We start from the raw sequence: 72,089 nt of genomic DNA on the forward strand, positions 1-72,089 counted from the left end.
TGCAAGTGCTGCCAAAAATTACAAGCAAGAGGCACTCCGATACAACCTATATACCACATAAAGGAGGGCCTCATTCACATTTTGGTACAATTGTTCAGGTAGTAGGACTCCTACACTCATAAAGCCTATGCATTAAGTGAAAGGGCTGTCAAAAATTACAAGGAATCCGCACTCCAATACACCCTTTGTTACACTTAAAGGAGGGCATCATACACACCCTTGAAAAATTATGATTGATGGCCTGCTGTTGACCCTCTAAAACATTTGGAGCAAGGGCCTGCTGATCTGACCATCTAAAACATTAGGAGCGAGGGCCTGCTGCTGAGCTGACCCTCTAAAACATTATGGGTGAGGGTCTGCTGCTGAGCTGACCATCGAAAAAATTATGGTTGAGGGCCTGCTGCTGAACTGAGCCTCTAAAACATTATGGTTGAGGGCCTGCTGCTGAGCTAAACATTGAAAATATTTACAGTGTTCAAAGCAGGCCTGGTCGCCTGAATACTTCAGCTAGGAATAATCGAATAGGACTCCAGTTCTAATTTGTTGGTTTTCGGAACTGGGGCCATGATTAAGAGGGACAGCCAGGTGCATCCTTATTGCGCCGCTAGAGGTGAAATTCTTGCACCGGCGCAAGACGAACCAAAGCGAAAACATTTGCCAAGAATGTTTTCATTAATCAAAAATTATAGTCGGAGGTTCGAAGACTATCAGAGACTGTCGTAATTCCGACCATAAACGATGCCGACCTGCGATCCGGCGGTGTTATTACCATGACCCACCGAGTAGTTTCCGGGAAACCAAAGTCTTTGGGTTCCGGGGGGGTATGGTGGCAAAGATGAAACTTAAAAGAATTGACAGAAGGTCACCAGAAGGAGTGGAGCCTGCAGCTTAATTTGACTCAACACAGGAAACCTGATATGGCCCGGACACGGAAAGGATTTCTCGATTCTGTGGGTGCTGGTGCATGGACGTTCTTAGTTGGTGGAGCGATTTGTCTGGTTAATTCCGATAACAAACGAGACTCCTCCGTAATAACTATTTAAGCGACCCCTGGCGGTGAGGATTGTGTTGACCAGACTCTTGGATAGTGAGACTGGACTTGTAGGTAAGGGCATGCTGGTGAGCTCACCCTCTAAAAAATTATATGCCAGGGCCTACAGAAGATCTGACCCTTTAAAACATTATATGCGTGGGCTTGCAGGTGAGCTGACCTTGTGAAAGATTGTAGGTGAGGGCCTACAGGTGAGCTGACCCTGTAAAACATTATATGTGAGGGCCTACAGGTGAGCTGACCCTGTAAAACATTGTAGGTGAAGGGCTGCTGGTGAGCTTACCTTGTAAAAAACTTTATATGAGGGCCTGCTGGTGAGATGACCCTATAAAACATTATATGCGAGGTCCTGCTGGTGAGCTGACCCTGTAAAAGAATGTAGGTGAGGGCCTGCTGGTGATCTTACTATCTAAAAGGTTGTAGGTGAGGGCCTGCAGGTGAGCTGACCCTGTAAAAGATTGTAGGTGAAGGCCTGCTGGTGAGCTGACACTGTAAACGATTTTAGATGAAGGCCTGCTAGTGAGCTGACGCTGTAAACGATTTTAGGTGCAGGCCTGCTGGAGAGCTGACCCTGTAAAAGATTGTAGGTGAAGGCCTGCTGGTGAGCTTATACTGTAAATAGAGTTGAGCGAACACCTGGATGTTCGGGTTCGACGAGTTCGGCCGAACTTTCGAAAAAGTTCGGGTTCGGGATCCGAACTCGACCCGAACTTCATCCCGAACCCGAACCCCATAGAAGTCAATGGGGACCCGAACTTTTGGGCACTAAAAAGGCTGTAAAACACACCCGGAAAGGGCTAGAGGGCTGCAAAAGGCAGCAAAATGTAGTTAAATCCCCTGCAAACAAATGTAGATAGGGAAATGATGAGTTAACATAAAATAAATAAAAATTAAACAATATTAATTGGAGTGAGGTCCCATAGCACAGAATCAGGCTTCAAGTCACCCACCAATGGAGAAGGTCACTTACTATTATTTTGACCACAGCACCCAGACAAAGGAGAGAGGTCCCACAGCAGAGAACCAGGCATCATATCACCCACCACAGGAGTAGGCCACCATTTAGTTACTTTGACCCCTACACCCAGACGGAGGAGAGAGGTTACACAGCAGAGAATCAGGCATTTAGATCACCCACCACAGGAGTAGGCCACCATTGAATCAGACCCCGGCAACCATGTCAGATGGCACAAGCATAAGCTTTATATCAATCAGCACAGGAGAAGGCGACTTTGACAGACTTTGACCCCTACACCCGGACGGAGGAGAGAGGTTTCAAAGCAGAGAATCAGGCATTTAGATCACCCACCACAGGAGTAGGCCCCAATTTAATGGGACCCCGGCAACCATGTCAGATAGCACAACCATCAGCTTCATATCAATCAGCACAGGGGAAGGCGACTTTGAAAGACTTTGACCCCTACACCCAGACGGAGGAGAGAGGTTTCACAGCAGAGAATCAGGCATTTAGATCACCCACCACAGGAGTAGGCCCCCATTGAATCAGACCCTGGCAACCATGTCAGATGGCACAACCATCAGCTTTATATCAATCAGCACAGGAGAAGGCGACTTTGAAAGACTTTGACCCCTACACCCAGATGGAGGAGAGAGGTTTCACAGCAGAGAATCAGGCATCATATCAACCACCACAGGAGAAGCCACCATTTAGTTACTTTGACCCCTGCACCCAGGAAGAGGAGAGAGGCACCACAGCACATATTCTGGCATCATATCAGCCACCACAGGAGAAGCCACCATTGAGTTACTTTGACCCCCGCACCCAGGAAGAGGAGAGAGGCACCACAGCACATATTCTGGCATCATATCAGCCACCACAGGAGAAGCCACCATTGAGTTACTTTGACCCCCGCACCCAGGAAGAGGAGAGAGGCACCACAGCACATATTCTGGCATCATATCAGCCACCACAGGAGAAGCCACCATTGAGTTACTTTGACCCCTGCACCCAGGAAGAGGAGAGAGGCCCCACAGCACATATTCTGGCATCATATCAGCCACCACAGGAGAAGCCACCATTTAGTTACTTTGACCCCTTCACCCAAACAGAGGAGAGAGGTTCCACATCAGAGAATCAGGCATCATATCAACCACCACAGGAGTAGGCCACAATTTAATGGGACCCCGGCAACCATGTCAGATGGCACAACCATCAGCTTCATATCAATCAGCACAGGAGAAGGCGACTTTGAAAGACTTTGACCCCTACACCCAGACGGAGGAGAGAGGTTTCACAGCAGAGAATCAGGCATTTAGATCACCCACCACAGGAGTAGGCCCCCATTGAATCAGACCCTGGCAACCATGTCAGATGGCACAACCATCAGCTTTATATCAATCAGCACAGGAGAAGCCACCATTGAGTTACTTTGACCCCTGCACCCAGGAAGAGGAGAGAGGCCCCACAGCACATATTCTGGCATCATATCAGCCACCACAGGAGAAGCCACCATTTAGTTACTTTGACCCCTTCACCCAAACAGAGGAGAGAGGTTCCACATCAGAGAATCAGGCATCATATCAACCACCACAGGAGTAGGCCACAATTTAATGGGACCCCGGCAACCATGTCAGATGGCACAACCATCAGCTTCATATCAATCAGCACAGGAGAAGGCGACTTTGAAAGACTTTGACCCCTACACCCAGACGGAGGAGAGAGGTTTCACAGCAGAGAATCAGGCATTTAGATCACCCACCACAGGAGTAGGCCCCCATTGAATCAGACCCTGGCAACCATGTCAGATGGCACAACCATCAGCTTTATATCAATCAGCACAGGAGAAGCCACCATTGAGTTACTTTGACCCCTGCACCCAGGAAGAGGAGAGAGGCCCCACAGCACATATTCTGGCATCATATCAGCCACCACAGGAGAAGCCACCATTGAGTTACTTTGACCCCCGCACCCAGGAAGAGGAGAGAGGCACCACAGCACATATTCTGGCATCATATCAGCCACCACAGGAGAAGCCACCATTGAGTTACTTTGACCCCTGCACCCAGGAAGAGGAGAGAGGCCCCACAGCACATATTCTGGCATCATACTAACCACCACAGGAGAAGCCACCATTGAGTTACTTTGACCCCTGCACCCAGGAAGAGGAGAGAGGCCCCACAGCACATATTCTGGCATCATATCAGCCACCACAGGAGAAGCCACCATTGAGTTACTTTGACCCCCGCAGCCAGGAAGAGGAGAGAGGCACCACAGCACATATTCTGGCATCATATCAGCCACCACAGGAGAAGCCACCATTGAGTTACTTTGACCCCCGCACCCAGGAAGAGGAGAGAGGCACCACAGCACATATTCAGGCATCATATCACACACCACAGGAGAAGGCCTCTTTCAGTGATTTAGGCCTTTGGACCCAGACAGAGGAGAGAGGCACCACAGCACATATTCTGGCATCATATTAGCCACCACAGGAGAAGCCACCATTGAGTTACTTTGACCCCTGCACCCAGGAAGAGGAGAGAGGCCCCACAGCACATATTCTGGCATCATATCAGCCACCACAGGAGAAGCCACCATTGAGTTACTTTGACCCCTGCACCCAGGAAGAGGAGAGAGGCCCCACAGCACATATTCTGGCATCATACTAACCACCACAGGAGAAGCCACCATTGAGTTACTTTGACCCCTGCACCCAGGAAGAGGAGAGAGGCCCCACAGCACATATTCTGGCATCATATCAGCCACCACAGGAGAAGCCACCATTTAGTTACTTTGACCCCTGCACCCAGGAAGAGGAGAGAGGCACCACAGCACATATTCTGGCATCATATCAGCCACCACAGGAGAAGCCACCATTTAGTTACTTTGACCCCTTCACCCAAACAGAGGAGAGAGGTTCCACATCAGAGAATCAGGCATCATATCAACCACCACAGGAGTAGGCCACAATTTAGTTTATTTGACCCCTGCACCCAGGAAGAGGAGAGAGGCCCCACAGCACATATTCTGGCATCATATCACACACCACAGGAGAAGGCCTCTTTCAGTGATTTAGGCCTTTGGACCCAGACAGAGGAGAGAGGTCAGAGATTAGCTTCATATCCCCCAGCACAGCAGAAGACCGCTTTATTTGACTTAGGCCTCAGCACCCAGACAGAAGACAGAGGTAGCATGGCAGAGGTTATGGCTTCATGTCACCCGTTAGTTTAACCGGCCACTTTCATCTGGTTAGGCCCCGGCGCCCAGACAGAGAAGAGTTTCATTCAACTGTGGGTTTCATAAAATTTGTATCAAATAAAGAAGTGGCCCGTAGCACAACAATACATGTTTTAGGCAGTTAATAAGGACTACTCTGCACAAGGGAGGGACAGGTCCTGTGGGATCCATGCCTGGTTCATCTTTATGAAGGTCAGCTTGTCCACGTTGGCTGTGGACAGGCGGCTGCGTTTGTCAGTAATGACGCCCCCTGCAGTGCTGAATACGCGTTCAGATAAAACGCTGGCCGCCGGGCAGGAAAGCACCTCCAAGGCATAACATGCTAACTCTGGCCACGTGGACAATTTCGAAACCCAGTAGTTGAATGGGGCCGAACCATCCGTCAGGATGTGGAGGGGTGTGCAGACATACTGTTCAACCATGTTAGTGAAATGCTGCCTCCTGCTAACACGTTCCGTATCAGGTGTCGGTGCAGATAGCTGTGGCGTGGAGACAAAACTTTTCCACATTTCTGCCATGCTAACCCTGCCCTCAGATGAGCTGGCCGTGACACAGCTGCGTTGGCGACCTCTTGCCACTCCTCTGCCTTCACCTTCCACCTGTTCCCCTGTGACATGTGGGAATGCTCTCAAGAGCGCCTCTATCAGCGTGCGCTTGTACTCGCGCATCTTACGGTCGCGCTCCAGTTCAGGAATTAAAGTGGGCACATTGTCTTTATACCGGGGATCCAGCAGGGTGGCCACCCAGTAGTCTGCACACGTTAAAACGTGGGCAACTCTGCTGTCGTTGCGCAGGCATTGGAGCATATATTCGCTCATGTGGGCCAGGCTACCCATGGGTAAGGACAAGCTGTCCTCTGTGGGAGGCGTATCGTCATCGTCCACCGTATCCCCCCAGCCACGCACCAGTGATGGGCCTGGGCTGCCACCTCGCTGTGAACTTGCGTCATCCTCGTCCCCCTCCACCTCCTCCTCCTCATCCTCCTCGTCCTCCAGTACAGTGCCTTGGCTGGCGACTTGTGAACCTGTCCTCTGCTGCTTAAACAAACCTCCCTCTGAGCCACTTCGAACAGACTGGCCCGAAAGTGTTAGAAACGAGCCCTCATCCTCCTCCTCCTCCTCCACCTGGGCCACCTCCTCTAACATTATTGCCCTAAGTGTTTTCTCAAGGAGACATAGAAGTGGTATTGTAACGCTGATAACAGTGTCATCGCCACTGGCCATGTTGGTGGAGTACTGGAAACAGCGCAGCAGGGCACACAGGTCTCGCATGGAGGCCCAATCATTGGTGGTGAAGTGGTGCTGTTCGGCAGTACGACTGACGCGAGCGTGCTGCAGCTGAAACTCCACTATGGCCTGCTGCTGCTCGCACAGTCTCTCCAGCATGTGCAAGGTGGAGTTCCACCGGGTGGGCACGTCGCATATGAGGCGGTGAGCGGGAAGGCCGAAGTTCCGCTGTAGCGCAGACAGGCGAGCAGCGGCAGGATGTGAACGGCGGAAGCGCGCACAGACGGCCCGCACTTTATGCAGCAGCTCTGACATGTTGGGGTAGTGGTGAATGAACCTCTGCACCACCAAGTTCAGCACATGCGCCAGGCAAGGGATGTGCGTCAAACCGGCTAGTCCCAGAGCTGCCACGAGATTTCGCCCATTATCGCATACCACCAGGCCTGGCTTGAGGCCCACCGGCAGAAACCACTCGTCGGTCTGTTGTTCAATACCCCGCCACAACTCCTTTGCGCTGTGGGGCCTGTCCCCCAAACATATGAGTTTCAGAATGGCCTGCTGACGTTTACCCCGGGCTGTGCTGAAGTTGGTGGTGAAGGTGTGTGGCTGACCGGATGAGCTGGTGGAAGCAGTGGAGGAGGAAGCCGAGTAGGAGGAGGAGGCTACAGGAGGCAGAGAATGATGCCCTGCGATCCTAGGGGGCGGAAGGACGTGCGCCAAGGAACTGTCCGCCGGGGGCCCAGCCGCCACTACATTCATCCAGTGTGCAGTTAGTGAGATATAGCGTCCCTGGCCGTGCTTACTGGTCCACGTATCTGTGGTTAGGTGGACCTTGCCACAAATGGCGTTGCGCAGTGCACACTTGATTTTATCGGACACTTGCATGTGCAGGGAAGGCACGGCTGTCTTGGAGAAGTAGTGGCGGCTGGGAACCACATACTGCGGGACAGCCATGTCCATCAGCTGTTTGAAGCTGTCTGTGTCCACCAGCCGGAATGACAGCATTTCAAAGGCCAGCAGTTTAGAAATGCTGGCGTTCAGGCCAAGGGCTCGAGGGTGACTCGGGGGGAATTTGCGCTTCCTCTCTAAGGTTTGAGATATTGAGAGCTGAACGCTGCTGTGTGATATAGTGGAGACGCTAGTTGACGGTGGCGGTGGTGGTGGTGTCGGTGGCACATCCTCTGTTTGCTGCTCGGCAGGTGGCAACATTCCTCTCGAGGCGGAAGCCGAGGCAGCAGCGGTAGAGGGAGCAGGGGGAGCCTCAGCGAGTGCCTGGTTTTTAAGGTGTGTACGCCACTGCAGTTCATGCTTTGCATGTAGATGCCTGGTCATGCAGGTTGTGCTGAGGTTCAGAACGTTAATGCCTCGCCTCAGGCTCTGATGGCAGAGCGTGCAAGTCACTCGGGTCTTGTCGGTAGGACATTGTTTAAAGAAGTGCCATGCCAGGGAACTCTTTGAAGCTGCCTTTGTGGGGATGGGTCCCTGTTGGCGATGTCCAGTAGCAGGCGAACTCTGGGGGCGGCGGCTCGTCTGCTTTGGCCCCCTGCTCCCTCTTTGGCTTCGCTGTTGTCTCGGTCTCACCACTACCTCTTCCTCTGAACTGTGAAAGTCATCGCCACGACCTTCAGTCCATGTGGGGTCTAAGACCTCATCGTCCTCTGCATCGTCTTCCACCCAGTCTCCCTCCCTGACCTCCTCCTGTTCAGTCTGCACACTGCAAAAAGACGCGGCAGTGGGCACCTGTGTTTCGTCATCATCAGAGAGTCGGTGACTCTGCTGTGGTGGTATTCCCATGTCCTCTTCATCTGGAGACATAAGTGGTTGTGCGTCAGTGCATGGTATGTCTTCCTCCACTGGGGAAGGGCTAGGTGGACGCCCCTGGGAAACCCTGGAAGCAGAGTCTTCAAACAGAAGAAGAGACTGCTGCATAACTTGTGGCTCAGACCGTTTCCCTGATATGCTTGGGGGTGATGTGACAGACTGATGGGCTTGGTTTTCAGGTGCCACCTGTGCGCTTTCCGCAGAAGACTGGGTGGAAGACCATGTGGTGAACGTGCTGGAAGCACTGTCGGCCACCCAATCGATTAATGCCTGTACCTGCTCAGGCCTTACCATCCTAAGAGCGGCATTGGGCCCCACGAGATATTGCGGTACATTCTGCCGGCTAGTTGAGGGAGTTCTTTCCCTACTGTGTGCGCCTGGGGCCGAACGGCCACGTCCTCTACCAGCAACAGAGGCTCCACGGACACCACCACGACCGCGTCCTCATCCCTTAATAGTATTTTTCTTCATTGTTGCGATTCAACTCGCACCACAATGAAATATATTATTTTTTATAAGCAAAATCCCCTCACTGGAATACTTTCAGTCTTTTGACTGTATGGATTACAGATGGAATGACTGTTATATGTGAGTACCGCTTTCTTTGACAGATTCTAGTATGGGTACATATATGTTTTCCCAACCCCAGCACATTAGTTTGCTAATTCCAGATGTATGAAACGCAGGCCTAACTGTATCTAGTATATTGAACGCCAGATAAACTAACTTGGCCTTTTTTAAATAAATAAAAAATTCCCTCACTGGAATACTTTCAGTCTTTTGACTGTATGGATTACAGATGGAATGACTGTTATATGTGAGTACCGCTTTCTTTGACAGATTCTAGTATGGGTACATATATGTTTTCCCAACCCCAGCACATTAGTTTGCTAATTCCAGATGTATGAAACGCAGGCCTAACTGTATCTAGTATATTGAACGCCAGATAAACTAACTTGGCCTTTTTTAAATAAAAAAAATCCCCTCACTGGAATACTTTCAGTCTTTTGACTGTATGGATTACAGATGGAATGACTGTTATATGTGAGTACCGCTTTCTTTGACAGATTCTAGTATGGGTACATATATGTTTTCCCAACCCCAGCACATTAGTTTGCTAATTCCAGATGTATGAAACGCAGGCCTAACTGTATCTAGTATATTGAACGCCAGATAAACTAACTTGGCCTTTTTTAAATAAAAAAAATTCCCTCACTGGAATACTTTCAGTCTTTTGACTGTATGGATTACAGATGGAATGACTGTTATATGTGAGTACCGCTTTCTTTGACAGATTCTAGTATGGGTACATATATGTTTTCCCAACCCCAGCACATTAGTTTGCTAATTCCAGATGTATGAAACGCAGGCCTAACTGTATCTAGTATATTGAACGCCAGATAAACTAACTTGGCCTTTTTTAAATAAAAAAAAAATTCCCTCACTGGAATACTTTATGGCTTTTCACTGTATGGATTACAGGTGGACTGGTATTAGTAGGGGTGACACAAGCACACCCAAGTCCCTGATGTAGGATTTCTATGGCACAGACCACTATTACAAGTGATTAATGGACGTTGGGAGAGATTGTGCTGCAGCACTAGTCCCAAGATGGCCGCCGCCTATCAGCCCAGTAACATGTGCCACAAAATGGTCTGCACAACCTTTAAAAAAAATAGCCTTGGACTGTGCTGCTAAATCGCTATTGGTCTGAATCCCAGGTGTAGATGTCTGACTTGTTTGGAGCTTTGGAATGCACACTGTGGCAGCTTCTGCTGCAGCACTACAAGTCGCAAAATGGCGGCCGGCGGTCAGCCCAGGTACATGTGGATGGAAAAATCACTCTGGCCACTCTAAAAATAGCCAATCCCTATCAAAAAAGCAGCTCAGCTGCAGTTGTTCAGATGAATCACAGGTGGAGGAGAGAAATTTGCTTCCAGTTATTCAATTATCCCTGCCTATTCTCGCCCTAGCATCAGCTGCGTCTATCCCTGTTCTATTCACATCGGGAGTGAGCACGTCCCGACGTGCGCACAAGCTTATAAAGAGGCTGAGTCACATGCTGCACTTGGCCAATCACAGCCTTGCCAATAGTAGGCATGGCTGCGATGGCATCTTAGGGCAAGTAGTATGATGCATGTTGATTGGCTGCTTTGCAGCCTTTCAAAATGCGCCAAAATACATGCCGAACGACGAACCCGAACCCGAACTTTTACGAAAAAGTTCGGGTCCGTGTCACGAACACCCCAAAATTCGGTACGGACCCGAACTATGCTCGAACTGTTCGCTCAACACTAACTGTAAACTATTTTAGGTGCAGGCCTGCTGGAGAGCTGACCCTGTAAAAGATTGTAGGTGAAGGCCTGCTGGTGAGCTGATACTGTAAACTATTTTAGGTGCAGGCCTGCTGGAGAGCTGACCCTGTAAAAGATTGTAGGTGAAGGCCTGCTGGTGTAAAAATTATATGCGAGGGCCTGCTGGTGAGCTGACCCTATAAAACATTATATGCAAGGGCCTGCTGGTGAGCTGACCCTGTAAAAGAATGTTGGTGAGGGCCTGCTGGTGAGCTGACTATCTAAAAGATTGTAGGTGAGGGCCTGCAGGTGAGCTGACCCTCTAAAACATTACATGCAAGGGCCTTCAGGTGAGCTGTCCCTGTAAAAGATTGTAGGTGAAGACCTGCTGGAGAGCTGACCCTGTAAAAGATTTTAGGTGCGGGTCTGCTAATGAGCTGACACTGTAAAATATTGTAGGTGAAGGCTTCATGGTGAGCTTACCCTGTAAAAAATTGTATGCGAGGGCCTGCTGGTGAGCTGACCCTATAAAACATTATATGCGAGGGCTTGATGGTGAGATGACTCTCTAAAAGATTGTACGTGAGGGCCTGAAGGTGAGCTGACCCTCTAAAACATTATATGCGAGGGCCTTTAGGTAAGCTGACCCTGTAAAAGAATATAGGTGAAGGCCTGCTGGTGAGCTGACCCTCTAAAAAATTATATGCGAGAACCTGCTGGTGAGCTGACCCTGTAAAACATTATATGTGAGGGCCTGCTGGTGAGTTGACCCTCTAAAAAAGTATATACGAGGGTCTGCAGCTGAGCTGACCGTGTAAAACATTATATCCTAAAGGTATAATGGGGACTGCGTAACGTTGGACGGCCGCTGACATCAGGGTGCAGAAGGCCTTAGTGTCCACAAGCCTAAATGTCAACATTTCCAGGGCAATTAATTTGGAAAACTGTGCATTTAGTTGTATGGCCTGTATGTGGGAGGCTGGGTATTTACGCTTGCGTTCAAATGCCTGGGGTAAGGACATTTGGACACTGTGCTGTGATACGGAAGTGGATGTGGTTCCTGATGGTGTCTGCCAAGGTCCAGGTGCAGGGCAGGAGGCATCCTGGCCTGCGCCTTCGACAGGGGATTGGCCAGCATATAAAACAGGGAAAGAGGAGGCAGTGGTGTGACCTGCAGACACAGATTGCGGACCCATGCGTTTTGTCCTACTTATTACGGTGCTTGGATGTCATGTGGGGGATCATGCTGGTGGTGGTGAGGTTGCTCGTGTTCACGCCCCAGCTCATTTTGGTTCTGCACAGGTTGCAAACTACAATTTTTTTGTCATCCGCACTTTCCTCAAAAAAGCGCCAGACTGCAGAACACCTACCCCTTGGCAAGGAAGATTTCCGCAAGGGGGTGCTCCGGGGAACAGTTGCGGGCCTGTTTGGTGTGGCCCGCCTTCTCCCTTTTGCCACCCCACTGTGTCTTCCAGCCTGTTGCAGTGAAACAGATCCCTCCCCTCTGTACCGCTGACCTCGCTCGGCTTTCCACCTTCCCAGGTTGGGTCAGTGACTTTATCGTCCACCACCTCCTCTTCCACTTCCTCACTTTGCTCAACCTCCTGACTTATTTACCTAACCACTACCTCAGTGATTGACAACTGTGTCTCATCCTCTTCATCAACCTCTTGAGACAGTAATTGCCGTTGAGTTATTGGCAACTGTGTCTCATCATCATCCACCTCATTAAACAGTAATTGCCGTTCCCCACCATAATCTTCTTGTTATTGTGGATGCTCAAGAGTTTAGGAATCAAGGTGCAAGATCTGTCCCTCTTCAATCGTGCTTGGCGAGAGGGCCAAATTAATGAATGGCGCTGAAAAGAGCTCCTCGGAATATCCAAGTGTGGGATCACTTGTTTGCCCAGAATCTCCATGGTGGGAGGAAGGAGGATCAGGGTGAGGATTGGGTTGAGCAGACTCTTGGCTACTGAGACTGGCTTGGTGGATGACAGGGTTTTGCTTAAGCAACTGGAAGCATTATCTGCTGCAATCCAACCAACCACCTGGTCGCACTGGTCTGAATTCAAGAGTGGTGTCCTGCGCCGCCCTGCAAACTGGGACATGAAGCTAGGTATTGTGAATGATTGTTTTTCTTGTGCTCTGGCAGCAGGCAAATTTTCACCGGGCCCAGGGCCACGATGTCTGCGTGCACCATCAGCATCATGGCCACTGCCCCATCCCTTACTGCTCGCCTTCTTCATATTAAATGTTATATATGATTGAAAGTCTGTCACACGTACAGTAGCGTAGGATTTGGAAGTGTATGCACAAACAAATTAAAAAAGGTATTTGGGATGTGGAAAAGTCACACAGCAGATATATTGCAGATAATTTCAATGCTGTCACCAGTGGCTAATGAAAAATTAAAAAAGGTATTTGGGATGTGGAAAAGTCACACAGCAGATATATTGCAGATAATTTCAATGCTGTCACCAGTGGCTAATGAAAAATTACAGGGAATGTCACAGGTATTTGGGATGAGGAAACGTTATACAGGAGAGGTACCACCGGAAATGACACTGTTCGCAGCATCTATGCAAAAAAGTACAATGTATGTCACAGATAAATTTTTGAAGCGCACACGTTACACTGCAGATGTGGCACTGGTTATGTCACTGTCAGAATCGGGCACCATCTATTGAAAAAGTACACTGTATGTCACAGATATTTTTTGGATGCGCAGACTTTACACAGGAGATGTGGCGCAGCTAATGTCACTGTCCGCAGCGGACACCATCTACGGAAAAAGTACACTTGATATCACAGATATTTTTTAGACGGCCACACTTTACACAGGAGATGTGACTCAGATAATGTCACCTTCCATAGCGGACACCGTCTACGGAAAAAGTACACTGGATGTCAGATATTTTTGGGATGTGCACACTTTACACAGGAGATTTTGGTGCAGCTAATCTCACTGTCCGCAGCGGACACCGTCTACGGAAAAAGTACACTTGATGTCATAGATATTTTTTGGGATGCGCACACTTTACACTGGAGATGTGGCTCAGCTAATGTCACTGTCCGCAGTGGACACAGTCTACGGAAAAAGTATACTGAATGTCATAAATACATTTTTTCAGCGCACGCGTTACACTGCAGATGTGGCACTGGTTATGTCACTGTTAGGCCTCTTTCACACGGGCGTTGCGGGAAAAGGTGCGGGTGCGTTGCGGGAACATGAGCGATTTTTCCGCGCGAGTGCAAAACATTGTAATGCGTTTTGCACTCGCGTGAGAAAAATCGTGCATGTTTGGTACCCAAACCCGAACCTGTTCACAGAAGTTCGGGCTTGGATCGGTGTTCTGTACATTGTATTATTTTCCCTTATAACATGGTTATGAGGGAAAATAATAGCATTCTTAATACAGAATGCATAGTACAATAGGACTGGAGGGGTTAAAAAAAAAGAAAAAATTATTTAACTCACCTTAATCCACTTGCTCGCGCAGCCCGGCATCTCTTCTGTCTTCTTTTTTGCTGTGTGCAGGAAAAGGACCTGTGGTGACGTCACTCCGGTAATCACATGGTCCATCACATGGTCCATCACCATGGTAAAAGATCATGTGACGGACCATGTGATGACCGGAGTGACGTCACCACAGGTCCTTTTCCTGCACACAGCAAAAAAGAAGACAGAAGAGATGCCGGGCTGCGCGAGCAAGTGGATTAAGGTGAGTTTTTAACCCCTCCAACCCTATTTTACTATGCATTCTGTATTCAGAATGCTATTATTTTCCCTTATAACCATGTTAAAAGGGAAAATAATAATAATTGGGTCCCCATCCCGATCGTCTCCTAGCAACCGTGCACGAAAATCGCATCGCATCTGCACTTGCTTGCAGATGCTTGCGATTTTCACGCAACCCCATTCATTTCTACGTGAAAAACGCACAAAGAGGAGCATGCTGCGATTTTCACGCAAAGCACAAGTTATGTGTGAAAATCACCGCTCGTGTGCACAGCCCCATAGAAATGGATCAGGATTCAGTGTGGGTGCAATGTGTTCACTCACGCATCGCATTCGCGCGGAATACTCGCCCGTGTGAAAGGGGCCTTAGAAGCAGACACCGTCTATTGAAAAAGTACACTGTATCTCACAGATATTTTTTGGATGCGCAAACTTTATACTGGAGATGTGGAGCAGCTAATGTCGCTGTCTGCAGCGGTCTAACTATTCTACGCTATTTAGCGCAGGATACTCTAAAAATAGATATTGCTGCCACACACAATAGTCCTTAGAAGGACTTTTGGGTCTGTAAAGTTTTAGCTATTTAGCGCAGTTTGCGCTAAAAAAAACGATATTGCTGCTGCTACACACAAAAGTCCTTAAAAGTTCTTTTTGGTCTGTAAAGTTTAATCAATTTAGCGCTGGTTGCTCTAAAAATATAGATTGCTGCTGCCACACACAATAGTCCTTAAAAGGACTTTTGGGTCTCTGAAAATTTTTTGTGGTAAAAATATTCTTAAATCACTCCCTGCACTGTCTGTCCCTTCCTTAGCACAGCTCTCCCTGACTAAGAATGAGCCAAATATGCGTCACCGGGTGCTATATAGCACCCGATGATGCATTCTGGCCAGCCAATCACTGTAATGCCAGCAGTCAACATAGCTACGGCATTACTGTGAGGGCAGTACTTACCTGCACGTTTATTGGCTGCGTAGCAGCCAAGAAACGTGCAGGCGCGGACTAGATCATTGCGCTCGAGCACATGTGGTTTTCTTCCAAATACCGCCATGTCCCAAACATCGAGATGCTTTAGCCGAACTAGTGTCCAGGAAGAAGTATAAACCGCAAAGTAAGGCAGTATAGGAGGGATTATAAAGAAAGACGATTAGTCGAAATAAGTGACACCTGGCAGAAGGAAAGGAGATGAGAAAGTGAAACCAAAACAAAGAACATCATACAAGAGGTAGAGAAGAACGTCTGCAAGACCTTCTCACAGAACTGGCGGTGACAATACTGTAATATTGGCCCAAACTATCCCAGTATGCTCTGTTTTCAAGTGTCATCTCAGAGAGGGTTTCAGTGCATCAGGGGACATTGTGACACCCAAACTGACAAATTTGTCCTCCACCATTGTATAAAACATCCCTTTTGTCAAAATGAACAAGGCTTGAATCCATGAGAATTTTCACACTCCTCCTCCTGAAGTTCATGGTGTCCCATCATGCCACTGCTGCTGTCTATGAACCTACTATCATGTTCTGTACGGTATGACTTTTGCTGCCTCCATCAAGCCAATATCGCTGCCTGCCTGTCATCATGCTCCATTGTATATGTCTGCTGCTGCCACTCACTATCATGCAACTGCCACTGTCTGCCTACCATCATGTTTTGTACCATATGGCTGTTACTGCCGCCATTGCCACTATCATGCCACTACCGTTGTCTGCCTGCCTATCACCATGTTCTGTATCATATGGCTGCTGCTGCAGCCTCAGCTGCTACTCCCAACTCCCAATCCCCTACTGCCACTTTCATTACCCCTACAGCCACTACAATTACTGCTACACAGTCGGCAGTACTACTACCCTTAAACAGCTGCACACATATCTACTGCATTGTCTACTGCATGCTTTGCTGCTACTGCTGCCACTGCTACTGTGCAACATGGCACTATTACTTTAATCTTTCTACATCCACACTACGCTGCTGATGCTCCCAATTAAAGGAGGAATTATTCTAGGCTTCTTCAGAACAAGCCACTCTTTCTTCTGACAATTAAGGCTTGTGAGTGTATAAATACGGGCAGGCATTCTGCCCCAATTAAGACATATTTTTGGACGCTTGTGCAGAACAATCTACTCTTTCTTAGTGTTAATCAAGCACCAAAGTGCTCGGGTGCCCGAGTAGAACACTTTGGGATGCTCGGGTGCTCGGCAATGGGAGAACCCGAGCATTAAACCAGGTACGCCTTGCTCTGAAGAGGGGAGGGTGTCTGGTTCATAGTAAAAGGTCAGAAATTGATGAAATGGTTCGGGAACAGCATTGGGAGGATGTCTGGATACATCTTGGACTCCCAGGTCGCTGCTGGGAACGATGTTGTCCGAGTAGTATGCCACTTTTACAGACTGACAATAATACGCACCAAACCAAAAATAAAATTTTTGAGGAAAAATTGTTAGGAAACATTCTTTCCTGTATATTTACTTGTATATTGTGACAAAAGCATCTTCGTCACTGGGAGTTGGAGAGGCCTGCTTGCCAGCCTCTTGCCCTGTGATTATGGCCCCTGGGACACTATTTGGTCATATTGGATTTTTAAGGCACTGTATCTGCCCCTTGGACTTTTTACTGGAACAGATTCAAACATGTGGCGGCAGCCATCTTAAATTGTCCAGCAGTGTTTTTTTTTTGTTTATTTTTTTTATTTTTTATTTATTTAACGTAACAAGGTACATGTAGAGAATCTGATACGCCTAGCAAGGCGCAGTAGATGCATAGGAGTAATATAGATCATATAGAGACATAAACAGGCAGGTGACATTATTTCCACTCACATTACATTCCAATCACATTACATTCGGTAAAAGAGTCAAGTTAGCCGAATACAGGAGAAATCGGTCTATAATATGTTGGCATATTGCTGAATAAAAGCTTTGTAAAGGATTCGGCAAGGCATCTAATATTTAGTTGGGCATATTGAGTGTGTATAGGCATCTTCTACATTAGAAGGGAAGGTGTGTGAGCCATAGGTGTTAATTTGGATGTCTAAACTCCTGACATAGTTGCCATTGACGCTGGAACTTTAGATGATTGCGAGCTTCCCATGAGGAAAGTTCCTCAAATCGATAAACCTGGTCAACTTTCAGTTTCCATTGTTCTATGGAGGGAGGGGTAGTAGATAACCAGTATTTTGGTATTAGTAAACGAGCGGCTATCAGGAATTGCCGAAAGAGAAAAGAAAGGGGATATGATGCAGCATTATCATCAAGGTTAAGTAGGGCTTTACATGCGGACATCTGCACCTTAGTATGACATATTTGATTGCTAATCTGGAAGATTTCTTTCCACCAAGCATTTATGGTAGGGCAGTCCCACCAAATGTGGATGAAGGTTCCTCTACTGTCAAGGCACCTCCAGCATCTGTCTGAGGCTGTTGCTTAGTATAACGAAGTTATATCTGGTGTTTTATACCATCTAGTTAGGATTTTATATGTAAGTTAGGATTTTATATTTTTATGTATGCGGACACACCTAGATGACTTGTGTGAGGAAGATAGTAAGTTTGACAGTGTTAGAATAGGGAATTCCTGTCCTAGGTCCCTCTCCCAGTTTCCATTGAAAGCTGGTTTAGTAAGTAGGAATGGAGTGTTTAGTTTTTTTAAAAGTTGCGAGATAAGTTTTCTCGGGGGGATAGGGCTAGCAATAATTGATTCAGACCATAGTAAAGGGCGATAAAGGTCGCTCTTCGATATGTGCTGAGAGATAAAGGAGTAGAGATATGATGTTGAGGATAAGTGCAGGTGACTTGTAGTGAATACTTTTTGAAATTCCTTAATCTGGAGTAGAGAACCATCTGGACCAAAGAATGAGAGGACAGAGGTGGACGAGTCTCTCAAATCTCGTGGGGTACATTCAATCACAGCAGGAAGGGCTGTTTCCAGGGTGTCTCTAATCGAGAGAAGGGGAGACGGGAAGGGTATTGAGCAGTGGGATGATTGAAACCATTTCCACGTGTTGAGAGTAGCTTGAATAATTGGATATGGCGAGGATGGGATGTTACTTAAACTGTTATTTCCCAATAGGAGGGATCGGAAAGGTTTGTTTAAAAGTTCCTGTTCTATTGTGACCCATGATTTGGGGTTGGAGGGTCTAAGCCAATCTATTATTCTGGACAAAAGAACTGCTCTGCCATACATTTCGGGATCTGGCAAGGCAACCCCTCCTGCATGTTTGGGACGTGAGAGGAGATCGTAAAATAATCTGGGTTTCTTCCCATTCCAAATGAATGAGCGGAACAGTTTCTTCAGGAAATTGTAGTAGGATTTGGGAATCTATATAATATTTACAAATGCCTAGCTAGGCAGAGAAACCTATCTTGACCCAGGTATTAAAACTTCACTTTTAATGAGATAATTTTAAAAGTATGTATATTGTGTGTGTGCAACATACACTCTTTAATTGAAATGAAGACAACCAAAGAAAAATTTAAAATTAAAAATACAAAGCACCTCGACTCTAATAACAGTGATACCTGCACTAAGTGAGGGGAGGGGAGAATTGCTCTATCTCTCACTGCATATCCCTATAAGCAGGGTGCCACTGTCACTGGCGGAGCTACACACTGCCTTGACGCTGTCAGCGGTTCACTGCACGCTATAAAGGGTTGTCAGGATACCCTTGAAGGGTGGCGTGGGAAGGAGAACACTACCCACCATTCATATATGTTGCATAAAGCGTTTAATTCTCAGACTGGAGTGATTGTATAACTGAAAACGCACAGAGATGCAGTGTTCAGCAGCTGTACTCAGCCTACTGAATGTTTGACCTGCACCAGACAACGACAGCTGAATGGCCGTGGAACTGTGGTGGCCAGTGAGGAGGTGCAATGCAGGTAAAATCTATTACTGCCCCCCGACATGTTTCGCCAGAGTTCTGGCTTCTTCAGGGGCAAATGGGCAGCGACGAATGGCCCCAAAAAACTGTAAGTTTAAATATTGTGGTTACTTTGATTGGCATCTGTACATGCCAAATCAGCCCACTGCACACGGCACGAGCGTCCAATCAGAGCCATGGGCCATCCCCTTCATTCATCCCATTGGAGCACCGTAAAGCACGCCCACCCGACACGTCAGAGGTGACGCTCTGCGTGAGGGGAGGATGCGCGAACACTTAGATTGTGTGCACTACAGTGATGACGCGCGTATGTCTGTCGCCCTTTGCAGTCGTCACCTGTGAACTGCGCATGCGCTGCGCTCCTTGTATGTGCGCACAGACTTGGACGTGAGGGAAGAGATGAAGAAAAAAGGGATAACTGGATGATGCGCCCAGACTAGACTAGAGGGGGTGGTAGGTAACCTTGGAGATGCATCACCATCCAACCAGATGCCATGTTGGAAGCTGCGACTACTGTGCCAACGATTGTCCAGTGGAACACTATATTATATGATTATATAGTTACTCATCAGCTCACCTTATTCCTCTGGCATTACATCAAAGGACAGATCAAGGGCTGGAGACAAAAAATGGCACATTATGGCAGTTGGCACTGTGTCATCACAGCAGTTGTTCCAAAAATAAAGACAAAATGATGGGTGGAGTGGCAAAAACTCTGGTGGCTGTAACTATTATAGAACAAACAGTAGCTGGGGGCCATACAAACCATTCTTTGGTTAAGTGTCAAAACTTATAACAAAAATTGACAAACGAGACAAAATCAGAAACAAAACAAAATAGCAAACTGCACCTCTCCTAATCATCCGAGAAAAGCAGTGAAGGCAAATCCTTCATTAAGCCCTTTGGGGCTCAGGCTGTCCAATCGGTAAATCCACCTGGTTTCTTCCTGCAGCAGGATGGCATCAAGATCTCCTCTTCTGGCACCCAGGGTTTTCTTACATATACCCCAAAATTTAAGTACCTTATAATCCCCTCCATGATAGGCTCTGACATGCCTGGAGACAGAGGTGTCAGCTTTGGTATTAATACTACTGATGTGCTGACAAATCCTTCTGCGAAACTCTTGAGATGTCTTTTCCACATAAATCTTAAGACAGGGACATTGAATAACATAGACAATTCCCTTGGTCTTACAGTTGATAAATTGTTTAATATGATACTCTTTTTTGTCTACAGGATTAATGAAGGATCGACATTTTTGGACGCGAGGACAAAAGATACAATCCCCACAGGGGTAAGTACCCACTACATTTGACTTGAGCCAGGTGATTTTGGGTGGCGTTGGACAGAAATAACTATGGACCAAAAGATCCTTAAGGTTCCTACCTCTACGGTAGGTGACACTAGGAGTCTGCATGATGACTGTCCTTAGGTCATTATCTGCCCACAGAACATGCCAATGTTTCTTTAATATGCGAAAAATCTGATTATTTTGAGCGTCATAGGTGCCGATACACCTAACCTGTGATGTCTTAAGGTCCTTAGTTCTGGCCTTTAGTAAATCGCTCCTATCAATATTCTTTGCTCTAGCATAGGCCTTATGTAGAGCCTTTTTCGGGTATCCCCTGGCACGGAACCGATCGTATAGGGTATTACACTCTTTGGCGAAGGTCACCTCATCCGAGCAATTCCTACGGGCCCTAATATATTGCCCTACAGGAATGCCCATGTTTAGGGGTCTTGGATGATAACTGCCCCACTGTAATAGATTATTCGTAGCCGTAGGCTTGCGGTAAATTTCAGACTGGATGTGGCTATCAGTGTCCAGGGTGAGCTTAAGATCCAGAAAAGTGATAGTGCTATCATGTATCTCAGAAGTGAAAGCCATCCCTATAGTGTTATGATTGAGTGCTAAAACAAATTGGTGAAACTTATCAGTGGGGCCTTCCGATAATATTAGTACATCATCAATGTACCTGCCCCAGAAAAGAATGTACCTGCCTCCTTAGCTGTCGAGAGTATTATTTTTAATTCTCCCAAAAATTTGTCTGTTGGATTGAGATCCAATAGCTGATAAGTGTCTAGCTATTCTAGAGTCATTGGATACTCTGGATGAGAATGTACAGGATCTAGTTGAAGCACCGCTATCAACTTTAAAACCTCAATCTAAATACACACCTTCTTTCTCCCAGTATGGTAACATTGACACCTTTGTACAACTGGTGACAGGTGATCTAAAGACCTTGAGTAAAAAAATATCGACCACTCAGTCCAATCTGGAGGTGTACGAACAACGGGCATTAGATGAACTTAGCCTAAATGATCAACTGGTAATTAAACCCTCGGACAAGGGCGGAAATGTCGTCCTAATGAATAAACCTGACTACAAAAAAATGGTTGATTCCCTGGTTAAACAAACAGACACTTATCAGCTATTGGATCTCAATCCAACAGACAAATTTTTGGGAGAATTAAAAATAATACTCTCGACAGCTAAGGAGGCTAATCTAATCTCAAAAGAGGAATTTAAGTACCTTTTTAAGATGCACCCCACCATCGCTACTATATATGCTATCCCCAAGGTGCATAAACAGAGACGACCAGTACCAGGAAGACCTATTATATCCGGTAACAACATATCAGCCAGTATGTCGATGTATTTATAGCACCCTTTGTACCGAGTTTGCCCTCCTACATCAAAGACACTAAGGATGTGGTCATCAGGCTCCAGGACATTCAGGTTACTTCAGACACTAAATTAGCTAGCCTTGATGTTGAGGCACTATACACCAACATCAGACACGAGCTAGGGATTAGGGCAGTTTCTTCTTTTCTTTCCACTAAGAGCATCCAGTTTCATGCACATAATGAGTTTCTCTTGACTCTCCTCAGTTTCTTACTCACACACAATTATTTTCTCTTTGACGGCCAATTCTATTTACAAAAGGTTGGGACCGCAATGGGAAGTAAGTGTGCACCAAATTATGCAAATTTATTTTTAGGTTGGTGGGAGGACACTATTGTTTTTACACCTGATTTTCTTGAGTTCACACAGCACATTCTTTTCTGGGGCAGGTACATTGATGATGTACTAATATTATGGGAAGGCCCCACTGATAAGTTTCCTCAATTTGTTTTAGCACTCAATCATAACACTATAGGGATGGCTTTCACTTCTGAGATACATGATAGCACTATCACTTTTCTGGATCTTAAGCTCACCCTGGACACTGATGGCCACATCCAGTCTGAAATTTACCGCAAGCCTTTGGCTACGAATAATCTATTACAGTGGGGCAGTTATCATCCAAGACCCCTAAAAATGGGCATTCCTGTAGGGCAATATATTAGGGCCCGTAGGAATTGCTCGGAGGAGGTGACCTTCGCCAAAGAGTGTAATACCCTATACGATCGGTTCCGTGCCAGGGGATACCCGAAAAAGGCTCTACATAAGGCCTATGCTAGAGCAAAGAATATTGATAGGAGCGATTTACTAAAGGCCAGAACTAAGGACCTTAAGACATCACAGGTTAGGTGTATCAGCACCTATGACGCTCAAAATAATCAGATTTTTCGCATATTAAAGAAACATTGGCATGTTCTGTGGGCAGATAATGACCTAAGGACAGTCATCATGCAGACTCCTAGTGTCACCTACCGTAGAGGTAGGAACCTTAAGGATCTTTTGGTCCATAGTTATTTCTGTCCAACGCCACCCAAAATCACCTGGCTCAAGTCAAATGTAGTGGGTACTTACCCCTGTGGGGATTGTATCTTTTGTCCTCGCGTCCAAAAATGTTGATCCTTCATTAATCCTGTAGACAAAAAAGAGTATCATATTAAACAATTTATCAACTGTAAGACCAAGGGAATTGTCTATGTTATTCAATGTTCCTGTCTTAAGATTTATGTGGGAAAGACATCTCAAGAGTTTCGCAGAAGGATTTGTCAGCACATCAGTAGTATTAATACCAAAGCTGACACCTCTGTCTCCAGGCATGTCAGAGCCTATCATGGAGGGGATTATAAGGTACTTAAATTTTGGGGTATATGTAAGAAAACCCTGGGTGCCAGAAGAGGAGATCTTGATGCCATCCTGCTGCAGGAAGAAACCAGGTGGATTTACCGATTGGACAGCCTGAGCCCCAAAGGGCTTAATGAAGGATTTGCCTTCACTGCTTTTCTCGGATGATTAGGAGAGGTGCAGTTTTGCTATTTTGTTTTGTTTCTGATTTTGTCTCGTTTGTCAATTTTTGTTATAAGTTTTGACACTTAACCAAGGAATGGTTTGTATGGCCCCCAGCTACTGTTTGTTCTATAATAGTTACAGCCACCAGAGTTTTTGCCACTCCACCTATCATTTTGTCTTTATTTTTGGAACAACTGCTGTGATGACACAGTGCCAACTGCCATAATGTGGCATTTTTTGTCTCCAGCCCTTGATCTGTCCTTTGATGTAATGCCAGAGGAATAAGGTGAGCTGATGAGTAACTATATAATTATATAATATAGTGTTCCACTGGACAATCGTTGGCACAGTAGTCGCAGCTTCCAACAAGGCATCTGGTTGGATGGTAATGCATCTCCAAGGTTACCTACCACCCCCTCTAGTCTAGTCTGGGCGCATCATCCAGTTATCCCTTTTTTCTTCATCTCTTCCCTCACGTCCAAGTCTGTGCGCACATACAAGGAGCGCAGCGCATGCGCAGTTCACAGGTGACGACTGCAAAGGGCGACAGACATACGCGCGTCATCACTGTTATAGTGCACACAATCTAAGTGTTCGCGCATCCTCCCCTCACGCAGAGCGTCACCTCTGACGTGTCGGGTGGGCGTGCTTTACGGTGCTCCAATGGGATGAATGAAGGGGATGGCCCATGGCTCTGATTGGACGCTCGTGCCGTGTGCAGTGGGCTGATTTGGCATGTACAGATGCCAATCAAAGTAACCACAATATTTAAACTTACATTTTTTTGGGGCCATTCGTCGCTGCCCATTTGCCCCTGAAGAAGCCAGAACTCTGGCGAAACATGTCGGGGGGCAGTAATAGATTTTACCTGCATTGCACCTCCTCACTGGCCACCACAGTTCCACGGCCATTCAGCTGTCGTTGTCTGGTGCAGGTCAAACATTCAGTAGGCTGAGTACAGCTGCTGAACACTGCATCTCTGTGCGTTTTCAGTTATACAATCACTCCAGTCTGAGAATTAAACGCTTTATGCAACATATATGAATGGTGGGCAGTGTTCTCCTTCCCACGCCACCCTTCAAGGGTATCTTGACAACCCTTTATAGCGTGCAGTGAACCGCTGACAGCGTCAAGGCAGTGTGTAGCTCCGCCAGTGACAGTGGCACCCTGCTTATAGGGATATGCAGTGAGAGATAGAGCAATTCTCCCCTCCCCTCACTTAGTGCAGGTATCACTGTTATTAGAGTCGAGGTGCTTTGTATTTTTAATTTTAAATTTTTCTTTGGTTGTCTTCATTTCAATTAAAGAGTGTATGTTGCACACACACAATATACATACTTTTAAAATTATCTCATTAAAAGTGAAGTTTTAATACCTGGGTCAAGATAGGTTTCTCTGCCTAGCTAGGCATTTGTAAATATTATATAGTAAATTAACCTTACCCAGGTTGGTCCCAATATAGATATATCAAAGGATTTGGGAATCGGAATGGGCAGGACTTGTTGTAGATATTTAAGACGGGGCAGTATTAAAGACATGAGAAGGTTTTTGCGGCCAAACCAGGATATAGTAGGAATGTCCAGTTTGTCTATGCTGGAAGAAATAGACTTTAGCAAGGGGGCATAATTGAGTGAAAACAGTTCCGAAGTGTTGGGGCTGATTTTAATCCCTAAGTAGGTTAAGGAGGGGGAGGACCAGTTAAATGGGGAATCCTATTTTAAGTTTCGCTGTGTTGCTGGGGGAATCTGATTTTTGCTTATTGATTTTGAAGTTGGAAAGGGAGCTATAGGTATCTAGGTGTTTCTGAATCGCAGGAAGTGAGTTTTTGGGGTTAGAGGTCATGATCATTATATCATCCGCAAAAGCAGCTATCTTATGATCCAAACCTCCCAGCGCCACTCCTCGGATTTCTGAGTCTGCTCTCAGTTTGGTGAGAAGGGGTTCCAGAGCTAGGACAAAAAGCAGGGGGGAAAGGGGGCATCCCTGTTGGGTACCATTTTGAATGCTGAAGGGGTCAGAAAGGTCGCCATTGATTAAGACTGAGGCCGAGGCGTACATTGCAAAGGTGGCTTGTACAAAGGGATCAGGTAGGCCTAATCTATATAGGATTTGTTGCAGAAACGACCAGTTGATTCTATCGAACTCTTTTTCCGCATCCGTACTCAAGAGGAGAAGAGGTCTGGATCGGATATTAGAGTATTGCACTATATTCAGAACTCTGGACGTATTGGCTCTGCCTTCTCTACCTCTGACAAAGCCTACCTGATCCCCGTGTACCATCATAGGAAGAAAGGTTGAAAGCCGATTGGCTAGCATCTTTGCTAATAGTTTAAGGTCTATGTTGAGGAGGGAGATAGGTCTATAGTTGGCACAATGTTTAGGGTCTTTCCCTTCTTTGGGGATCAGGGTAATGTGAGCCATTGTCATATCTCTGAAGAGTTGTTTTCCCTGTAGGGCTAAATTACAAACTGAGAGCAGATGAGGGAGTAAGCATTGTTGATAGGTTTTATAATATAGAACTGGGAGGCCACCTGGGCTTAGGCTTTTGCCCGGGGGAGATTGTTTTAGGGCAGCAGTGAGTTCTCCCAATGTGAATGGGGAGGCAAGTTTTTGTTTCTGATTTTTGGTGACAGTTGGTATTGTAAGTGAGTCTAGGAAGGAAGAGAGAATGGATGATTGGGCCTCTGGAGTAAGCGTAGGGGGCAGGTTATATAGAGCTTCGTAGAACTCACGAAATTGGGTACCTATTGCTTTGGAGGACTAAAGGGGGATTCCCTGGGGGGATTCTATTTGGTGAATATAGTTCATTGATCTTCTATTTTTTACTCTGCGCATCATAAACTTAGACGCCTTATCTCCATGTGCGAAGAATTTGTGTTGTGACTTCAAGAAAAATTTAGCTGTAGAATGCTGTAGAAGGGATCTCAATTCAGCTCTATAGTTTGATAGTTCTTGCAGTTGTGGGTCTGAGAAGGAGTGTTTATGTAGGGATTCTAGGGATTGTATTTTTTGGCATAGGGAATCAAGCTTTTTATTTCTTTCCTTTTTTAGAAATGCTCCCAGGCTTATGAAATGTCCTCTAATATAAGGTTTATGGGCATCCCACAAGGATTGGTCTGAAATCTCTGGATCCTTATTTATGGTGAAATATTCTTTGAGGAGTTCTATCTTATCTCTAATGCTTTGGTAATCTAATAGGGATTCATTTAGGCGCCATTTAAATTTGCTCTGGTTGGATAAAGGAGCAGAGATTGAAAGGGATATGGGGGCATGGTCAGATAGGTGAATGGACCCTATTTTAGGTCCGTGACAGAGCTGGAGGTGTTCCTTAGATACAAATAAGTAGTCCAAACGTTGATACGTACCATGAGTATTGGAATAGAAGGTATAGTCAGCTGTGTTTGGGTTTAGAGTACGCCATATGTCTATAAGGTGCAGATTCCAGAAACCCTCTCTTATGAAGCGTAAGGTTCTAAGTGCAAGGGCAGATTTTAAAGTTGAGGAGTCTAGTTGTGGGTTTAGGGTAGCATTAAGGTCACCTCCTACTACAATTAGACCTTCAGCAAAGGACTCAATAATAGGGAAGACTCTGGAGAACCAGGTATACTGTCCCGTGTTAGGAGCATAGAGATTGATGATTGTATACATTTGGGGGCCAATATGACCCTTGACCAATAAGTATCGACCATCAGGGTCCTGCAAATGGGAGATGTATTTAAAGGGGACCTTCCTCTGAAACCCAACACTCACCCCCCCAAAAGCAGATGAATCTCCTCCACAATGGAACCACTGAGAGTAGTGGGCAAAGGAGAGATTGGGGTAGTGATTAAATTTAAAGTGCGTCTCCTGGAGGAGTAGGACATTGGCTCCAGATTTGCGTAACAATGTGAAGACCTGGCTCCGTTTAGAGGGAGAGTTAAAGCCTCTAACATTGTAGGACGCAAATGATAGATCAGCCATTGTGTTCGATGTGGTAGAGATTACCTTGCTGAAGCATGACCCATCTCCAGGAGAACGCAATCTGGTTGTGAGCAATGTGAAGAATCCGGGCGATTAAGATGGGCTTCAGAGGGGCCCCCTGTGCCTCCAGGATCCTTAGAGTAAAGGAAGTGTGTACCTTAATGAAAGAATAAACAAAACAATATGTAACATGGTTATAAACTTTTGGATAACAATACCCATCAAAATGGGTTAAACTAATGTTGGAGGTAAGGGTCACAAGGGGGGAAATGGTTAATCAACCCTGTTGAGATCCTCTAGGCACTAGGTGGAAGCCTCTGAAGTGAGGCCTTAAGACAGACGTATATGAAACTATAGGGGGGTAGGGAAAATTTAGGTATCGTATAGGAAGGGATGGGGTGGGATTAGGTGTAGTAACAGTAGCAAATAACTGGTATTGGAAGGGGGAGATGGGATGATCAGGACGAGGGTAAGTCAGAGGGAAAGGTGGGGAGAAGGGTTAGCGGAAAACTGGGATGGCTCAAGTAGGTAATTACGATACTAGAGTCAGTCTCTACGGAGTTAGCTGGTTGTTCCTCCACTTGAACTTCTGGGCCTTCGGGGTGCGTGGAAGCTCAAAAGGTGAAGACTTCGGCAGTTCTGGCAGCTCTGTAAGATCTTGATACAGCTCCCAGTTCACGATTTCCAGTGGAGGAATCTGTAAGTGGTCGTAGGCTCCGATTAGGTCGGCAAAAGAGGTTATGGTGAGGCGACGTCCTGCATGGAAGAATGATATTCCAAATGGAAAAGTCCATCTATATGGAATCTTGTTTGCCCTGAGCCAATCTGTTAGGGGCTTCAAGGTTCTACGTTTCTTTAGTGTCGACGGGGCTAGGTCCTGATAAATCGAGATGCTGGCTTCCTCGTATGAAAAGTTATCATGGTTCCTTGCGGCCTTTAGGACTGCTGTTTTGACCTGAAAGTTAAGGAACCTGCAGATCACATCTCTAGGCGGTTCCAAGATCTTAGGCTTAGGTCTTAGTGCTCTATGAGCACGCTCAATGATGATGTTGGCCTGGTGATCTGGGTCTAGCAGTGAACAGCATATTGCGAGTACAGTCCCAGGTATATCAGCCGCAGTAACTGTTTCAGGTATCCCCCTGAATCGCAAGTTATTCCTGCGTCCTCTGTTTTCTTGATCCTCCAAAGCGTTATGGAGGTCATTGAGGTAAGTGCGGCATTTCTGCAGGAAGGACGCGGTAGCTGTTTGGTGGTCTAGAACTGCAGCTTGGCGCACTTCTAAAGTCACTACACGGTCGCCTATATGGTGCATATCATGGCGTAGGGCCGTGAGCTCGCTTAAGATCAGCTCCATGGCTTTATTAAGTGACTGTTTTAACCCCTTAGTGACCACCCATACGTGTTTTTACGGCGGTCACTAAGGGGCCTTAGGCTCCCCCGTGCAGCGGGGAGCGCGGACCTGGCTCTCACATGAGGCAGGAGTGCCGATCCGGGCTGTTTAACCCTTTACATGCAGGGCGCAATAGCATTGAAATGGAGATAATGCATTACATTTTAAAAGCAATCAAAATACTGTATATTATAGTCCCCTTGTGGGACTATTAAGTAGTAAAAAAAATAGGAAAAAAATACACATTTATAAAATAAAAAAAATATGCTTTTTTTTTCATCGAAAATACGCTTTTCAATGAAAAAAATTGCAAAAAGAAAATATCCCCCATATGTTTGGTATTGCTGCGTCCGTAACGACCGGGACTACATAAATATTACATAAATGATCCCCTATGGTGAACGCCGTAAAAAATAAAAAATAAAAAAAGACAGAATTTCTAATTTATTCTTAGTTTCTACCGAAAAAAAACGTAATAACAAGCGATCAAAAAGCGGCATTTACTCCAAAATCATACCAATGAAAAATACAAGTCGTCTTTCAAAAATCAAGCCCTCACACAATTCCATATAAAAAAAATAAAAAAAGTTATGGGTCTTGTGAAGTGGCAATGCAAAATCATTTTTTTGGTTAATAAAAGGTGTTTTATTGCAAAAAAAAGTAGTAAAACGTAAACAAAATTATAAGTATTTAGTATCACTGTAATCGTACTGACCCAGAGAATAAAGATATTATGTTATTTGTACCGAAAAATGAACGCCAAAAAAAATTTATAATGTAAAAACGCAGTGGCAGTATTGCTATTTTTCCCCCATCTCCCTCCCAGAAAGAGTTAATAAAAGTTAATCAGAAAGTTATGTGTACCCCAAAATGGCGCCATTAAAAACTACAACTTGTCCCGTAAAAAACAAGCCCTCATAAAGCTATATAGATGAAAAAATAAAAAAGTTATAGCTCTTGGAACGAGACCATAAAAAAAGGAAGAAAAACGCTAGGTCATAAAGGCCCAAACAGGCTTGGTCACTAAGGGGTTAAGAAGCGGTGAGTGATAGGAAGCGCTGTTTTGCTGTGAGATTCCTCCGCATCACTCTCTCCTTCAGAGATATCAGCGGTGCGCTCGCTCACCTTATGTGGCGGGTTAGGCGCCATCTTGGTCTCTCGAGCTACCAGAGTGGCCGCAGCTTTTTTAATGAATTTATCCATGTCCCCGCTGTTATTCGGTCGCTTGCTGGCACGAGAGGTGTCTCCGGCTCTAGGGTGCCCGATTTTGACCATTCTGTCGTCCACCATGTGCAGGGTGGGGCAAAAATAAGACTTCCAGGAAATTCCTGAACCCCTGAAATTCCTGAAGTGATTTTTGGATAGGTTGTTCGCCCAGATTAAAGCTATCAGGTGATGTGACTTTTATGGGGATATGTGGTGTTTTGGGGTGTTTTCTGTGGTTTTAAAAAATGTGTGTTTTTTTGCCTCTGAGTGATTAAGTTAATTGTGTTTGGTAATTGTATCACAGGCAGAGCGCATTGTATTTTGTTAATTGTGTCACAGGCAATGCCCATTGTATTTTGTTGGTTGTCTCACAGACAATGCCTATTGTATTTTGTTAATTGTATCACAGGCAGAGGGGGGGGGGTTTGTGTACATTAGCTGGGAGTGTCTAACTGTACAATACTGTGTTGATTGACTATTGTGACTTTGTGTCCTGTACTCCACAAGGTCCACGTGAGTGGTAACCTTGTGGGGAAAACTGTATATAAGAAATGCCTTTGTGCTCATTAAACAGTCCTGCTTTACCCCTTAATGAAGTCTTGGCTCATGTTTTGGGGATGGGATAACTACACTCTTGGGGATTGCTATATCACAATTCTCCCCTGAGTATAAGCTTTTGTAAGAGCTTGTTCCTGGTTCCTGCTCTCTGGATTTAGGCGAGGTTCACCCACTGGAAGCTGAAGCCCGGTCTTGGGTCCAGCGTGGGTGGAGGACGGCAAGACCCCAACCAAGCTGCGGCGGTTCATGGGGTCTGTGGTAGTGGTGAGCTCGCATATTCAAATAGCGAATATTAATCGCGAATATCGCAACTTCGCTAATTGACAAATATTTAAATATAGGATTTAGAAGAGGTTCACCCACTGGAAGCTGATGCCCGGTCTTGGGTCCAACATGGGTGGAGGACGGCGAGACCCCAACCAAGCTGCGGCGGTTCATGGGGTCTGTGGTAGTGTTGAGCTCGAATATTCGAATAGCGAATATTAATCGCGAATATCGCAACTTCGCTAATTCGCGAATATTTCAAATATAGTGCTATATATTCGCTATATCGAATATTCGTCATTTTTTAACATCTGAAAACATGATTCCTCCCTGCTTCTTTCTTGTGGGTCAATGAGTCATTGGCCCACAAGCAACTTAAGCAGGAAGGAATCATGTTTTCATATGGAAAAAAAATTACGAATATTCTAAAAAACGAATATATAGCAATATAGTGAATATATTCGTTATTTAGAATATTCGCCTTTTTTCCCCAATCTGTACAGTTACTTGCATACTCCTCCGTCACCATGGGAACGCCTGTGGGTTAGAAAATACCATTGGATCTGAGTTTTCCCTGAGATTGTGAAAACTCAGATCCGATGGTATAATCTAACCCACAGGCATTCCCATGGTGAGGGGGACGCTTGTCGGGGAGGAGTATGCCAAAGTGGAATAACAGTACAGATTGAAAAAAATTAAAAAGACAAATATTCGAAATAACGAATATATATTCGCTATATTGCTATAACTTTGTTTTTTAGAATATTCGTAATATTCTAAAAATCGAAGTTATAGCAATATAGCGAATATTTGTAAAATACACATATAGACTGCAATTTAGCTAATGTAGTGCTATAGTATATTTTTAATAGTGTAAATTTTCCAAATCTGAAGTTCAGAAGAGACAAAAAAAATTAGACTACAAAAAAAAATTATAGCACTATATTAGCTAAATTACAGTCTATATGTGTATTTTACGAATATTCGCTATATTGCTATAACTTTGTTTTTAGAATATTCGTCATATTCTAAAAAACAAAGTTATAGCAATATGGCGAACATTTCGTAAAATACGTACACATATAGACTGCATGTTAGCTAATATAGTGCTATAGTATTTTTTTTTTTATTGTGTAAATTTTTTCCAAATCTGAAGTTCAGAAGAGACAAAAAAAATTGACTATAAAAAAAAGATTATAGCACTATATTAGCTATCTATATGTGTATTTTACGGATATTCGCTATATTGCTATAACTTTGTTTTTTAGAATATTCGTCATATTCTAAAACAAGAATATATAGCAATATAGCGAATATTCACAAAATACACATATTAGCCAATAGCCATAGCCAACTAATAGGAAAGTTGCCTTATACAGTTAAAAATTAAGAAAACCGCAATACGCGAATAATTAAATCGCATATTATTCGCGATAAATAGAAGAATGAAGAATATTTTATTTCGACGAAATATAAGACGACTATTCAATAGAATATTCACTAAATATTGCAAAATCGAATATGGCACCTCCCGCTCATCACTAGTCTGTGGTGGTTATGGTGTCCGGTGGACTGCTTGGGGCCTTCAGGAAGCAATTGGAGCATCGGTCAGCGGAAGGTGCCCAGTCGAGGTGCCCGGCGTTCCGTTACATATATAAAGTGCAAGTGCTGCCAAAAATTACAAGGAAGAGGCACTCCGATACAACCTGTATATCACATAAAGGAGGGCCTCATTCACATTGTGGTACAATTGTTCAGGTAGTGGGAAATAAGTGCCACATACACACCCTTGAAAAATTATGATTGATGGCCTACTGGTGACCCTCAAAAACATTAGGAGAAAATGCCTGCTGGTGACCCTCTAAAACATTAGGGGCGAGGGCCTGCTGCTGATCTGACCTTCTAAAACATTAGAGGTGAGGGTCTGCTGCTGATCTGACCTTCTAAAACATTAGGGGTGAGGGTCTGCTGCTGAGCTGACCATCTACATTATGGGCAAGGGCCTGCAGGTGACCCTCTAAAACATTAGGGGTGAGGGTCTGCTGCTTAACTGACCCTCAAAAACATTAGTAGAGAGGGGAACCTAATAAGCATGTTGATATGATGGAGGAGGAGAAGGAGGAGGAGGACAAGAAATGGAAGATTGAACCATATACCCTTTTTTGTGGTGGAAGGGGTGCATGGGAATACAGTGTATTTAATACACCATAAAAGCCACATTTAAAGTGCCTTTATGTTCAGCCACTTTCCTCTGGTGGAGTAGAGAAGTCAGTGGCAATCCAGGCCTTGTTCATTTTAATAAGAGTCAACCTGTCAGCATTTTCAGTTGACAGTGGGATGCGCTTATCAGTTATTATGCCCCCAGCAGCACTAAATACCCGCTCTGACAAAATGCTGGTGGCAGGGAAGGCCAGCACCTCCAAGGCGTAGAGCACCAGTTTGTGCCACGTGTCCAGCTTGGACACCCAATAGTTGTAAGGCCCAGAGGGATCACTGAGGATGCTGACAAGGTCTGCTACGTACTCCTTCACCACCTTCCAAAACTATTCTCTCCTTGTGACACTAGGCCGCACATCAGGGTGAGAGTGCTGGCGGGGTTTAATGAAACTGTCCCAGGCCTTGGAGAGTGTTGCCTTGCCTCTGTAGGAACTGCTGTGTGGCTCCCCTTCTCGGTTGCCCAAGGAACTATGCCCAAGGAACTACAGACTCTGCCGCCAGCGTTGTCAGCTGGAAATTTTTAGAGCAATTTTTCCACAAGGACCTTCTGTTATTGCACCATTTTGCTAGTCCTCTCCACCACAGAAATGAGAGATGAGAAGTTCTCTTTGTAGCGGGGGTTGAGAAGAGTGAACAACCAATAATCTATGTTGCCCATAATGCGTATAACGCGGGGGTCATGGGAAAGGTAGCATAACATAAAGTCAGCCAAGTGTGCAAGAGTCCAAACTGACAAGACTTTGCTGTCCTCATCAGGAGGATGACTCTCAATCTCCTCATCCTCTTCCTCCTCTTCGGCCCATCCACGCTGAACAGATGTAATAAACCTGCTATGGGTACTACACTCTGTAGCGGAGGCAACCATCTCCTGCTCCTCCTCCTCATCATCATCATCCAATTCGTGCTGAGAAGACGAATAAAGGGTGGTCTGGCTATCATTACAAACTAAAAAGACTAGCGTGGTATTAGCAGGAGGTGCTCAAACCCACATGCAGTCGTGCATATATATAGGGGAGCAAATCCTGCACTTGTGGCCCGTTGCTAATGGCGATACCCAGCAAAAATGCATACGTGGAGGATGCCCGTGGCGAACCACAAGTACCACAATAGACATCCTACACAAGGTAGCAATTGTGTGGATGTCATAATCAATATAACAATATAACAAAATAATAGCAAAGACAGGTACACTCTGCGGTCTTACTAAACCTTCAAACTGATTTTAAAATTGAGAGATTAGTCAACATGTCCTACGGTGTAGAACATGTCTAAGCCCGGGCACCACGCCAAGGTTTTTCAAGTAGCCCGGGACCTAACACTCTCCTAACTGAGCCGTATGGGCAATACCAAGAGCCAGTGGGCAAATTACAGGAGCATGAGGCCGACTCACAAACAACTCACCAGTTACCTCCAGCAAGTAACCATGCTTACTATGGGAGGAGGGAGGAGTCTGCGAGACCCACTCAAGACTGGCTGATATGTCCCAGGCCTCACAGGTGCACCTAAATGTGGCATGTAGATGGGAAAACAGGCACATTTAAATTGGAGTTTATACACCTCCGGGAATCTATATATACAAACTAAAAAGACTAGCGTGGTATTAGCAGGAGGTGCTCAAACCCACATGCAGTCGTGCATATATATAGGGGAGCAAGTCCTGCACTTGTGGCCCGTTGCTAATGGCGATCCCCAGCAAAAATGCATACGGTGGAGGATGCCCGCGGCGAACCACAAGTACCACAATAGACATCCTACACAAGGTAGCAATTGTGTGGATGTCATAATCAATATAACAATATAATAAAATAATAGCAAAGACAGGTACACTCAGCGGTCTTACTAAACCCTCAAACTGATTTTAAAATTGAGAGATTAGTCAACATGTCCTACGGTGTAGAACATGTCTAAGCCCGGGCACCACGCCAAGGTTTCTCAAGTAGCCCGGGACCTAACACTCTCCTAACTGAGCTGTAAGGGCAATACACCGTAGGACATGTTGACTAATCTCTCAATTTTAAAATCAGTTTGAGGGTTTAGTAAGACCGCAGAGTGTACCTGTCTTTGCTATTATTTTGTTATATTGTTATATTGATTATGACATCCACACAATTGCTACCTTGTGTAGGATGTCTATTGTGGTACTTGTGGTTCACCGCGGGTATCCTCAACCGTATGCATTTTTGCTGGGGATCGCCATTAGCAACGGGCCACAAGTGCAGGATTTGCTCCCCTATATATATGCACGACTGCATGTGGGTTTGAGCACCTCCTGCTAATACCACGCTAGTCTTTTTAGTTTGTATATATAGATTCCTGGAGGTGTATAAACTCCAATTTAAATGTGCCTGTTTTCCATCTACAGGCCACATTTAGGTGCACCTGTGAGGCCTGGGACATATCAGCCAGTCTTGAGTGGGACTCGCAGACTCCTCCCTCCTCCCATAGTAATCATGGTTACATGCTGGAGGTAACTGGTGAGTTGTTTGTGAGTCGGCCTCATGCTCCTGTAATTTGCCCACTGGCTCCTGGTATTGCCCATACGGCTCAGTTAGGAGAGTGTTAGGTCCCGGGCTACTTGAGAAACCTTGGCGTGGTGCCCGGGCTTAGACATGTTCTACACCGTAGGACATGTTGACTAATCTCTCAATTTTAAAATCAGTTTGAGGGTTTAGTAAGACCGCAGAGTGTACCTGTCTTTGCTATTATTTTGTTATATGGTCTGGCTATCACCATGTGTACTGTCTTCCCTCATTTCCACTTATTCCACATGCAAAGCGCCCGCCTTAATTGTGAGCAGCGAGCGTTTTAGTAGACACAGAAGTGGGATGGTTATGCTTATAATAGCAGCATTGCCGCTCACCATCTGTGTTGATTCCTAAAAGTTGTGCAAAACCTTAAAGAGGTCAGACATCCATGCCCACTCGTCGCTTGTGAAGAGCGGAAGCTGACTGGAAAGGCGGCGACCATGTTGCAGCTGGTATTTCACTACTGCTCTCTGCTGCTCATAAAGCCTGGCCAACATGTGCAGTGTGGAGTTCCAGCGCATGCTCACGTCTCACAACAGTCGGTGAGCTGGCAATTGCAAGCGCTGCTGCAGTGTTGTCAGACCGGAGACAGCTGTGGATGACTTTTGGAAATGGGCACACATGCAGCGCGCGCACCTTCACCAGTCGTTCAGGCAAATTGGGGTAGGTTATGAGAAACTACTGAACCACTAAGTTGAACACGTGGGCTAGGCATGGTATGTGTGTGAGCTTGCCAAGCTCCAAAGCTGCCACTAAGTTACGTAGGTTGAGTGGCCAGAGCCAAAGCTCAGTCTGGTTCCTTATAACCTGCGACACCTCTGCGGCGTTGTGCTGTTTGTCACCTAAGCAAATAAGTTCCAGCTTGGCCTGTTGCCGCTTACCCACTGCAGTGCTACACTGCTTTCAGCTACTGACTGATGGCTTACTGGTGCTGCAAGATGAGAATTCAGAGGTGGAAGTGGAGGAGGAGAAGGGGGGGTTTCAACCACTAATGTAGGTGGCGGCGGGAATCCTGATGTTAGTAGGGCCTGCAATCCTTGGCGTCGGTAGCACCTATGCCATTCCAGGGTACGACTCACTCCTGGCCTCCACAACGTTCAACCAGGGAAATGTAGCGTCCCTGGCCACAAGCACTTGTCCATGTGTCAGTCGTTAAGAGGACCTTCACCAATAACTGCGTTGGTCAGGGCACGGGTGATGTTACGGGACACATACTGGTGTAAGGAAAAAGCTGTGGTGGATGGGGACTGATTAACAAGGGACGGCCACCGCCATCAGGCTGCGGAAAGCCTCGGTGTCCACAAGCCTAAATGGCAACATTTTCAGGGCCAGCAATTTGGAAAGGTGTGCATTTAGTGCACGCTGCGCTGGGACACAGAAGTGGATGTGGTAGATGATGGTTCTTGCGAAGGTCCAGGTGCAGGGCGGAAGACATCCAGGCCTGCGTCTTGCACACGGGATTGGCCAGCACTTAACACAGGGGAAGAGGAGGCAGTGGTGTGACCCGCAGACACTGATTGTGGAACCAGGCATTCGGCCCACCTATTAGGGTGCTTTGATGCCATGTGGCAGATCATGCTGGTGGTGGTGAGGTTGCTAGTGTTCAAGCCCCTAATCATTTTGGTAAAGCACAGGTTTCAAATGACAATTTTTATTGTGTGCACTTTCCTCAAAAAAGCGCCAGACTGCGAAACACCTACCCCTTGGAAAGGGAGATTGTTGCAACGGGGTGCACCGGGGAACAGTTGTGGGCATGTTTAGTGTGGCCCGCCTTCTCCTTTTTGCCACCCCTCTGCCTCTTGCAGCCTATTGTAGTGATGCCGATTCCTTCCCCTCTGTACTTCTGTACTCGCTCGGCTTTCCACCTTCACAGGTTGGTTCAGTAACTTCATCGTTTAGCACCTCCTCTTCCACTTCCTCACACTGGTCATCCTCCTGACTTGTTGACCTAAGAAAAACCTCACTTGTTGACTACTGTGTCTCATCCTTATCATGAACCTCTTGAGACACTAATTGCAGTTTATTTATTGTCAACTGTGTCTCATCATCATCATCCACCTAATGAAACACTTATTGCCGTTCCCCACCGTCATCTTTTTCTGACTGTGGATGCTCCAGAGTTTGGGACTCAGTGCACTAGATCTCCTCATGTCCCACTTCAAGCGGGCTTGGCGAGAGGGCCAAATCAAGGAATGGCAACGAAAACAGCTCCTCGGAATATCCGAGTGTGGGATCACTTGCTTGCCAAGACTCTCCATGGTGGGAGGAAGGAGGATCAGGGTGAGGATTCTGTTGACCAGACTCTTGGCTACTAAGACTGGACTTTGTGGAAGACAGGGTGGTGCTTAACCAACTGGAAGCATTATCTGCTGCAATCCAACCGACCACCTGGTCGCACTGGTGTGACGTCGAGAGTGGTGTCCTGCGCTTCCCTGCAAACTGGAATATGAAGCTAGGTATCATGGATGAGTGTGTTTCTTGTGCTCTGACAGCAGGCACAATTTCACCGTGCCCAGGGCCACGGCCTCTGCACCATCAGCAGCACGGCCACTTCCCCCTCCCTTTCTGCTCGTATTCAGCATATTAAATGGTATATATTCTTGCAAGTATGTCACACGTACAGTAGTGCAGGTTTTGTAAGTGAATGCACAAATAAATTAGACTGAGTGTCACTGATATTTAGGATGGACAAACGTTATACAGGAGATAATAGTGGTAGGTTGTGGTGGCTCACTAGCAAGTAGTTAAGGTATGGTGCTGCAAGCTCATATAGAGGGAATCACCCCACCCTCTCTTAAAAGGCAAATGTAGTAATAGAATAATGAGCGAGCACTCATACACTTGGCAACCAGATTGACATATGCAGAAAATATTTATTAAATATCCATAAAATACAAGTAATAAAATTTATAAGAACAATGTAGCAATAATATACAACATTACAGTCACATATATTGTGGTAGATATGATCGACACTATATTCGTATGACTCAATAGTGTCGATAAATTCAATAATATATATCACACCAAAATACTTCAAGTATATGCTGTTATTTGGGAAAGAGGGGGTATTATCTTCTAGCGCTCTATCCCAATTTGGGAAACTGAATGTCACTGAAAATGTTGTAGGTGTATTCACTGGGAGCGCAATATGTTCATAAAGTGTCCACAGGAATCCTGATAATGTGAAAAGTCTCTTATAGCATATCCTTTTAAGCTCGATATGAGCTTTGGATTGAAGAAAACTTTAAATCGATGTTTGGCTTACCGTCTAGCGTCTGCTGTCTCCCTATTGCTTCAATGGAGCTTTAAATATTTGCCGGCTTATTCAGTCGCTCCATACAGCAAGCTGGTTTAAATTTCGCGGGAGTTCCAAAGATCGCAGGAGTTGCCACTCTATTCCGCAATTTCCTTTGGTGCAGCTTTTGACGATAAGAATAGTTAATCCTTTACTGTAGAAATTTTCTTCTGTATGGCCATACAGTATTATCGGAGGCTTTTCAATGCAGGTACATCACTTGTTTCACCATACGCGTTATGGGTAGATTCACTCTCCCTTCCTCAGACCCCCTCTTTCCCAAATAACAGCATATACTTGAAGTTTTTTGGTGTGATATATATTATTGAATTTATCGACACTATTGAGTCATATGAATATAGTGTCGATTATATCTACCACAATATATGTGACTGTAATGTTGTATATTATTGCTACATTGTTCTTATAAATTTTATTACTTGTATTTTATGGGGATTTAATAAATATTTTCTGCATATGTCAATCTGGTTGCCAAGTGTATGAGTGCTCGCTCATTATTCTATTGTTATACAGGAGATGTAGCACAGGTAATGTCGCTGCCACCAGCAGCAAAAATATTAGAGTGAATGTCACTGATATTTTGAATGCGCTACCGTTATACTGGAGATGTATAACGCAGGTAATGTTGATGTCATCAGAGGCCAAACAATTGCGCTGAATTTCACAGTGTAAGGCCTCATGCACACGTACGTTTTTGTGGTCCGCATCCGAGCCACATTTTTTGCGGCTTGGGTGCGGAACCATTCACTTCAATGGGGCCGCAAAAGATGCAGACAGCACTCCGTGTGTTGTCTGCATCCGTTGCACCGTTCCGTGGCCCCGCAAAAAAAATATAGCATGTCCTATTCTTGTCCGTTTTGCGTATAAGAATAGGCATTTCTACAAAGGGCCGCCCGTTCCGTTCTGCAAATTGCGGAAGGCACACGGGTGGCTTCCGTTTATTTGCGGATCCGCAATTTGCGGACCGCAAAAAACGGCACAGTCGTGTGCATGAGGCCTAAATGTAACACAACAGATGTAGCAGAGGTTGTGTCACTGTCAGCAGCGGCTAAACAATTGCACGCAATTTAACACAGGTTGCGCTAATAATATATATGGCAGCCAGAGAAAACAATAGTCTTTAAAATGACTTTTGGGTCTCTAACACCTTTCACCAGTAAAACCTGCCTAACAAACAAACCAATTCCTGTCCCTACACTATCTGTCCCTTCTGCTGCAGCTCTCCCTGACTAAGACTGAGCAGAACCACGTGTCATCGGATGCTATATAGCCCCTAATAACGCGTTCCGTCCAGTCAATCACTGTAATGCCAGTAGCCAACATGGCTATGGCATTACAGTGAGTACCAGTACCACCACGCATGTTTATTGGCTGCGTAGCAGAGAACAAACATGCGGGGAGGAGACTCGAGCATCACTCTCGAGCACACGCTGTGTTCGGCCGAACACTGCAATGTGCCGAGCATCGCAATGCTTGAGTAAAAAAGTGTTCGGCCGAGCATGCTCGCCCAACACTACTCTTTATTGTAACATTAACATGTTTGTGTGTATAAAAAGGGGCAAGGATATGCCCCTGTTGCGACATAATTTTTTGACACTTGGCCCCAAAAAACTACAGTTTTTTCCCCATAATATTGTGTTTATTTAAACATCACCTGCTCTTGATAAGGGGCACTGTTTAAAAGTTCCCCCCGACACTGGATGTTTTTATCCGTGTATGGGGAGAAGCAGCAGCGTTGCGGGGGACCAGGAGCGGCACAGGGAGCGTGGTAAGAATATTCAGTTTTGGAGGACCCAAGCATAAGGGGGGAATTCTATATTTTAGGATAACCCCTTTAAAGAAGGGGGAGAAGAAAGAGCAACAATTCATTAAAATTTAGCAAAAAGCAGTAACATTTTTTTCCGAGCAGACTAGCAGGTGTTATACAGTAAGGTCTATATATATTTGGACAGAGACAACAGTTTTCAAATTTTTTTTATGGATTTTGAACAAAACAATTCAGATGCAGTTGAAGTTCAGACTTTCAGCTTTAATTCAGTGGGTTGAACAAAATGATTGCATAAAAATGTGAGGAACTAAAGCATTTTTTAAACTCAATCCCTTCATTTTAGGGGCTCAAAAGTAATTGGACAAATTTAATAATTGTAAATAAAACGTTAATGTCTAATACTTCAGTTGGAAATGACTGCCTGAAGTCTTGAACTCATGGACATCACCAGACACTGTGTTTCCTCCTTTTTAATGCTCTGCCAGGCCTTTACTGCAGCGGTTTGTGGGCCTTTCTGTCTGAAGTTTAGTCTTTAACAAGTGAAATGTGTGCTCTATTGGGTTCAGATCTGGTGACTGACTTGGCTATTCAAGAAAATTCCACTTCTTCGCTTCAATAAACTCCTGGGTTGCTTTGGCTTTATGTTTTGGGTCATTGTCCATCTATATTATGAAACTCCGACCAATCAGTTTGGCTGCATTTGGCTGGATTTGAGCACACAGTATGTCTCTGAAAACCCCAGAATTCATCCGGCTGCTTCTGTCCTGTGTCACATCATAAATAAACACTAGGGACCCAGTGCCACTGGCAGCCATGCATGCCCAAGCCATCACACTGCCTTCGCCATGTTTTATAGGTGAAGTGATAAGCTTTGGATCATGAGCTGTACCATGCCATCGCCATACTTTTTTCTTTCCATTATTCTGGTAAAGGTTGACCTTGGTTTCATCTGTCCAAAGAATGTTCTTCCAGAAGTGTGATGGTTTTTTAAGATATTTTTTAGCAAAGTGCAATCTAGCCTTTTTATTCTTGAGGCTTATGAGTGGCTTGCAACGTGCAGTAAACCCTCTGTATTTACTTTTATGCAGTATTCTCTTTATGGTAGATTTGGGTATTGATACACCTATATCCTGGAGAGTGTTGTTCACTTGCTTGGCTGTTGTGATGGAACTCTATGCCGGAAAAGAAAAACACTAGTGTGAAAGTACCCTAAACAGGTAATAAAAACAGAATTTGTGTCAGTGTCCAAATATAGATGGACCGAACTGTATACAAATTTTTAGGCCAAGCCAAGCAAGTTTCACAAAGTTCACTATTCTCTAATATATATGTGTCATAGTTTGAAAAAAATTTTGGTCTCCTTGCTGGTATGTTATAAAGCCTTATCTACTGTATATTCCAAATTTGCAATCTTTTTGCTACATACTGTATAATGCAGTTTGTTGTTCGCAAATTATTACTTTTAGATCCTATAGAAACTTACTTCTCGTTTATCCTTAGACCACAAAGAACAAACACACACACATATACACTGTATAACTGTATAGTTGGTTCAGCTTAATCTGAGTTACTTCTTTTTCTACTGACAGTTTTAAATTGTGAGGCATTTCCTTAATATGGTCCATTATCATTCTAATGATACCTCTAGATATTCCGAAATGCCTGGCACGACTTTTAGCTATTTTGTATGAAGAAGATATAGCAAACTAAATTGAGGAGATTATCACATCACCACATAAATCAGTGACAGTAGTGTGCTATTACAGTTGATTTTTGTTGACAGTTGGCTGTAGGCAGTTGTGTGCCAAATGCCTTCTTTCAACTGAAAAAAAAAGAAAGAAAAATACTCCATGTGAAATGTAGTCCTCCAGTTCAGAGACTGTGAATCCCAAATTAGCATTTTTATACTTAAAAGGTAGAAAAACCTCAATTTCCTATTCAAAGGTCTATGCAGTTGTCACAAATGGGTGCTTCACACATGACACTAATGCCTTTTAAGAAAGCCACCTATTCCTTGTATTATTTCTCTCAATAATAAGCTGTATTCAGCATTTCCAATGGTAATAAAGGAGAAAAATGTACATTTCTAGACATCTACTCTGTGATTTAGATGCAGAAAGGTTCTAAATTTCAGTCATGCTGTTTATGCCGTATAGACATAACTCTTACACTAATAGTCTAACCTTAAGCCCTGCAATATTTACAGTGTTGTTCTGGTATCAATAAAAGGTTACAATTATGGATATGGCTGGCATAACTTTGCTAGAAAGAGCATTTCACTGACAAATAGGTGATGCATCAAGAGAGCAGAATTCTATAGAATTATGTGCAAGATGTCTCTCACAGAAATGTCACCTATCATCAGTACCTAAAACCATAGCAGTCCGGTGAATCAGCTGTCTCCTCCTGAATATACTATCTATATTGAAAGCAGTCTATGTTTGTTGATACAATTATCAGAGCTTGTTGTCACAGAATAAATTAACCCCTTCAGGACAAAGCCAGTTTTCACCTTATGGACAGAGTCCAATTTTGCAAATTTGCTAAATTGTATGTATGTATCCAACTGATTCTCACTGTGTTTTCTCATGACACATTGTGCTTTATGGTATAGAGGGTTAGTGGCTGCACCTATAGGAAACCGTGGTGTGTAAACATTTTACCAAATCACCTGACCTCATCTGACAAGAGACTTGCAAGAGTCCTTTTGGCAGCAGCTAGGCTACTTATAGCCTCCAACTGGAAAACTCAAGGACCTTTGTCCAGCACTTGTTGGTTGAACAAAGTAGCCTCAATCTCTAGACTGGAGGAATTATCACATTGGGAACTAAGGACCCATAATAAATATAAAAAAATCTGGTCTCCCTGGACGAAATGGATTTCTTCAAGAAACTATGCACAAGCCGTTTCCTCTTGTTCTGATATAAACATTGTCAATACCCCTTGAGATAACTAGCAATGAGATGCTGTTCTGCTTCTTCCGGCACCAAGGCACAAATCTGGTCACACTATAATACCAACTTTTACTGGTACAGATTTCCCCACCCCTCCTTCCTATTCTGTTATACGTTCTCGTTAGAAGTTTTTTGTTTTTTTTCTCCTGAACTAATCATTCTGCATATCCAGGCTACGACTATGAAAGCAAATAGTCTCCATGATATATTCTTCCTACTCCTGACCTATACCTTTCTTCCTGAGCCTCTGAACCATATCACCCAGGTTTGAGATAGGTTTTCAAGCTCAGGACGTGAGAGTATACAGAGCTTTGGACTAGTAAAGCCTTAGCTTACTTTGTATTAATTAAGACTTGTAGTATCGTACTCATACTTCTTACCTTTCAATTAAGTAAGGTCTTAAGTGTCTAATGAAGTGCAGAGCTACAATATATTATATATATATGTCGTCCACTTATTTTCTAATGAACATATAAGTCCCATGTCATCGACTTTACAATGTCTTGCAGATTTGCAAATTTGTCTTGCTACTATGTTTGTAACTCTTTTTATGAAAATTAATAAAAAGAATTTGAAAAAGAAAAAGAAAAAGGAAACAGTGGTGTGGTGCTCTTCCCACGCGACTCACCCCTGTGTTGCAGAAAAAAGGTAAGAAACGCAAGATTTAGATGTGGGAGGCACTCGGTATCTAGGTTGAATATGTGTGGTTTGTGGAAATATTGGGGGGTTGGTGGTATACGTGTGGGTTGTGTACTCGCAGTTATTTATCCTGTGACCGCCTAATGTATCTCCAGCCACAGAATCCAAAGTTCTTTGCTGTCAGGTGAATGCCTATTGGCAAATTTTTGGGGCCTGTACTGGCTAACAGTTACATTTTTATCTTGTGACCGCCTAATGTACCTCCAGCCACAAAATCCAAAGTTCTTTGCTGTCAGGTGAATGCCTATTGACTAATTTTTGTGGCCTGTACTGGCCTACAGTTATATATTTATCCTGTGACCACCTAATTTAGCTGTAATTGAAAATCAATGGGTCTGCAACCGTTCGGCTAAATTGCGGAACGGATGCAGACCCATTTTACAGACGTGTGAATGGAATGGAAATGGGTCTGCATACATTCAGCAATTTTGCTGAAATTTTAAAATGAATGGGTCCGCACCGTGGCTCCGGTAAAAAATAGAACATTTAATAACAATAGGCATTTATATTATGGTTGTGGCCATGTGCGGTCCGCAAAATGCGGAACGCACATGGCTGGTGTCCGTGTTTTTCGGATGCACAATTTGCAGATCTGCAAAACCATAACGGATGTGTGAATAGACCATTAAACATATGTATTTGACATGTATTTACCAGCTGCTGTCAGTTCTGGCTGAATTAGGCCGACCTATGTGTAGGATTTATATAACCCCGTTACACTAAAACAGAGCAATATTAAAAAAACAAAAATACACGTTATAACTGTATAAACTATTTATATAACATATTAGAAAAAAATATATATTTTAAGGCAACGTTTCCAATTGTAGGAGCATCTCCTACACCCCCTTCACGGCCTGGAGGTGTCTCTCCTCCATGGGCTTCATCCGCTCCTGAATGGCCCGCATATCCTGGCGGTGCTCCTTCTGCATTTTTGCCACAGTGGCTTTTAATGTCTTTATTACTGTTGGTAAAAAAAAATATGAACATTATTTCCAATTCTTATTAAACCTTTAAGGACAAGGCAATTTTGCCCAGGCCATTTTTTGCTAATCTGAGATGTGTCACTTTATGTGGTAATAACTTTAAAACACTTATAAGGTCATTCTGACATTGTTTTATCGTCACATATTGTACTTCATGACAATGGTAAAATTTAGTAAAAATATTGCATTTTTATTTATAAAAAAATGCCAAATTTACCCAAAAATTAGAAGAATTAGCAAATTTAAAAATTTCAATGTCTCTACTTTTTTAATAGATATTAATACCTCCAAAAATACTTATTACTTTACATTCCCCATATGTCTACTTCATGATTGGATCATTTTGAAAATGAAATTTTATTTTTTGGGCCGTTAGAAGGCTTAGAAGTTTAGAAGATTTTTAAGAACATTTCCAAACCCAAACTTTTTATGGACCAGTTCAGTTATGAAGTCACTTACTGGGGCTTACATATTGGAAACCAGTCATAAATCGCCCCATTTTACAAACTAATACCCCTCAAGCTATTCAAAACTGGTTTCACAAACTTTGTTAAACCTTTTGGTGCCTAACAAGAAATAAAAAGAAAATGGTAATGAAACGTCAAAATTTCCCTTTTTTTAACTAATTAAAATTTTTCATGTATTATTATTTAAAACACATCAAGAGTTAACAGCCAAACAAAACTCAAAATCTATTATCTTGAATCAGGAGTTTACAGAAGCACCCCATGTGTGCTCAAAAACTGATGTATGGGCGCACAGCAGACTTCAGAGTGGAAAGAGCATTTTGTGACTTGTGTTGCGCCAGCACAAGCTATCACCAAGTGTATTTAACCATCAATAGTGTGGTTATTTTGTGCTATATCCTACATCAGCTGCAGGCTGAGCCTATGTCACCGAAGTGCATTTAACCATCAACAGTCTGGTTATTTTTTGGCCATATACTACATCTGGTGCAGGCTGAGCCTGTGTCACCCAATTGCATTTAACCATCAATAGTGTGGTTATTTTTTGGCCATATACTACATCAGGGGCAAGTTGAGCCTGTCACCCAGCGCCTAAAAAATAGACCTGACATTTCTATTCAACCAAATCTGTACTGTTTTAGCTGGTCAAGTTATTTGTAGTGACCGTAAAAGCACATTTTTTGTTCTGGGTTGAAAAACTATTCCCAAATTTGCCATTCTAAAAATAACTAGTTTCTGCTATATGAGGCCTACTTGAAATCTATCCCAAAAAGGATATCTTACATTGAAGGTGCTGATAGTGTCATTCAGAAAAACCTAAGACACACGCTACCGTGCAGATAGAAGTCTAATTCTGTGATTAAACCTATACCTGTCACACAGCGCAAAAAAAAAAACAGGCCTCACATTTCTATTCAACCAAATCTGTACTGTTTTAGCTGGCCAAGTTATTTGTAGTGACCGTAAAAGCACACTTTTTGTTCTGGGTTGAAAAACTATTCCCAAATTTGCCATTCTCAAAATAACTAGTTTCTGCTATATGAGGCCTACTTGAAATCTATCCCAAAAAGGATATCTTACATTGAAGGTGCTGATAGTGTCATTCAGAAAAACCTAAGACACACGCTACCGTGCAGATAGAAGTCTGATTCTGTGATTAAACCTATACCTGTCACACAGCGCAAAAAAAAACAGGCCTCACATTTCTATTCAACCAAATCTGTACTGTTTTAGCTGGTCAAGTTATTTGTAGTGACCGTAAAAGCAAATTTTTTGTTCTGGGTTGAAAAACTATTCCCAAATTTGCCATTCTCAAAATAACTAGTTTCTGCTATATGAGGCCTACTTGAAATCTATCCCAAAAAGGATATCTTACATTGAAGGTGCTGATAGTGTCATTCAGAAAAACCTAAGACACACGCTTAGTGTTGAGCGAACAGTTCGAGCATAGTTCGGGTCCGTACCGAATTTTGGGGTTCTCGTGACACGGACCCGAACCCGAACTTTTTCGTAAAAGTTCGGGTTCGGGTTCGTCGTTCGGCATGTATTTTGGCGCATTTTGAAAGGCTGCAAAGCAGCCAATCAACATGCATCATACTACTTGCCCTAAGATGCCATCGCAGCCATGCCTACTATTGGCAAGGCTGTGATTGGCCAAGTGCAGCATGTGACTCAGCCTCTTTATAAGCTTGTGCGCACGTCGGGACGTGCTCACTCCCGATGTGAATAGAACAGGGATAGACGCAGCTGATGCTAGGGCGAGAATAGGCAGGGATAATTGAATAACTGGAAGCAAATTTCTCTCCTCCACCTGTGATTCATCTGAACAACTGCAGCTGAGCTGCTTTTTTGATAGGGATTGGCTATTTTTAGAGTGGCCAGAGTGATTTTTCCATCCACATGTACCTGGGCTGACCGCCGGCCGCCATTTTGCGACTTGTAGTGCTGCAGCAGAAGCTGCCACAGTGTGCATTCCAAAGCTCCAAACAAGTCAGACATCTACACCTGGGATTCAGACCAATAGCGATTTAGCAGCACAGTCCAAGGCTATTTTTTTTAAAGGTTGTGCAGACCATTTTGTGGCACATGTTACTGGGCTGATAGGCGGCGGCCATCTTGGGACTAGTGCTGCAGCACAATCTCTCCCAACGTCCATTAATCACTTGTAATAGTGGTCTGTGCCATAGAAATCCTACATCAGGGACTTGGGTGTGCTTGTGTCACCCCTACTAATACCAGTCCACCTGTAATCCATACAGTGAAAAGCCATAAAGTATTCCAGTGAGGGAATTTTTTTTTTATTTAAAAAAGGCCAAGTTAGTTTATCTGGCGTTCAATATACTAGATACAGTTAGGCCTGCGTTTCATACATCTGGAATTAGCAAACTAATGTGCTGGGGTTGGGAAAACATATATGTACCCATACTAGAATCTGTCAAAGAAAGCGGTACTCACATATAACAGTCATTCCATCTGTAATCCATACAGTCAAAAGACTGAAAGTATTCCAGTGAGGGAATTTTTTTTATTTAAAAAAGGCCAAGTTAGTTTATCTGGCGTTCAATATACTAGATACAGTTAGGCCTGCGTTTCATACATCTGGAATTAGCAAACTAATGTGCTGGGGTTGGGAAAACATATATGTACCCATACTAGAATCTGTCAAAGAAAGCGGTACTCACATATAACAGTCATTCCATCTGTAATCCATACAGTCAAAAGACTGAAAGTATTCCAGTGAGGGAATTTTTTTTTTATTTAAAAAAGGCCAAGTTAGTTTATCTGGCGTTCAATATACTAGATACAGTTAGGCCTGCATTTCATACATCTGGAATTAGCAAACTAATGTGCTGGGGTTGGGAAAACATATATGTACCCATACTAGAATCTGTCAAAGAAAGCGGTACTCACATATAACAGTCATTCCATCTGTAATCCATACAGTCAAAAGACTGAAAGTATTCCAGTGAGGGAATTTTTTTTATTTAAAAAAGGCCAAGTTAGTTTATCTGGCGTTCAATATACTAGATACAGTTAGGCCTGCGTTTCATACATCTGGAATTAGCAAACTAATGTGCTGGGGTTGGGAAAACATATATGTACCCATACTAGAATCTGTCAAAGAAAGCGGTACTCACATATAACAGTCATTCCATCTGTAATCCATACAGTCAAAAGACTGAAAGTATTCCAGTGAGGGAATTTTTTTTATTTAAAAAAGGCCAAGTTAGTTTATCTGGCGTTCAATATACTAGATACAGTTAGGCCTGCGTTTCATACATCTGGAATTAGCAAACTAATGTGCTGGGGTTGGGAAAACATATATGTACCCATACTAGAATCTGTCAAAGAAAGCGGTACTCACATATAACAGTCATTCCATCTGTAATCCATACAGTCAAAAGACTGAAAGTATTCCAGTGAGGGAATTTTTTTTATTTAAAAAAGGCCAAGTTAGTTTATCTGGCGTTCAATATACTAGATACAGTTAGGCCTGCGTTTCATACATCTGGAATTAGCAAACTAATGTGCTGGGGTTGGGAAAACATATATGTACCCATACTAGAATCTGTCAAAGAAAGCGGTACTCACATATAACAGTCATTCCATCTGTAATCCATACAGTCAAAAGACTGAAAGTATTCCAGTGAGGGAATTTTTTTTATTTAAAAAAGGCCAAGTTAGTTTATCTGGCGTTCAATATACTAGATACAGTTAGGCCTGCGTTTCATACATCTGGAATTAGCAAACTAATGTGCTGGGGTTGGGAAAACATATATGTACCCATACTAGAATCTGTCAAAGAAAGCGGTACTCACATATAACAGTCATTCCATCTGTAATCCATACAGTCAAAAGACTGAAAGTATTCCAGTGAGGGAATTTTTTTTATTTAAAAAAGGCCAAGTTAGTTTATCTGGCGTTCAATATACTAGATACAGTTAGGCCTGCGTTTCATACATCTGGAATTAGCAAACTAATGTGCTGGGGTTGGGAAAACATATATGTACCCATACTAGAATCTGTCAAAGAAAGCGGTACTCACATATAACAGTCATTCCATCTGTAATCCATACAGTCAAAAGACTGAAAGTATTCCAGTGAGGGAATTTTTTTTATTTAAAAAAGGCCAAGTTAGTTTATCTGGCGTTCAATATACTAGATACAGTTAGGCCTGCGTTTCATACATCTGGAATTAGCAAACTAATGTGCTGGGGTTGGGAAAACATATATGTACCCATACTAGAATCTGTCAAAGAAAGCGGTACTCACATATAACAGTCATTCCATCTGTAATCCATACAGTCAAAAGACTGAAAGTATTCCAGTGAGGGGATTTTGCTTATAAAAAATAATATATTTCATTGTGGTGCGAGTTGAATCACAACAATGAAGAAAAATACTATTAAGGGACGAGGACGCGGTCGTGGTGGTGTCCGTGGAGCCTCTGTTGCTGGTAGAGGACGTGGCCGTTCGGCCCCAGGCGCACACAGTAGGGAACGAACTCCCTCAACTAGCCGGCAGAATGTACCGCAATATCTCGTGGGGCCCAATGCCGCTCTTAGGATGGTAAGGCCTGAGCAGGTACAGGCATTAATCGATTGGGTGGCCGACAGTGCTTCCAGCACGTTCACCACATGGTCTTCCACCCAGTCTTCTGCGGAAAGCGCACAGGTGGCACCTGAAAACCAAGCCCATCAGTCTGTCACATCACCCCCAAGCATATCAGGGAAACGGTCTGAGCCACAAGTTATGCAGCAGTCTCTTCTTCTGTTTGAAGACTCTGCTTCCAGGGTTTCCCAGGGGCGTCCACCTAGCCCTTCCCCAGTGGAGGAAGACATACCATGCACTGACGCACAACCACTTATGTCTCCAGATGAAGAGGACATGGGAATACCACCACAGCAGAGTCACCGACTCTCTGATGATGACAAAACACAGGTGCCCACTGCCGCGTCTTTTTGCAGTGTGCAGACTGAACAGGAGGAGGTCAGGGAGGGAGACTGGGTGGAAGACGATGCAGAGGACGATGAGGTCTTAGACCCCACATGGACTGAAGGTCGTGGCGATGACTTTCACAGTTCAGAGGAAGAGGTAGTGGTGAGACCGAGACAACAGCGAAGCCAAAGAGGGAGCAGGGGGCCAAAGCAGACGAGCCGCCGCCCCCAGAGTTCGCCTGCTACTGGACATCGCCAACAGGGACCCAGCCCCACAAAGGCAGCTTAAAAGAGTTCCCTGGCATGGCACTTCTTTAAACAATGTCCTACCGACAAGACCCGAGTGACTTGCACGCTCTGCCATCAGAGCCTGAGGCGAGGCATTAACGTTCTGAACCTCAGCACAACCTGCATGACCAGGCATCTACATGCAAAGCATGAACTGCAGTGGGGTACACACCTTAAAAACCAGGCACTCGCTGAGGCTCCCCCTGCTCCCTCTACCGCTGCTGCCTCGGCTTCCGCCTCGAGAGGAATGTTGCCACCTGCCGAGCAGCAAACAGAGGATGTGCCACCGACACCACCACCACCGCCACCGTCAACTAGCGTCTCCACTATATCACACAGCAGCGTTCAGCTCTCAATATCTCAAACCTTAGAGAGGAAGCGCAAATTCCCCCCGAGTCACCCTCGAGCCCTTGGCCTGAACGCCAGCATTTCTAAACTGCTGGCCTTTGAAATGCTGTCATTCCGGCTGGTGGACACAGACAGCTTCAAACAGCTGATGGCCATGGCTGTCCCGCAGTATGTGGTTCCCAGCCGCCACTACTTCTCCAAGACAGCCGTGCCTTCCCTGCACATGCAAGTGTCCGATAAAATCAAGTGTGCACTGCGCAACGCCATTTGTGGCAAGGTCCACCTAACCACAGATACGTGGACCAGTAAGCACGGCCAGGGACGCTATATCTCACTAACTGCACACTGGATGAATGTAGTGGCGGCTGGGCCCCCGGCGGACAGTTCCTTGGCGCACGTACTTCCGCCCCCTAGGATCGCAGGGCATCATTCTCTGCCTCCTGTAGCCTCCTCCTCCTACTCGGCTTCCTCCTCCACTGCTTCCACCAGCTCATCCGGTCAGCCACACACCTTCACCACCAACTTCAGCACAGCCCGGGGTAAACGTCAGCAGGCCATTCTGAAACTCATATGTTTGGGGGACAGGCCCCACACCGCACAGGAGTTGTGGCGGGGTATTGAACAACAGACCGACGAGTGGTTTCTGCCGGTGGGCCTCAAGCCAGGCCTGGTGGTATGCGATAATGGGCGAAATCTCGTGGCAGCTCTGGGACTAGCCGGTTTGACGCACATCCCTTGCCTGGCGCATGTGCTGAACTTGGTGGTGCAGAGGTTCATTCACCACTACCCCAACATGTCAGAGCTGCTGCATAAAGTGCGGGCCGTCTGTGCGCGCTTCCGCCGTTCACATCCTGCCGCTGCTCGCCTGTCTGCGCTACAGCGGAACTTCGGCCTTCCCGCTCACCGCCTCATATGCGACGTGCCCACCCGGTGGAACTCCACCTTGCACATGCTGGAGAGACTGTGCGAGCAGCAGCAGGCCATAGTGGAGTTTCAGCTGCAGCACGCTCGCGTCAGTCGTACTGCCGAACAGCACCACTTCACCACCAATGATTGGGCCTCCATGCGAGACCTGTGTGCCCTGCTGCGCTGTTTCGAGTACTCCACCAACATGGCCAGTGGCGATGACACTGTTATCAGCGTTACAATACCACTTCTATGTCTCCTTGAGAAAACACTTAGGGCAATGATGTTAGAGGAGGTGGCCCAGGTGGAGGAGGAGGAGGAGGATGAGGGCTCGTTTCTAACACTTTCGGGCCAGTCTGTTCGAAGTGGCTCAGAGGGAGGTTTGTTTAAGCAGCAGAGGACAGGTTCACAAGTCGCCAGCCAAGGCACTGTACTGGAGGCCGAGGAGGAGGAGGAGGTGGAGGGGGACGAGGATGACGCAAGTTCACAGCGGGGTGGCAGCCCAGGCCCATCACTGGTGCGTGGCTGGGGGGATACGGTGGACGATGACGATACGCCTCCCACAGAGGACAGCTTGTCCTTACCCATGGGTAGCCTGGCCCACATGAGCGAATATATGCTCCAATGCCTGCGCAACGACAGCAGAGTTGCCCACGTTTTAACGTGTGCAGACTACTGGGTGGCCACCCTGCTGGATCCCCGGTATAAAGACAATGTGCCCACTTTAATTCCTGAACTGGAGCGCGACCGTAAGATGCGCGAGTACAAGCGCACGCTGATAGAGGCGCTCTTGAGAGCATTCCCACATGTCACAGGGGAACAGGTGGAAGGTGAAGGCAGAGGAGTGGCAAGAGGTCGCCAACGCAGCTGTGTCACGGCCAGCTCATCTGAGGGCAGGGTTAGCATGGCAGAAATGTGGAAAAGTTTTGTCTCCACGCCACAGCTATCTGCACCGACACCTGATACGGAACGTGTTAGCAGGAGGCAGCATTTCACTAACATGGTTGAACAGTATGTCTGCACACCCCTCCACATCCTGACGGATGGTTCGGCCCCATTCAACTACTGGGTTTCGAAATTGTCCACGTGGCCAGAGTTAGCATGTTATGCCTTGGAGGTGCTTTCCTGCCCGGCGGCCAGCGTTTTATCTGAACGCGTATTCAGCACGGCAGGGGGCGTCATTACTGACAAGCGCAGCCGCCTGTCCACAGCCAACGTGGACAAGCTGACCTTCATAAAGATGAACCAGGCATGGATCCCACAGGACCTGTCCCTCCCTTGTGCAGAGTAGTCCTTATTAACTGCCTAAAACATGTCTTGTTGTGCTACGGGCCACTTCTTTATTTGATACAAATTTTATGAAACCCACAGTTGAATGAAACTCTTCTCTGTCTGGGCGCCGGGGCCTAACCAGACGAAAGTGGCCGGTTAAACTAACGGGTGACATGAAGCCATAACCTCTGCCATGCTACCTCTGTCTTCTGTCTGGGTGCTGAGGCCTAAGTCAAATAAAGCGGTCTTCTGCTGTGCTGGGGGATATGAAGCTAATCTCTGACCTCTCTCCTCTGTCTGGGTCCAAAGGCCTAAATCACTGAAAGAGGCCTTCTCCTGTGGTGTGTGATATGATGCCAGAATATGTGCTGTGGGGCCTCTCTCCTCTTCCTGGGTGCAGGGGTCAAATAAACTAAATTGTGGCCTACTCCTGTGGTGGTTGATATGATGCCTGATTCTCTGATGTGGAACCTCTCTCCTCTGTTTGGGTGAAGGGGTCAAAGTAACTAAATGGTGGCTTCTCCTGTGGTGGCTGATATGATGCCAGAATATGTGCTGTGGTGCCTCTCTCCTCTTCCTGGGTGCAGGGGTCAAAGTAACTAAATGGTGGCTTCTCCTGTGGTGGCTGATATGATGCCAGAATATGTGCTGTGGGGCCTCTCTCCTCTTCCTGGGTGCAGGGGTCAAAGTAACTCAATGGTGGCTTCTCCTGTGGTGGCTGATATGATGCCAGAATATGTGCTGTGGTGCCTCTCTCCTCTGTCTGGGTCCAAAGGCCTAAATCACTGAAAGAGGCCTTCTCCTGTGGTGTGTGATATGATGCCTGAATATGTGCTGTGGTGCCTCTCTCCTCTTCCTGGGTGCGGGGGTCAAAGTAACTCAATGGTGGCTTCTCCTGTGGTGGCTGATATGATGCCAGAATATGTGCTGTGGTGCCTCTCTCCTCATCCTGGGTGCGGGGGTCAAAGTAACTCAATGGTGGCTTCTCCTGTGGTGGCTGATATGATGCCAGAATATGTGCTGTGGGGCCTCTCTCCTCTTCCTGGGTGCAGGGGTCAAAGTAACTCAATGGTGGCTTCTCCTGTGGTGGTTAGTATGATGCCAGAATATGTGCTGTGGGGCCTCTCTCCTCTTCCTGGGTGCAGGGGTCAAAGTAACTCAATGGTGGCTTCTCCTGTGGTGGCTGATATGATGCCAGAATATGTGCTGTGGTGCCTCTCTCCTCTTCCTGGGTGCGGGGGTCAAAGTAACTCAATGGTGGCTTCTCCTGTGGTGGCTGATATGATGCCAGAATATGTGCTGTGGGGCCTCTCTCCTCTTCCTGGGTGCAGGGGTCAAAGTAACTCAATGGTGGCTTCTCCTGTGGTGGTTAGTATGATGCCAGAATATGTGCTGTGGGGCCTCTCTCCTCTTCCTGGGTGCAGGGGTCAAAGTAACTCAATGGTGGCTTCTCCTGTGGTGGCTGATATGATGCCAGAATATGTGCTGTGGTGCCTCTCTCCTCTTCCTGGGTGCGGGGGTCAAAGTAACTCAATGGTGGCTTCTCCTGTGGTGGCTGATATGATGCCAGAATATGTGCTGTGGGGCCTCTCTCCTCTTCCTGGGTGCAGGGGTCAAAGTAACTCAATGGTGGCTTCTCCTGTGCTGATTGATATAAAGCTGATGGTTGTGCCATCTGACATGGTTGGCAGGGTCTGATTCAATGGGGGCCTACTCCTGTGGTGGGTGATCTAAATGCCTGATTCTCTGCTGTGAAACCTCTCTCCTCCGTCTGGGTGTAGGGGTCAAAGTCTTTCAAAGTCGCCTTCTCCTGTGCTGATTGATATGAAGCTGATGGTTGTGCCATCTGACATGGTTGCCGGGGTCCCATTAAATTGTGGCCTACTCCTGTGGTGGTTGATATGATGCCTGATTCTCTGATGTGGAACCTCTCTCCTCTGTTTGGGTGAAGGGGTCAAAGTAACTAAATGGTGGCTTCTCCTGTGGTGGCTGATATGATGCCAGAATATGTGCTGTGGGGCCTCTCTCCTCTTCCTGGGTGCAGGGGTCAAAGTAACTCAGTGGTGGCTTCTCCTGTGGTGGCTGATATGATGCCAGAATATGTGCTGTGGTGCCTCTCTCCTCTTCCTGGGTGCGGGGATCAAAGTAACTCAATGGTGGCTTCTCCTGTGGTGGCTGATATGATGCCAGAATATGTGCTGTGGTGCCTCTCTCCTCTTCCTGGGTGCGGGGGTCAAAGTAACTCAATGGTGGCTTCTCCTGTGGTGGCTGATATGATGCCAGAATATGTGCTGTGGTGCCTCTCTCCTCTTCCTGGGTGCAGGGGTCAAAGTAACTAAACGGTGGCTTCTCCTGTGGTGGTTGATATGATGCCTGATTCTCTGCTGTGAAACCTCTCTCCTCCATCTGGGTGTAGGGGTCAAAGTCTTTCAAAGTCGCCTTCTCCTGTGCTGATTGATATAAAGCTGATGGTTGTGCCATCTGACATGGTTGCCAGGGTCTGATTCAATGGGGGCCTACTCCTGTGGTGGGTGATCTAAATGCCTGATTCTCTGCTGTGAAACCTCTCTCCTCCGTCTGGGTGTAGGGGTCAAAGTCTTTCAAAGTCGCCTTCTCCTGTGCTGATTGATATGAAGCTGATGGTTGTGCCATCTGACATGGTTGCCGGGGGTCCCATTAAATTGGGGCCTACTCCTGTGGTGGGTGATCTAAATGCCTGATTCTCTGCTTTGAAACCTCTCTCCTCCGTCCGGGTGTAGGGGTCAAAGTCTGTCAAAGTCGCCTTCTCCTGTGCTGATTGATATAAAGCTTATGCTTGTGCCATCTGACATGGTTGCCGGGGTCTGATTCAATGGTGGCCTACTCCTGTGGTGGGTGATCTAAATGCCTGATTCTCTGCTGTGTAACCTCTCTCCTCCGTCTGGGTGTAGGGGTCAAAGTAACTAAATGGTGGCCTACTCCTGTGGTGGGTGATATGATGCCTGGTTCTCTGCTGTGGGACCTCTCTCCTTTGTCTGGGTGCTGTGGTCAAAATAATAGTAAGTGACCTTCTCCATTGGTGGGTGACTTGAAGCCTGATTCTGTGCTATGGGACCTCACTCCAATTAATATTGTTTAATTTTTATTTATTTTATGTTAACTCATCATTTCCCTATCTACATTTGTTTGCAGGGGATTTAACTACATTTTGCTGCCTTTTGCAGCCCTCTAGCCCTTTCCGGGTGTGTTTTACAGCCTTTTTAGTGCCCAAAAGTTCGGGTCCCCATTGACTTCTATGGGGTTCGGGTTCGGGATGAAGTTCGGGTCGAGTTCGGATCCCGAACCCGAACATTTTTCGAAAGTTCGGCCGAACTCGTCGAACCCGAACATCCAGGTGTTCGCTCAACTCTACACACGCTATCATGCAGATAGAAGTCTGATTCTGTGATTAAACCTATACCTGTCACACAGCGCAAAAAAAAACAGGCCTCACATTTCTATTCAACCAAATCTGTACTGTTTTAGCTGGTCAAGTTATTTGTAGTGACCGTAAAAGCACATTTTTTGTTCTGGGTTGAAAAACTATTCCCAAATTTGCCATTCTCAAAATAACTAGTTTCTGCTATATGAGGCCTACTTGAAATCTATCCCAAAAAGGATATCTTACATTGAAGGTGCTGATAGTGTCATTCAGAAAAACCTAAGACACACGCTACCATGCAGCTAGAAGTCTGATTCTGTGATTAAACCTATACCTGTCACACAGCGCAAAAAAAAACAGGCCTCACATTTCTATTCAACCAAATCTGTACTGTTTTAGCTGGTCAAGTTATTTGTAGTGACCGTAAAAGCACACTTTTTGTTCTGGATTGAAAAACTGTTCCCAAATTTGCCATTCTCAAAATAACTAGTTTCTGCTATATGAGGCCTACTTGAAATCTATCCCAAAAAGGATATCTTACATTGAAGGTGCTGATAGTGTCATTCAGAAAAACCTAAGACACACGCTACCGTGCAGATAGAAGTCTGATTCTGTGATTAAACCTATACCTGTCACACAGCGCAAAAAAAAACAGGCCTCACATTTCTATTCAACCAAATCTGTACTGTTTTAGCTGGTCAAGTAATTTGTAGTGACCGTAAAAGCACATTTTTTGTTCTGGGTTGAAAAACTATTCCCAAATTTGCCATTCTCAAAATAACTAGTTTCTGCTATATGAGGCCTACTTGAAATCTATCCCAAAAAAGATATCTTACATTGAAGGTGCTGATAGTGTCATTCAGAAAAACCTAAGACATAAGACACACGCTACCGTGCAGATAGAAGTCTGATTCTGTGATTAAACCTATACCTGTCACACCGCGCAAAAAAAAACAGGCCTCACATTTCTATTCAACCAAATCTGTACTGTTTTAGCTGGTCAAGTTATTTGTAGTGACCGTAAAAGCACACTTTTTGTTCTGGGTTGAAAAACTATTTCCCAAATTTGCCATTCTCAAAATTGTGGTGAACGGGAACAATGAGGAAAACATCTAATAAGGGACGCGGACGTGGACATGGTCGTGGTGGTGTTAGTGGACCCTCTGGTGCTGGGAGAGGACGTGGCCGTTCTGCCACAGCCACACGTCCTAGTGTACCAACTACCTCAGGTCCCAGTAGCCGCCAGAATTTACAGGGATATTTGGTGGGGCCCAATGCCGTTCTAAGGATGGTAAGGCCTGAGCAGGTACAGGCATTAGTCAATTGGGTGGCCGACAGTGCATCCAGCACGTTCACATTATCTCCCACCCAGTCTTCTGCAGAAAGCGCACAGATGGCGCATGAAAACCAAGCCCATCAGTCTGTCACATCACCCCCATGCATATCAGGGAAACTGTCTGAGCCTCAAGTTATGCAGCAGTCTCTTATGCTGTTTGAAGACTCTGCTGCCAGGGTTTCCCAAGGGCATCCACAAAGCCCTTCCCCAGGGGTGGAAGAGATAGAATGCACTAACGCACAACCACTTATGTTTCCTGATGATGAGGACATGGGAATACCACCTCAGCACGTCTCTGATGATGACGAAACACAGGTGCCAACTGCTGCGTCTTTCTCCAGTGTGCAGACTGAACAGGAGGTCAGGGATCAAGACTGGGTGGAAGACGATGCAGGGGACGATGAGGTCCTAGACCCCACATGGAATGAAGGCCGTGCCACTGACTTTCAGAGTTCGGAGGAAGAGGCAGTGGTGAGACCGAGCCAACAGCGTAGCAAAAGAGGGAGCAGTGGGCAAAATCAGAACACCCGCCGCCAAGAGACTCCGCCTGCTACTGACCGCCGCCATCTGGGACCGAGCACCCCAAAGGCAGCTTAAAGAAGTTCTTAAAACAATGTGCTGACGACAAGACCCGAGTGGTTTGCACGCTGTGCCATCAGAGCCTGAAGCGAGGCATTAACGTTCTGAACCTTAGCACAACCTGCATGACCAGGCACCTGCATGCAAAGCATGAACTGCAGTGGAGTAAACACCTTAAAAACAAGGAAGTCACTCAGGCTCCCCCTGCTACCTCTTCTGCTGCTGCCGCCTCGGCCTCTTCTGCTGCTGCCGCCGCCTCGGCCTCTTCTGCTGCTGCTGCCGCCGCCTCGGCCTCTTCCTCTGCCTCTGGAGGAACGTTGGCACCTGCTGCCCAGCAAACATGGGATGTACCACCAACACCACCACCTGCGTCACCAAGCATCTCAACCATGTCACACGGCAGCGTTCAGCTCTCCATCTCACAAACATTTGAGAGAAAGCGTAAATTCCCACCTAGCCACCCTCGATCCCTGGCCCTGAATGCCAGCATTTCTAAACTACTGGCCTATGAAATGCTGTCATTTAGGCTGGTGGACACACACAGCTTCAAAAAGCTCATGTCATTTGCTCTCCCACAGTATGTTGTTCCCAGCCGCCACTACTTCTCCAAGAGAGCCGTGCCTTCCCTGCACAAACAAGTGTCTGATAAAATCAAGTGTGCACTGCGCAACGCCATCGGTGGCAAGGTCCACCTAACCACAGATACGTGGACCAGTAAGCACGGCCAGGGACGCTATATCTCCCTAACTGCAGACTAGGTAAATGTAGTGGCGGCTGGGCCCCAGGCGGAGAGCTGTTTGTCGCACGTCCTTCCGCCGCCAAGGATCGCAGGACAACATTCTTTGCCTCCTGTCTCCTCCTCCTCCTACTCAGCTTCCTCCTCCTCTTCTTCCACCTGCTCATCCAGTCAGCCACACACCTTCACCACCAACTTCAGCACAGCCCGGGGTAAACGTCAGCAGGCCGTTCTGAAACTCATATGTTTGGGGGACAGGCCCCACGCCGCACAGGAGTTGTGGCGGGGTATAGAACAACAGACCGACGAGTGGTTGCTGCCGGTGAGCCTCAAGCCCGGCCTGGTGGTGTGAGATAATGGGCGAAATCTCGTTGCAGCTCTGGGACTAGCCGGTTTGACGCACATCCGTTGCCTGGCGCATGTGCTGAATTTGGTGGTGCAGAAGTTCATTCGCAACTACCCCGACATGTCAGAGCTGCTGCATAAAGTGCGGGCCGGCTGTTCGCGCTTCCGGCGTTCACACCCTGCCGCTGCTCGCCTGTCTGCGCTACAGCGTAACTTCGGCCTTCCCGCTCACCGCCTCATATGCGACGTACCCAACAGGTGGAACTCCACCTTGCATATGCTGAACAGACTGTGCGAGCAGCAGCAGGCCATAGTGGAGTTTTAGCTTTAGCACGCACGGGTCAGTCGCCCTGCGGATCAGACCCACTTCACCACCAATGATTGGGCCTCCATGCGAGACCTGTGTGCCCTGTTGCGTTGTTTCGAGTACTCCACCAACATGGCCAGTGGCGATGACGCCGTTATCAGCGTTACAATACCACTTCTATGTCTCCTTGAGAAAACAGGGCGATGATGGAAGAGGAGGTGGCCCAGGAGGAAGAGGAGGAAGAGGGGTCATTTTTAGCACTTTCAGGCCAGTCTCTTCGAAGTGACTCAGAGGGAGGTTTTTTGCAACACCAGAGGCCAGGTACAAATGTGGCCAGACAGGGCCCACTACTGGAGGACGAGGATGAGGAGGAGGTGGAGGAGGATGAGGATGAAGCATGTTCACAGCGGGGTGGCACCCAAAGCAGCTCGGGCCCATCACTGGTGCGTGGCTGGGGGGAAACACAGGACGATACGCCTCCCACAGAGGACAGCTTGTCCTTACCTCTGGGCAGCCTGGCACACATGAGCGACTACATGCTGCAGTGCCTGCGCAACGACAGCAGAGTTGCCCACATTTTAACGTGTGCGGACTACTGGGTTGCCACCCTGCTGGATCCTCGGTACAAAGACAATGTGCCCACCTTACTTCCTACACTGGAGCGTGATAGGAAGATGCGCGAGTACAAGCGCACGTTGGTAGATGCGCTACTGAGAGCATTCCCAAATGTCACAGGGGAACCAGTGGAAGCCCAAGGCGAAGGCAGAGGAGGAGCAAGAGGTCGCCAACGCAGCTGTGTCACGCCCAGCTCCTCTGTGCGCAGGGTTAGCATGGCAGAGATGTGGAAAAGTTTTGTCACCACGCCACAGCTAACTGCACCACCACCTGATACGGAACGTGTTAGCAGGAGGCAACATTTCACTAACATGGTGGAACAGTACCTGTGCACACCCCTCCACGTACTGACTGATGGTTCGGCCCCATTCAACTTCTGGGTCTCCAAATTGTCCACGTGGCCAGAGCTAGCCTTTTATGCCTTGGAGGTGCTGGCCTGCCCGGCGGCCAGCGTTTTGTCTGAACGTGTATTCAGCACGGCAGCCTGTCTACAGCCAATGTGAACAAGCTGACGTTCATAAAAATGAACCAGGCATGGATCCCACAGGACCTGTCCATCCCTTGTGCAGATTAGATATTAACTACCTCCCCTTAACAATATATTATTCTACTCCAGGGCACTTCCTCATTCAATACTATTTTTTATTTCATTTTACCATTATATTGCGGGGCAACCCAAAGTTGAATGAACCTCTCCTCTGTCTGGGTGCCGGGGCCTAAATGTGTGACAGTGGCCTGTTCCAGTGGTGGGTGACGTGAAGCCTGATTCTCTGCTATGACATGAAGACAGATTCTGCGCTGACATAAGGCCAGATTCTCTGTTACGGGACCTCTCTCCTCTGCCTGGGTGCCTGGGCCTAAATGTGTGACAGTGGCCTGTTCCAGTGGTGGGTGACGTGAAGCCTGATTCTCTGCTATGACATGAAGACAGATTCTTTGCTGACATAAGGCCAGATTCTCTGTTACGGGACCTCTCTCCTCTGCCTGGGTGCCTGGGCCTAAATGTGTGACAGTGTCCTGTTCCAGTGGTGGGTGACGTGAAGCCTGATTCTCTGCTATGACATGAAGACTGATTCTGCGCTGACATAAGGCCAGATTGTCTGTTACGGGACCTCTCTCCTCTGCCTGGGTGCCGGGGCCTAAATATGTGACAGTGGCCTGTTCCAGTGGTGGGTGACGTGAAGCCTGATTCTCTGCTATGACATGAAGACTGATTCTGCGCTGACATAAGGCCAGATTCTCTGTTACGGGACCTCTCTCCTCTGCCTAGGTGCCTGGGCCTAAATGTGTGACAGTGGCCTGTTCCAGTGGTGGGTGACGTGAAGCCTGATTCTCTGCTATGACATGAAGACAGATTCTGTGCTGACATAAGGCCAGATTCTCTGTTACGGGACCTTTCTCCTCTGCCTGGGTGCCTGGGCCTAAATGTGTGACAGTGGCCTGTTCCAGTGGTGGGTGACGTGAAGCCTGATTCTCTGCTATGACATGAAGACAGATTCTGTGCTGACATAAGGCCAGATTCTCTGTTACGGGACCTCTCTCCTCTGCCTGGGTGCCTGGGCATAAATGTGTGACAGTGGCCTGTTCCAGTGGTGGGTGACGTGAAGCCTGATTCTCTGCTATGACATGAAGACTGATTCTGCGCTGACATAAGAGCAGATTCTCTGTTATGGGACCTCTCTCTTCTGCCTGGGTGCCTGGGCCTAAATGTGTGACAGTGGCCTGTTCCAGTGGTGGGTGACGTGAAGCCTGATTCTCTGCTATGACATGAAGACAGATTCTGTGCTGACATAAGGCCAGATTCTCTGTTACGGGACCTCTCTCCTCTGTCTGGGTGCCGGGGCCTAAATATGTGACAGTGGCCTGTTCCAGTGGTGGGTGACATGAAGCCAGATTCTCTGCTATGGCATGAAGAGACTGATTCTCTGCTGACATGAAGCCAGATTCTTTGCTATGGCATGAAGAGACTGATTCTCTGCTGACGTGAAGCCAGATTCTCTGCTATGGGACCTCTGTCCAATTGATAATGGGTCATTTTTATTTTTTTAATTTTTATTTTAATTCATTTCCCTATCCACATTTGTTTGCAGGGGATTTACCTACATGTTGCTGCCTTTTGCAGCCCTCTAGCTCTTTCCTGGGCTGTTTTACAGCCTTTTTAGTGCCCAAAAGTTTGGGTCCCCATTGACTTCAATGGGGTTCGGGACGAAGTTCGGTTCGGGTTCGGATCCCGAACCCGAACATTTCCGGGAAGTTCGGCCGAACTTCTCGAACCCGAACATCCAGGTGTTCGCTCAACTCTACCCAACATCTAATATGTGTTAAAAAAATGATGCATGTGAGCATGCCCGGGTTCTAAAGTCAAACAGCTAAATATGGATTTTGCAGACATGAATTGGCAAAGTGAAATGAAAAAGACGATTCCGGCACTGATTTTTCTTCCCATAAAATCTTCCTCTTTATTAATTCACAGCATATGCGGACAGTATCACAAACAAGCAGTTGTTTACGCGTTTCGGAGACCTTCTCCTTAGTCGTAACAATGTGGTCTGAGAGTTTAGAAAATTTAAAGACCCATGTACCCTCCCCCAACTAGTGGGTGGTGGTAACATGATGTCATGAATTGATCAACCTTTTGATTAAGACCTGTTGGCACCCTTGTATTTTAAAGGAAAATCCAAAAGGCCTCTCTCAAAAGTATTTTCTTTTGGTGATCCCCTCCCCTAGCTGGCACCATTACCTTCTCAATTGCAAATGCACGGAGGGATCCTGTGCTGCCACTGTGCGTGTGGATGAAGTGTTTGGCAGCACCAGAAATATTGAGAATAGATGGATTTGAAATGTAGTTCAGATGTTGTAATATTCTGTTTTTGAACTTATGTATGGTGCTGCCAACATACATCTAATCACACTCCACAAATAGAGATGCCGCTAACATAAAATTTTCCGTTCGCGAAGGGCGAACGCAGATTTTCGCGAACGGGCGAACCGGGCGAACCGCCATAGACTTCAATAGGAAGGTGAATTTTAAAACCCACAGGGACTCTTTCTGCCCACAATAGTGATGGAAAAGTTGTTTTAAGGGGACTAACACCTGGACTGTGGCATGCCGGAAGAGGATCCATGGCAAAACTCCCATGGAAAATTACGTAGTTGACGCAGAGTCGTGTTTTAATCCATAAAGGGCATAAATCACCTAACATTCCTAAATTGTTTGGAATAATGTGCTGTAAAACATCCAGTGTGTGTATACGATCAGGTATGATGTTGTATCGATCAGGTAGTGCAACGGTTACGCCCGCTTCACAGTGACAGACCAAACTCTGACGGACCAAACTCCCCGTTTAACACACCGCAAACAACCGCAAACAGTCCATTTGCACAACCACAAACTCCCCATTTGCACAAGGTTGGATACCAAGCTAGCCATGTCCCGTTCCTTGTCCTCACTGACGTCATTGAATGTCTCTTCCTCCACCCAGCCACGTACAACACCAAGGGTCCCTGAAAGGTGACAACAAGCCCCCTGTGACGCCTGCTGTGGTTGGTATTCCACCTCCTCAAAGCCACCTTCCTCCTCTGACTCCTCTTCTTCAGACTCCTCTCTCTGCGTTGCCGCAGGTCCAGCAATCGACGACGACAACCACATAAAAGGTTAGTATATAAAATGAGAATGCTCGGACTGGGAGAAAACGTCTGTAAGTGGGTAAGTAACTATCTCAATGATAGAAAACAGAGGGTGGTTATTAACGGTACATACACAGATTGGGTCACTGTCACTAGTGGGGTACCTCAGGGGTCAGTATTGGGCCCTATTCTCTTCAATATATTTATTAATGATCTTGTAGAAGGCTTGCATAGTAAAATATACATTTTCGCAGATGACACTAAACTGTGTAAAGTAATTAACACTGAAGAGGACAGTATACTACTACAGAGGGATCTGGATAGATTGGAGGCTTGGGCAGATACGTGGCAGATGAGGTTTAACACTGACAAATGTAAAGTTATGCACATGGGAAGGAATAATGCAAGTCACCCGTACATACTAAATGGTAAAACACTCGGTAACACTGACATGGAAAACGATCTAGGAATTTTAATAAACAGCAAACTAAGCTGCAAAAAAACAGTGTCAGGCAGCTGCTGCCAAGGCCAATAAGATAATGGGTTGCATCAAAAGGGGCATAGATGCCCGTGATGAGAACATATTCCTACTACTTTACAAATCATTAGTCAGACCACACATGGAGTACTGTGTACAGTTCTGGGCTCCAGTGAACAAGGCAGACATAGCAGAGCTGGAGAGGGTCCAGAGGAGGGCAACTAAAGTAATAACTGGAATGGGGCAACTACAGTACCCTGAAAGATTATCAAAATTAGGGTTATTCACGTTAGAAAAAAGACGACTGAGGGGAGATCTAATTACTATGTATAAATATATCAGGGGTCAGTACAGAGATCTATCCCATAATCTATTTATCCCCAGGACTGTGACTATGACGAGGGGTCGTTGATCCAGGGAGTTATTCTGATTGCCTGATTGGAGTCGGGAAGGAATTTTTTATTCCCCTAAAGTGAGGAAAATTGGCTTTTACCTCACAGGTTTTTTTTGCCTTCCTCTGGATCAACTTGCAGGATAACAGGCCGAACTGGATGGACAAATGTCTTTTTTCGGCCCTATGTACTATGTTACTATGACAAGGCTGCTTCTGATGGTGATGGTGACCACAACTCTTCCTCTTCATGCTCATCTACGGCCTGATCCAGCACTCTTCGCAGGGCACGCTCCAGAAAAAACGCATATGGGATGAGGTCGATGATGTTGCCTTGGGTTTGACTGACCAGGTTTGTCACCTCCACAAAAGGACGCATGAGCCTACAGCCATTGTGCATGAGCGTTCAGTAACGCGGCCAAAAAATACCCAGCTCCGCAGAGGCTGTCCTCTATTTTTTTTATTAAAAAAAATCAGTTCTTAACAGTTTAATCTCTCTTTTGTCCCCTATCAGGGGCCGGTGTATGGAATAGATTTTAGGAACCGGGAGATGGAAAAAGATGCTTGGTCGGTCCTCTTACTTCCAATTTGGGGCACTGCGCGTGCGCTGTGTAATGCCAATATGAGTGGTATGTTAAGTAGTACTATTCCTATCAGTTTCATCCCTGTTACGTCCCCTATCAGGGGACGTGTATGGAATAGATTTTAGGAACCGGGAGATGGAAAAAGATGCTTGGTCGGTCCTCTTACTTCCAATTTGGGGCACTGCGCGTACGCCTTGCAATGTACTGTGCCACCAGATATGAGTGGTGTGTTAAGTAGTACTATTCCTATCAGTTTAATCCCTGTTACGTCCCCTATCAGGGGCCGGTGTATGCAATAGATTTTAGGAACCGGGAGATGGAAAAAGATGCTTGGTTGGTCCTCCTACTTCCATTTTTTTCTATGCAAAATTATCCAGCCGATCGCTTTTGGTCTGTTCACAATGAAGCAACGACCTTATCATCTGGGGTGTGCCAACATTGCCATTGCCAACACACTCATAGAGGTGGTCGCTTCATTGTGATACGCAAACCCCTTCACCACAACAAGGTAACGATCACGAAGGGGAATTGACACATGTATGTGCCTTTTTTTTTGTTTTGTTTTTGCAGCCACAGTGCAGCACCAGAGGCCAGAAAAATTAGTCATGTACACATGCCTGAAAAATTAGGTATTGTTGCAACCGCTGCTGTAGCAGCAGCCAGAAAAATTGATGTTTTCAAGGCAGAAAGTGCACTAAAACATTGCGGCTTGAACCCTAGTTGGTGGAGGATAAGTCACGCAAGTCATCTGGCATGCAGAGATAAAATACAGCAGCGTGTGGACCATTTTAGCCCAAGGCAGCTCATCTCATCAGGCCTTTTTTAGTCAAATGTATCGCCCACTGTCAGTCCCTTCGGGATCCATGCCTCATTCATCTTAATAAAGGTGAGGTAATCTAGACATTTTTGACCTAGGCGACTTCTCAGTGACAATACCTCCTGTTGCACTGAAGGTCCTTTCTGACAGGACACTTGAAGCGGGGCAGGCCAGAAGTTCTATCGCAAATTGGGATAGCTCAGGCCACAGGTCAAGCCTGCACACCCAGTAGTCAAGGGGTTCATCGCTCCTCAGAGTGTCGATATCTGCAGTTAAGGCGAGGTAGTCTGCTACCTGTCGGTCGAGTCGTTCTCTGAGGGTGGAACCTGAAGGGCTGTGGCGATGCGTAGGACTTAAAAAGCTCTGCATGTCCTCCATCAACAACACGTCTGTAAAGCATCCTGTCCTTGCCGGCGTGGTCGTAGTAGTAGGAGGATTACTTTCACCTCTTCCCCTGTTAGTTTCCCGTTGTGCTGTGACATCACCCTTATACGGTATGTAAAGCATACTTTAGAATTTATTTTGGAACTGCTGCATCCTTTCCGACTTGCGGTAATTCGGTAACATTTCAGGCACTTTCTGCTTATACCGGGGGTCTAGTAGCGTGGCCACCCAGTACAGGTTGTTCTCCTTCAGCCTTTTTATACGAGGGTCCCTCAACAGGCACGACAGCATGAAAGACCACATTTGCACAAGGTTGGATCCCGAGCTACTCATGTCCCGTTCCTCGTCCTCAGTGATCTCACTAAAAGTCTGTTCTTCCCCCCAGCCACGTAAAACACCACGGGTACCAGATAGGTGACAACAAGCACCCTGGGAACCCTGGGATGCCTGCTGTGGTTGGTCTTCCTCCTCCTTCTCAAAGCCACATTCCTCCTCTGACTCCTCTTTCTCAGACTCCTTTTCCAGCGTTGCCGCAGGTCCAGCAAGCGATGCTGATAAGGCTGCTTCTGGTGGTGATGGTGACCACAACTCTTCCTCTTCACGCTCATCTACGGCCTGATCCAGCACTCTTCGCAGGGCACGGTCCAGGAAGAAAACAAATGGAATGATGTCGCTGATGGTGCCTTCAGTGCGACTGACTAGGTTTGTCACCTCCTCAAAAGGACGCATGAGCCTACAGGCATTGCGCATGAGCGTCCAGTAACGTGGCAAAAAAATTCCCAGCTCCGCAGAGGCTGTCCTAGCACCCCGGTCATACAAATACTCGTTGACAGCTTTTTCTTGTTGGAGCAGACGGTCGAACATTAGGAGTGTTGAATTCCAACGTGTCGGGCTGTCGCAAATCAAGCGCCTCACTGGCATGTTGTTTCGACGCTGGATATCTGAAAAGTGCGCCATGGCCATGTAGGAACGCCTGAAATGGCCACACACCTTCCTGGCCTGCTTGAGGACGTACTGTAAGCCTGGGTACTTATGCACAAAGCGTTGTACAATCAGATTCAACACATGTGCCATGCACGGCACATGTGTCAACTTGCCCAAATTAAATGCCGCCAACAAATTGCTTCCGTTGTCACACACCACTTTGCCGATCTCCAGTTGGTGCGGAGTCAGCCACTGATCCACCTGTGCATTCAGGGCGGACAGGAGTGCTGGTCCGGTGTGACTCTCTGCTTTCAGGCAAGTCAACTCCAAGACAGCGTGACACTGTCGTATCCGGGATGTGGAATAGCCCCTGGGGAGCTGGGGGGGTGCAGTTGATGTGGAGCAAGACGCAGCAGCAGAAGAGTACTCAGCCGAGGAGGTTATGGAAGAGGATGGAGTAGGAGGAGTAGAAGAGGTGGCAGCAGACCTGCCTGCAAGTCGTGGCGGTGTCACCAACTCCTCTGCAGAGCCACACATTCCATGCGTCGCAGCCGTCAGCAGGTTTACCCAATGCGCAGTGTAGGTGATATACCTTCCCTGACCGTGCTTTGCAGACCAGGTATCAGTGGTCAGAGGACCCTTGCCCCAACACTGTGTGCCAGACATGCCATTACTTCCTTTTGCACAATCGAGTACAGGTTGGGGATTGCCTTTTGTGCAAAGAAATTTCGGCCGGGTACCTTCCACTGCGGTGTCCCAATATCTACAAATTTTTTGAAGGCCTCAGACTCCACCAGCTTGTATGGTAAAAGCTGGTGGGCTAAGAGTTTCGACAAGCCAGCTGTCAGACGCTGGGCAAGGGGGTGAGTCTGTGACATTGGCTTCTTACGCTCAAACATGTCCTTGACAGACACCTGACTGTGGGCAGATGAGCAGGAACTGCTCAAGGCGAGAGACGGAGTGGTGGATGGTTGAGAGGGGGCAAGGAGGACAGCAGTGGTTGACGTGGCTGAAGATGCTGGACCAGGAGGAGGATGGCGGCTTTGAGTTTGTGTGCTGCCTGTACTCATGTGTTAATCCCATAGGAGTTTGTGATTTGAGATCATGTGCCTTCGCAAAGCAGTTGTACCTAGGTGGGTGTTGGACTTCCCACGACTCAGTTTCTTTTGGCACAGGTTGCAAATGGCATCGCTGTTGTCAGAGGCAGACACACACAAAAAATGCCACACTGCTGAGCTCTGCAATGACGGCATTCTGGTGGTGGCAACAGCATGCGTTGATTGGCGTGCTGTCTGGCTGACCCCGGGTGCCGATGCATGCTGTCTTACTGTGCCACAAGCTCCTTGCGACGACCTCCCCCTGCTTCCAACTCGTCTCCTCCTCCTCTCTGTCTCCCTATCTGAACTTTCCCCCTGTTCTTCTTCTCTTCGAGCGGGCACCCACGTGACATCCACGGACACATCGTCATCATCAACCGCTTCACTTGTATCTGACAACTCAGCAAAGGAAGCAGCAGCGGGTACAACATCATCATCATCACACCGTACTTCCATGTGTGTAATGCTGCCTGACTGAGACATATCCCTGTTATCTACATCCTCTGGCAATAATGGTTGCGCATCACTCATTTCTTCCAACTGATGTGTAAATAACTCCTCTGACAGATCAAGTGAAGCAGCTGTGGTGCTAGTGTTGGTGGTGGCGGCAGGCGGGCGAGTGGTAACTTGAGAGGTGCCCGAAGCTGAGCTGGAGGAGGATGGTGCGTCAAGGTTCCAAGCGGAAGCTGTAGAAGATTGGGTGTCCTGTGTTAGCCAGTCAACTATGTCCTCAGAACTTTTCGAGTTCAGGGTACGTGGCCTCTGAACACTGGGCATTATTCTAGGGCCAAAGGGAATCACAGCAACACGACCACGATGGTCCCTGCGGGGTGGCCTGCTTCTGCCTGTCATTTTTTTTAGATTAGTTTAGTTGTACTATGCGTGCAAGCTACTGTGACACAAGATATGAGTGGCACTGTGCACTGGCAGTAGTTGGCACAGTACACACTGTACGCCTAACACACACGCTTGCAGGCAAGTAACTGCAATTATATTACAGTCAAAAAAGTGTTGTTTTTTTTAAATGTAATCTACTGTGACACCAGATATGAGTTGCACTGGTGACACTGTGCACTTGCAGGGCCTGAAACACACACGCGTGCAGGCAACTGACTGCTATTATTCTACAGTCAAATTTTTATTTTTATTTTTTTATGTAATCTACTGTGACACCAGATATGAGTTGCACTGGTGACACTGTGCATTTGCAGGGCCTGAAACACACACACGTGCAGGCAACTGACTGCTATTATTTTACAGTCAACAAAGTGTTGTTTTTTTTTTAAATGTAATCTACTGTGACACCAGATATGAGTTGCACTGGTGACACTGTGCACTTGCAGGGCCTGAAAGACACACACGTGCAGGCAACTGACTGCTATTATTTTACAGTCAAAATTTTTTTTTTTTTTTTTTATGTAATCTACTGTGACACCAGATATGAGTTGCATTGGTGACAATGTGCACTTGCAGGGCCTGAAACACACACGCGTGCAGGCAACTGACTGCTATTATATTACAGTCAAAATAGTTTTTTTTGTTTTTTTTAAATGCAAGCTACTGTGACACCAGATATGAGTGGTGGCACTGGGCAAGTGGGCTGTGAGCCTGACACACACGCTGGCAGGCAACTGCAATTAGATTACACAGGGAAAAAAATAAAAGCAGACTGATGTACTAGCCCTAAAAAGGGCTTTTTGGGGTGCTGTCAGGACGCTGTCCTTACAGCAGAGATCAGATGAGTCTTTCAGGACTGGAGTGGACACTGAATACACTAGCCTAGCTATCGATTTCCCTACTAAATCAGCAGCAGCTACACTGTCCCTCCTCTCATTAAGACTGCAGCTTCCGAATGAATCTAAAATGGATGCTGTCCAGGAGGTGGGAGGGTCTGGGAGGTAGGGTATGCTGCTGATTGGCTGGAATGTGTCTGCTGACTGTGAGGTACAGGGTCAAAGTTTACTCAATGATGACGAATAGGGGGCGGACCGAACATCGCATATGTTCGCCCGCCGCGGCGAACGCGAACAAGCTATGTTCTCCGGGAACTGTTCACCGGCGAATAGTTCGGGACATCTCTATCCACACATTGTATAACATAGATCACCCCCGTGCTATTGCAATTGAAATGGTTTTCACTTCACAGGTGTGCCCTGTCAGGTTTAATAAGTAGGATTTCTTGCCTTATAAATGGGGTTGGGACCATCAGTTGCGTTGAGGAGAAGTCAGGTGGATACACAGCTGATAGTCCTACTGAATAGACTGTTAGAATTTGTATTATGGCAAGAAAAAAGCAGCTAAGTAAAGAAAAACGAGTGGCCATCATTACTTTAAGAAATGAAGATCAGTCAGTCAGCCGAAAAATTGGGAAAACTTTGAAAGTAAGGGCTATTTGACGATGAAGGAGAGTGATGGGGTGCTGCGCCAGATGACCTGGCCTCCACAGTCACCGGACATGAACCCAATCGAGATGGTTTGGGGTGAGCTGGACCGCAGAGTGAAGGCAAAAGGGCCAACAAGTGCTAAGCATCTCTGGGAACTCCTTCAAGACTGTTGGAAAACCATTTCAGGGGACTACCTCTTGAAGCTCATCAAGAGAATGCCAAGAGTGTGCAAAGCAGTAATCAAAGCAAAAGGTGGCTACTTTGAAGAACCTAGAATATGACATATTTTCAGTTGTTTCACACTTGTTTGTTTTGTATATAATTCCACATGTGTTAATTCATAGTTTTGATGCCTTCATAGTCATGAAAATAAAGAAAAAACTCTTTAAATGAGAAGGTGTGTCCAAACTTTTGGTCTGTACTGTATATATCTGAATAATTATTTTTGGGTGGATTTGTACACATAGGATTTTAACCCCTTCGCTACCAGCGCAGTACATATGGCGCTGGAGCAAAATGTTCACAATCATTAAAGCCTTTAGATGCTGTGAGCAAGTGTGATCAAGGTATCTAAAAGGTGAAAAACCCAGAAGCTTGTGCTTCCAGGTTTCTTACCAGCATCCTCTGTGACC

Source organism: Bufo bufo, chromosome 4 (assembly GCF_905171765.1).
Source record: "Bufo bufo chromosome 4, aBufBuf1.1, whole genome shotgun sequence".
Taxonomy (NCBI): Eukaryota; Metazoa; Chordata; class Amphibia; order Anura; family Bufonidae; genus Bufo; species Bufo bufo.